Source organism: Octopus sinensis, linkage group LG23 (assembly GCF_006345805.1).
Source record: "Octopus sinensis linkage group LG23, ASM634580v1, whole genome shotgun sequence".
In the NCBI taxonomy this organism is placed as follows: domain Eukaryota; kingdom Metazoa; phylum Mollusca; class Cephalopoda; order Octopoda; family Octopodidae; genus Octopus; species Octopus sinensis.
In genome coordinates this window covers 11424791-11496879 of record NC_043019.1, presented here as the reverse complement: position 1 = coordinate 11496879, position 72089 = coordinate 11424791, and the positions used below count along the sequence as shown (strand labels likewise).

The 72089-nt window shown below is 39.3% G+C and overlaps 4 protein-coding genes across 6 annotated transcripts in view; all 4 read left to right on the top strand.

Moving 5' to 3' along the window:
• The window catches only part of LOC115223621, a 40597-nt gene extending 37433 nt beyond the window's left edge, over window positions 1–3164 (top strand). For both annotated transcript variants that reach the window (XM_029794283.2, XM_029794284.2), the window contains exon 15: window positions 2741–3164. In XM_029794283.2, the coding sequence (XP_029650143.1) occupies window positions 2741–2871 (131 nt within the window). In that variant the 3' untranslated portion in view covers window positions 2872–3164. The remainder of the gene's footprint in view (window positions 1–2740) is intronic.
• A 4614-nt stretch (window positions 3165–7778) lies between these two features.
• Window positions 7779–17440, top strand: LOC115223613 (WASH complex subunit 1). Its single transcript, XM_029794269.2, has 4 exons — window positions 7779–7928; window positions 11384–12000; window positions 15357–15565; window positions 16481–17440. Exons 2-4 carry the CDS (start codon window positions 11480–11482, stop codon window positions 17182–17184), a joined length of 1434 nt encoding a protein of 477 aa, XP_029650129.1. The 5' UTR covers window positions 7779–7928; window positions 11384–11479; the 3' UTR covers window positions 17185–17440.
• Window positions 17441–37651: 20211 nt separating this feature from the next.
• On the top strand, window positions 37652–65297 carry LOC115223677 (guanylate cyclase 32E-like). Of its 2 annotated transcripts, none has more exons than XM_036512620.1 (20): window positions 37652–38269; window positions 40010–40304; window positions 41655–41789; window positions 43299–43477; window positions 44527–44662; window positions 46093–46247; window positions 47924–48023; window positions 48546–48615; window positions 49698–49809; window positions 51167–51433; window positions 53163–53234; window positions 54045–54216; window positions 55623–55772; window positions 56577–56757; window positions 58067–58207; window positions 58941–59064; window positions 59990–60233; window positions 61848–61946; window positions 62509–62600; window positions 64815–65297. In XM_036512620.1, exons 1-20 carry the CDS (start codon window positions 37691–37693, stop codon window positions 65160–65162), a joined length of 3651 nt encoding a protein of 1216 aa, XP_036368513.1. In that variant the 5' UTR covers window positions 37652–37690; the 3' UTR covers window positions 65163–65297. The 2 variants fall into 2 exon arrangements, with proteins under 2 accessions (XP_036368513.1, XP_029650212.2); XM_029794352.2 differs by having other exon boundaries at window positions 41640–41789.
• Window positions 65298–70204: 4907 nt separating this feature from the next.
• The window catches only part of LOC115223612 (CXXC motif containing zinc binding protein), a 13626-nt gene continuing 11741 nt past the window's right edge, over window positions 70205–72089 (top strand). The window contains exon 1 of the mRNA XM_029794268.2: window positions 70205–70365. Within this exon, the coding sequence (XP_029650128.1) occupies window positions 70360–70365 (6 nt within the window). The 5' untranslated portion in view covers window positions 70205–70359. The remainder of the gene's footprint in view (window positions 70366–72089) is intronic.

The following is a 72089-nucleotide window of genomic DNA, read 5'->3' as shown; positions in this document are numbered from 1 at the left end:
ACGTGCCACCGACACGGAAGCCAGTCGAGGCGGCGCTGGCATCGGCCACAATTCGGATGGTGCATTTTATGGAAGCCAGTCGAGGCGGCACTGGCTTCGGCTACGATTCGGATGGTGCTTTTTATGTGCCACCGACACGGAAGCCAGTCGAGGCGGCGCTGGCATCGGCCACAATTCGGATAGTGCTTTTTACGTACCTCCATCCCAGGGCCCTGGCATCTGCCAGGTGCTAGTCATAGGATTGGTTCAATATACATAACAAAACTAATAACTGTAAGGTCAAAGATTATGGTCACAGAACATAGATGTGCTTTGGTCGGGATTGACCTGAGATTAAACAACAACAGCATGAACACATCACAAAATTATATTTGTTGACCTTTTACAAAAGAGAGCAAAATAAATGTAAAGTCACACACAAACTGTATGGAACGAAAAAAAAAAAGAAACAAAAAAAACTTAATTATCTCAGTTAAATTAACATGTCACTACAGTTAATGTGATGGGAAACAAGGTGGTCGGATGAAGGTGGTGGTGGTGGTGGTGGTGTGCTGGCAGTAGTAGTGATAGTGATGACTGGTGTAGTAGTAGTAGTAGTAGTAGTAGTAGTAGTAGTGGTGGTGGTGGTGGTGGTGGTGGTGGTGGTAGTAGTAGTAGTAGTAGTAGTAGTAGTAGTAGTTTGTGAAATCGTACAAAGTGAACAGTTACCTCAGCTCACAACACTAATTGGATTTTGGTGCATCCTGGTCAGTTGTTGACCCTTTATAAATTTCCATCATGAACGTAATTTGTACTTACTTCTGAAGGTATGTATATATTCATACAAATATATATATATATATATATATATATATATATATATATATATATATATATATGTATGTATGTGTATGTATGTATGTATGTATGTTAGGTCACTTTCGAGTGCTACTGGTAACATGTAACCCAGTACAACCTGTTGCATGGTCGGGTCATCGGAGACTAAACCGGCAACCCCACCAAGCTTGCTTGGTGAGGAGGGTGTTTATTGGACACCCTGTGGGATGAAAAACAAAACCCGTCAAAGGGCGGAGGAACTCTTGAGAGTCAACGGCCATCCAATAAATGTCTTAAGGCTGTATCATGCGCGGAGATATAGAAATAATCGGACTGAATACCCGATCGCACGGTTAAACCACTGGGAGTGAAGGACTCCTAGCCTTTGTTAGGGCATCCTTCTAGGAGGAGGTAACTCGGGTAACTGGGATAACTCCGACATAAAACCTGCGGCTCAGTGGTTACCGATGATGTTGACTTGTTCTTCTTTTTGGATTATGGCTGCTGTTGCTTAGTGAGTGGGATTGACTCAGTGCACACCCTTTCCTCACTTTAAAAAAAATCTTGCACAGGCATTGCATGATAACAACATTGATTAAGCTTTGTGCAATGGCCATACTCGATAACGAGGGGGCAGCCACCATGTATGTATGTATGTATGTATGTATATATATTAGGTTGTCAAGAAAGTTCTTGTAAGCATGCTTGCACTACACTACTCTCCTCAATGAGTGATTAACCTTACAGCACTGAAATTACTTTATCAAATGTAATACTTTTTTTTAATTCACATTGTTTTAAATTAATTACACATTATCTTGTAGCTTTCAGATTTCGATGATGTGAGTGTTTGATTTTTCAGAATGACATTGTAGGGTAGATGTGAGAGATCAGATATGTCCTGTTTGAACATAAAACATGTAGGATATCTGGGTTGGATTTGGCCAGTTTAAATGCTAGAGGGTTATGCAAATATGTAATGTAGTATTTCTTATACTGTCTGTTCTGGGTTACATTCCTTCTGTCACATCATCCATCATATGTTATTTATTATTTATTTCTATGCCTTGGACTGTGTCAAATGTATGAAATATAGTAACTACCGTAAATCCTTGAGTATAATCCGCATTTTTTCCCCAAAATTTAACGGTCAAAATTCCTAGTGCATACTATATACGAGGTTAAAAATGAAAAATATTTTCTAAGCAATGTCCGAGTCTCTATTTGCTGTCCAGCAATGTTTATTCAGACGCATTTTGTGATGTTGGACGCGAAAATACCTTAAGCTAAGCCTGAAAGCAATGAAGTCATAAAAGAATCATCCATAACTTGCAGTAAGCAACATTTATTAAACGTAATTACTGTTATTTCTTTATTTTCTACAAACAAAATGCACAAAAAAGCTACACGTTTGCATTATGTTATATATACAATAATAATAAAGGACATTACCGTATACATTTTTAGAAACCACGATGTTATATAGACCTCCTTGACTCAATACACACCCCTTCTCTAAAGAAGGGGTGCGTATTATACACAAGGTTTAGGTTTTTCAGAGGTACAGCCCCCTAAAAATCCCCTGCATATTATACTCAAGGGCGGACTATACTCAAGGATTTATGGCACACAATATATGCTTTAGCACTGGGATGTGTATTTATTTACTGAAAGGCAAATATTTTACTCTGCTGAAACTCCGAGAATCCCATTTAATAAACCACATGATTAGATCTGTATGTTGCAAATTTTTCTGGGTGTCTCTTCATTTGCTATTTTCAGGTCACCCCCAAGCAAATCAATTTTATAAATGTTTCCCCCAGCGTAGCAGATCAAGGAAGCTTGTTAGTCCCTGATTATGTTAATATTGATAAATAACAACACGAACACAAAGTAAATTGTCTGTTTCTTGTTCTGTCCACAGGTCAAATGATTGGACTGGGTATTGGCATGCTGCTGACGGGTGTCCTCTTGGCCACAATTAGTTTTATTCTCTACGGAAGACTGCGGCCAAGGAATCTTGCCACAGGACTTTTGAATAACGAAAATCTATAATAAAGAAAAACAACATAATTACAATGAAAATGAAATGAGAGTTTGGTAACGGCTCACAGAGTAGGGCACCTCCCTCCCACCAACCAAAAACAAAAGACCCTTGTATTTTGAAGTCCTTTTTTATTCATTTGTATATTTTTCAACCTTTGCTCACAGGCAACATCAGCAAGACAACTGTGTAGTAGTAGTAGTAGTAGCAGCAGCAGCAGTGGCAGCAGTAGTAGTAGCAGTAGTAGTAGTGGTGGTGGTGGTGGTGGTGGTAGTAGTAGTAGTAGTAGCAGCAGCAGCAGCAGTGGTGGTGGTGGTGGTGGTAGTAGTAGTAGTAGTTGTAGTAGTAGTAGCAGCAGCAGCAGTAGTGGTGGTGGTGGTGGTAGTAGTAGTAGTAGTAGTAGTGGTGGCGGCGGTGGTGGTAGTAGTGGTGGTGGTAGTAGTAGTTGTAGTAGTAGTAGAAGTAGTAGTAGTAGTAGTAGTAGTAGTAGTAGAAGTAGTAGTAATAGCTGCTAGTTTATATTACTGTTAAATTATTGTACAAGTAGCAAGCTGGCTTAATCGACAGAGCACCACACGAAACACCTCGTGGTGTTTGTTTCGGCTCTTTACCATCTGAGTTCAAATCCCACCCACCTCACGCTTAACTTGTATTTCATTCTCCTGTCCCTCGCTGGGTTTGAGAATAAAATACAGTGTCAGCAAAATGCTGGGGTTGAGGGTATTGACTAACACCGCCACCCCTAAAAAATGCCGGCCTTGTGCCAAAATTTGAAACCATCATTACTATTGTTATTAAAGTGGTGAGCTGGCAGAATCATTTGCATGCTGGGCAAAATGCTTAGTAATATTTTGTCTGTCCTTACATTCGGAGTTCAAATGCTGCTGGGGTCAGGGTTGATAAAATAAGTACCAGTTGAATACTGGGGGTCAATGTAATTGACTTACGCCCTTCCCCAAAACTGCTGCCCTTGTGGCTTAATTTGAAACCATTATTATTATTATTATTATTATTATTATTATTATTAGTCAAGACAAAGAGTACGATTCGATTGTAAGATATTTTATTAGTTGAACGATATTTCAACAGTACGTCTGTCTTTGTCAAGTTTAAAATAAGAAGTGATAAAAATTCAAAATTGCAGAAATTTAAACGTAAAGTATGAATGAGAGTGACCAGTGTCCACACGTTGATGGAATGACATCATCAGTTTTTAAGTTACAATTTTATTACAGGCGAAAAGAAAAAGACAGGATTTGAAACTTTAAGACTGATGATGTCATTCCATCAACGTGTGGACGCTGGTTGCTCTCGTTCATACTTTGCGTTTAAATTTCTGCAATTTTGAATTTTTATCACTTCTTATTTTGAACTTGACAAAGACAGACATACTGTTGAAATATCATTTCAACTACTGTTGAAAATCACAAGGGGCTAAACACAGAGGGGACAAACAAGGACAGACAAACGGATTAAGTTGATTACATCGACCCCAGTGCGTAGCTGGTACTTAATTTATCAACCCTGAAAGGATGAAAGGCAAAGTCGACCTCGGCGGAATTTGAACTCAGAATGTAACTGCAGACAAAATACAGCTACGCATTTCACCCGGCATGCTAACGTTTCTGCCAGCTTGCCACCTTATTATCGTTATCATTAGCATACTGGGAAAAATGATTAGTGGCATTTCATCTATCTTTATGATCTTTTCGGGGTTAGTAAAATAAGTACCAGTTGCGTACTGGGGTTGATTTAATCCACTAGCCGCCATCTCCAGAACATGCTGGCTTTGTGCCAAAATTCGAAATCATTATTGTTATTATTTTGCCCATTGCTTAGAGGACGAAGGAGAGTAGTGCACATGACTATTTTTAGGGCCTTCAAGAATGGTGGTAACAGGTGGGGGGAAAAGGGGTATTTGGAAGGGAGAAAATTTGTCTGAAAGAAATTGTGCCAAATTCTTGCAGTAAAAATTTTGCTTGATCATGGGTCATTATGAAATAACTAGGGTGGTTGTTGTATTAACAGAAATGGTAGAGCGTCAGAGTAAATATATTCTTGGCAGAATTTAGTCTTATTCCTCTTTTATCCAGGAATATTAATTTCACTAGGAGCCCTTTTTGCTTTCTATACATCCACCTTTATCTTTCTCTCTCTGTCTTTACCTCTCCCACTCTCTCTGTCCGTATCTCTCTCCCATCTCTCTCTCTCTGAGAGTGCACGCCAAATTTCTTTCATGTCCAAAAACAAATATGTATATGTTTTATAAAATGAATAAATTCTAACACACGAGCATTTTTTAATTTTATTTTATTTTACAAACAATTGCAGCGTGGAAGGTGTTTATAAGCCATTTAAGAAACACACAAAAACCGTTAGATTCACTGCAACATTAAAATTTAATTTGTCGAAATATTTTCGTTGCTTTGAGACCGCGACCTGTTCACAAAAATATTTTGAAAAATTAAATTTAAATATTGAAGTGAATCTAATGGTTTTTGTGCCTTTCTTAAATGGCTTATAAACACCTTTCACGCTGCAATTGTTTTCATTCCAGCACACGATCTCAGATCAGGTCACTTGCTATGCAAGTACATCTCCATAATTTTTATTTTATATTTTTTGAGGTATCGAGGAAAGTCATCACACCAATATAACACACACACTGGTTCAATTCTACTCTTTTTCTTTATTATTAGTCAATTGGTTAAATATCCAACTTACTAATTTGTTTTATTTTTGTTTGTCAAAGGTTGCAAGTAGCAACAAAAGATCTTTGACAAACAAAATCAAATCAAATTAGCTAGTTGAATATTTAACTAATTGACTAATTAGAAAGAACAAGAGTGGACTTGAACTAAAATGTGTGTTAATTATATTGGCATAATGACTCTCCCTAGACACAACAAAATTTGTTTCAACACACAAATTCACATAAAGAATCTTGCAAACCAGATACAAAAATGAAGTATTTTTTGAGGATTACCCTTTATATAATGACATCAGGGTCAATTTCTTGGTAAGTTATTATTTGCGGTTAGAAAAACTCAGCCAATTTCCTCAAGAATATATATTATAATCAATAATTAGGCGCAGGAGTGGCTGTGTGGTAAGTAGCTTGTTTACTAACCACATGGTTCCGGGTTCAGTCCCACTGTGTGGCACCTTGGGCAAGTGTCTTCTACTATAGCCTTGGGCCGACCAAAGCCTTGTGAGTGGATTTGGTAGACGGAAACTGAAAGAAGCCCGTCTTATATATGTGTTTGTGTGTCTGTGTTTGTTCCCCTAGCATTGCTTGACAACTGATGCTGGTGTGTTTATGTCCCCGTTACTTAGCGGTTCAGCAAAAGAGACCGATAGAATAAGTACTGGGCTTACAAAAGAAGAAGGCCCGGGGTCGAGTTGCTCGATTAAAAGCGGTGCTCCAGCATGGCTGCAGTCAAATGATTGAAACAAGTAAGAGTAGTGTTGTTTTATTTTATCAAATTCGATGACTGGCATCCGTGTTTAGTGGAGCATTAAGACCACCATCCAAGCGTGATCGTTGCCAGAGCAACAAACTGGTTTCTGTGCCGGTGGCATGTAAAAAGCACCATTCGAGTGTGATCGTTACCAGCGTTGCCATACTGGCACTTGTGCCAGAGGCATGCAAAAAAATATTCGAGCGAGGTCGTTGCCAGTGCCACTGGACTGGCTCCTGTGCAGGTGGCATGTAAAAAACACCATTTGAGCGTGGCTGTTGCCAGCACCACCTGACCTCGTGCCGGTGGCACATAAAAGCACCCACTATACTGCTAAACAGTGGCAGCCAGTTTATCAAAATTACTATTAAGTTATAGGTAGAAGTGTGTTACAATGTTAATAAACATGTTAGCACCATCCGACCATGATTGTTGCCAGAGCAGCTGACTGGCTTCTGTGCCAGTGGCACATAAAAAGCACCATTCGAGCATGATCATTACCAGCGTCACCTTACTGGCACTTGTGCAGGTGGCACATAAACAAAACATTTGAGCGAGGTCGTTGCCAGTGCTGCTGGACTGGTCTCCTGTACAGGTGGCACATAAAAAACACCATTTGAGCATGGCCGTTGCCAGTACCGCCTGACTGGCCCTCGTGCCAGTGGAATGTAAAAGCACCCACTACACTCTCAGAGTGGTTGGCGTTAGGAAGGGCATCCAGCTGTAGAAACTCTGCCAGATCAAGATTGGAGCTTGGTGCAGCCATCTGGTTCGCCAGTCCTCAGTCAAATCGTCCAACCCATGCTAGCATGGAAAGCGGACGTTAAACGACAATGATGATGATGAATTTTCGTATTTACAAAGCTACAGTACAAATTTGTCCTATTTTGGAAACCGTTTAAGCCTAATGTACTACAAGGAGGAATTGAACCTGAGGTCTTAGGACTGTGATATAAACCTATTTAGCCATAGGTATATGTGTGTAAGTGTATATTTAGCCATAGGTATTTGTGTATAGGCATATTTAGCCATAAGTATACGTGTGTATGTGTGTTTCTACAAACACTTTGCCACTGTAATAACGAGTAATAAATAGGCAGAAATAAAGAAGAGATAATTAAGGCTAGAAATGTCATCGAAATATGAGATTCGTAATGATAATAAGTCTCCAATATCACATTTATTTCATCAACAGTATGCCTAATCAAGGAAATAAATTAGTGTGTGTAGCTATCAGTGTGTGTGTGTATGTATGTGTGGCCAACACCATTGCCTATCAGTGTGTGTACGTCACGCTATTTCCTATATGTATGTGTGATTGTAGGACATGACATATATATATATATAATACAAATGTTGTGTAATATTAATTTCAAATATGTTATAATTTAGCTCAGTTAAATTACTCCAAATAATTCTCACATATAAACATAAAATATTAATCTAAAAAGCATTTAAATGCTACAATCCATAAATTGTATAAGCCAAGAAAAAAGAGTTTTTTTTTTGATGTTTTATCGCGGTCCATTATTTGTCTAGTAACTATTTCACTTGACACCGCCCACCATAATTCAGCGATAGAAACTTGACTCCAGCATCGAAATTTTGTGAGTGTTATTATTTTAAAAGCCTCTCTCCTCTTTATATATTTCTCTAATTTATTTAAACGCTGTCGAAATCAATTTAGAACATTTTAACGGGCTCCATATTCTAGCCATTGGTAACTGTTAACTTGTTTTTATATAACTTTCTTATATATATTTACCACAGAAGCTTCAAGTTTCTCTTCTTACTAAAAACATTTCACACACCCCTTTCGTTTCTTGTCGGGTTTATTACTCACGACCCCCCAAAAAAAACATTTGCTGTTTATAACACTGTAGTGTATTTTGTCGTTTTCCCTTTATTAATGCTTTCTTTCATAAAAGTAGGATATTTTGAAATATTATTTTAATTTCCAATTAAGGGCGATTTCGTTTGTGTGTGTGTGTGTTTATGTGTGATGTCTACAAATTGGTTTCGGGGCGTTTAATTGTTCCACAGATTTTTCTTCATGGATAAACAACAATCACGTGCAAAAGCATACATATATACGTATATATATATATATATATATATATATATATATATATATATATATATATATGTACACACATATATACACATACATACAGGGTGATTCAAAAGTGGCCATACATAGGAACAGTTTATTTTTTTTTATAAGAAACTGTTTATAAGAACAGTTTCTTTATTATTTATTTATTTAATAGGCTCTATATGGTTACCATTGTTTTGAATACACATTGCAAAACGTTTACCCCACTCATTGTGAACTCATAATAACACATCTAGTCATACCTGTTGTTGATACAGGGAGACTTTTGAATCACCCTGTGTGTGTGTATATATATATATATATATATATATATATATATATAAATTAAAAATAAATAAAACATATGCATATATACATACGTATATGTACGTACCTACCTCTACATGTATATATACATGCATACAGGACACCAAAAAAAACGTCGAACACAAGGAGAAACGAAAACATAAACACAAAACCAAGGAAATGGACATTTTTTTAAACAACGAAAAAATAGAGTACAGGACATACAAAACAAGGAAAAGGCGATACATGACTTTAATGAAATTTTCCTTCCCGCGAAAATCAAATTAAATAAAATTTGAGATTTTTTTGCGGAGGAGTAAAAATGGTAACAAAAACAGGACAGTAACGACAGTACAAAATATAAACAGTAAAAGACAGGACACGGAGAATAACAGTAACACAGACAAGAAGGGCTGTTAAGCCAAACGAGATAAAAATTTATATATATATATATATATATATATATATATATATATATATATATATATATATATATAATCTGTGTGTGTGTGTCAAATAGATGTCGAGCCGATGGAGAGTCTTTTACGGTGGTCGTTCGATTTGGTAGAAATAGCTGCCGAATTTTGATCCCTAGTACATTGTGTTTAAAGAACAAAAATGAAGAAATGGCTATAGATGGGATGTGTTTCCTTCACAGCTGACTTGGCTAAGCTGTAGATAATGCGTACCTATATACGTAGAGATACATACATCTATATAAATGTGTGTAATTTCAAGTGCATTGTGTCCAGGGAAAACGTGGGGATGGTCATGGCTTGAATGCCTTTGGTCATAAGCTTGCTTCATCAGCATTGATGAAAGTTAAACACCAACATCAACGAAAACAAGCAAAATAATTTGGAAGGAGAATGTTTATGATAATTCTTTCTAGGCCAGGAATTTTGTGGGGAGTGGGATAATCAATTACACCCACCTACTCAGTGCTTAACTGATACTAATTTCATTGACTTATATAAAAGTACGTAAGACAAAATCGACCTTGATGGAATTTGAACTAAGAACATAAAGTTGAGGAAATGCCACTCAGCATTTTGTTCAGTGTGCCAATGATTCTGCCTGCTTGCTGCCTTAATAATAATAATAATAATGATAATCCTTTCTATTAAAGGCACAAGGCCTGAAATGTTGGTGAAGTGGGTAAGTCCATTACATCAACTCCTGTGCCCAACTTATCTTAACCACTACGCCATAGGCCCGTGGGTATATGGCGTAGTGGTTAAGAGTGCGGGATACTAACCCCAAGATTCCAAGTTCAATTTCAGGCAGTGACCTTAATAATAATAATATCGAAAAATACCTTAGGAATGAGAACCCAAGTTTGAAATTTCCCCAAGACACCTGATGAAGGCTGGAGGATATATCAGCCAAAACATTGTGTTAACAACAAACAAGATGAGGTCAAATATCATTTAGCGTCTGCTTTTCATGCTAGCATGGGTTGGACGGTTCAACTGGGGTCTGTGAGGCCAGAAGGCTGCACCAGGCCCAGTCTGATCTGGCAGTGTTTCTACGGCTGGATGCCCTCCCTAACGCCAACCACTCCGTGAGTGTAGTGGGTGCTTTTTACGTGCCACCCACACAGGTGCCAGACGGAGCTGGCAAACGGCCATGAACGGATGGTGCTTTTACGTGCCACCGGCACGGGGGCCAGGCGAGGCTGGCAACAGACATGAGGTCAAATATAAATAATATAAATAATGTACATAATTCCTCATCTCTTAAATATAGAACTGTACCTGTACAGAAGTGGGTATCTTGCTGTAAAGGAGATGCATGGTGACCTCAGTTGGAAAATACAGAGGAGAGAAGGAAGATGGTGGTATCTCCTGTCACTCGTCATGACTGACTGTCCATGGCTTTGGTTTGTCTTCATAAGCTTTCTCCCTACTGGTCAGTTTTCTGCTTTGCTTTGCCATTCACTGTGATGAATTCCTTTCCATTTTATATTCCTCTTTGCAGTGTCTTTGAAGTTTAGGTCTTCCCTGGTTTTTTTTCCCCTTTCCATCGTTTGGAGTAATAGATTTGTCTGCAGGTTCTGCTGCTGTCCATCCTGTGTATGTGACCTAACCGACATTTTTATCAATGAAGGTTTCCATCATAGAGGGCAGACCAGCATGCTTTAGGATGAACTAAAGAAAGATAAAATTAAAAAATAAAGGCAGCGAGCTGGCAGAAACGGTAGCACGCCGGACGAAATACTTAGCGGTATTTCATCTACCGCTGTGTACTGAGTTCAAATTCTACCAAGGTCGACTTTGCCTTTCATCCTTTCGGGGTCAGTTAAATAAGTACCAGTTATGCACTGGGGTCAATATAATCGACTTAATCCGTTTGTCCTCTGTGTTTAGTCCCTTGTGGGTAGTAAAGAAATAGTCATTTCGTCTGCTGTTACATTATGAGTTCAAATTCCGCCGAGGTCGACTTTGCCTTTCATCCTTTCGGGGTCGATTAAGTAAGTACCTGTTACGCACTGGGGTCGATGTAATCGACTTAATCCCTTTGTCTGTCTTTGTTTGTCCCCTCCATGTTTAGCCCCTCTGTGGGCAGTGAAGAAATAAGAAAGATAAAATAATATATTTAAAAAGAAATATTTAATGAGGAAATTGTTTTAATTATCCAATAATTTTTTTTTCATTTCAGATGAACTAAGAGAGCCACTGTTGCCTATTTTCCAGTTCCTACTTCAACAAATTGACAAATGACATTTACCTCAACGAAGTGACATAGTTAGCCAATATGTCTAACCAGATATATAACATTCCGACAATCCCTCCTGATTTGTGGCAGGAAGATACCATCATTCAAATTGCTGACACATTGCAGTACCTGTATCAAGTGACTGATGATATTTTCGACCGCATCAGCAACAAAGTCAACGACAACCTTCAGCGCCTGGACAAAGTAAACAACCGGGTCGGCATAGCGCAAGCCAAAGTCGAGAAGCTGAAGGGCAGCAACAAAGCGACCAGGGTGTTTGCTTCTGCCAAGTTTCCTTCCACTGAATACCTCGACGAATACAACAGCTTGTTCCGAGATAGACAGAATCTAAAAGTCCTGAAGAAAACACACTCAAAGCTGCAGGGAAACAAACACATCGTGGTCGACGAGAAAGTGCTGAAAGAGAAATTACAGTTCTACAATGTTCACATTAATTTGAAAAGTAAACAGCGTGAGGGTGAGGGTGAAGGACTTGGTCGACTGCCCCACAACATTCCATCTATATCAACCCTGCTGCTCTTTAATACTTCTGAAAATCTGTAAGTTATTGTTTTATGTTGTTATTGTTTATGTTGTAGACATGCAGTGGTGGTGACCACCTTCGGTCAGACACTGACCATGGGTTTGCACCTAGAGAGTTACCCTCTGAGGCACAAGTCTGGGCAAGGTTGTTTTATGGAAGACCAGCAGTCGCCCATGCATACCGGCCTCCCCTCTCCACGTCACCAATGTTGTCCAAGGGAAATGCAAGGGCCGATACAGCTTGGCACCTGTGATGTCGCAACTCATTTCTACAGCTGAGTGAACTGGAACAACGTGAAATAAAGTGTCTTGCTCAAGAACACAACATGTAGCTCTGGCTATCATCATCATTTAACATGTCTTATTTCTTTATTGCCCACAAGGGGCTAAACACAGAGGGGACTAACAAGGACAGACAAAGGGATTAAGGTAATTACTTCGACCCCAGTGGGTAACTGGTACTTAATTTACAGGCGGTGAGCTGGCAGACACGTTAACACGTCGGGCGAAATGCATAGCCGTATTTCGTCTGCCGTTACGTTCTGAGTTCAAATTCCGCCGAGGTTGACTTTGCCTTTCATCCTTTCGGGGTCGATAAATTAAGTACCAGTTACGCACTGATATAATCGACTTAATCCGTTTGTCTGTCCTTGTTTGTGCTCTCTGTGTTTAGCCCCTTGTGGGTAGTAAAGAAATAGGTACTTAATTTATCGACCCCAAAAGGATGAAAGGCAAAGTTGACCTCGGCGGAATTTGAAATACTGATTCGCATTTCGCCTGGCATGCTAACATTTCTGCCAGCTCGCCACCTTACATTTAACATTTCTGTTTCCCATGCTGCCGTGGTTTGGAAGGTTTGACAGGAGCGGGCCTGCTGCAGAGATGCCCAAGCTCCAGTTGTCTATTTTGGCATGGTTTCTATGACTGGATTCCTTTCCTAATGCCAACCACTTTACAGAGTGTGCTGGGTGCTTTTACACAGCACTGGCTTGAGTGCATTTATGTGCTACCAGTATGGGTGCCTTGTACGTGGGATTTTTTTTAATAGTTGTCAGAGGAAGAGAGTGACTGCATGTGATCTTTTTAGTATGTATCTGCTATTTACATTATTTACATTCGACAGATATTTGTCCTCACCTTGTTTGTATGTGGAGCTTACTACACTGTTGAAAAATGCTAAACCGTTGTACTACACATTATTTACAATTGACGGATATTTGTCCTCATCTTGTTTGTTGTTAACACAACGTTTCGGCTGATATACCCTCCAGCCGTCATCAGGTGTCTTGGGGAAATTTCTAACCTGGGTTCTCATTCCTAAGGAAAATACCTTAGGAATGAGAACCCAGGTTCGAAATATCCCCAAGACACCTGATGAAGGCTGGAGAGTATATCAGCCGAAACGTTGTGTTAACAACAAACAAGATGAGGACAAATATCCATGGAATGTAAATAATGTACATAATTCCTCATCTCTTAAATACAGAACTGTGTTTCTGCTATATTTTTATTGGAGCCTTTGACCCTTTTTGGAAGGGCCTATGTGATTATTAAGCAAAGCTTCTGTGACTTTTTTTAGCAAGGCCTCCATGAAATTTTGGCAAGAGTTCCCTGAGCTTTTTAACGAGCTCTCTGTAACGTTTTTTGCAAGGCTTCCAGTGATGTTTCAATAAAGCTCCAGTAACTTTTTAGAAGTGTCACCATGACCATTTTAGCAAGACCTCTCTGACCTTCTTAGCAAAATCTCTGTGGCCTTTTAAGTAAGGCATTTTTTTTGCAAAGCTTCTGTAACATTTTGAACAAGGCCACTGTGATGTTTTATCAGAGCCCTATTAGGGTTTATACTGCGACTGTCAGCAGAAATGGAGAAGAAGAAACCCCAACAAGTTGCTACATCTGAAAGCAGTGCTTTAAAGTACTGAGTTCTCTTCAAGCACAGCTGTGCAGTTAAGGAATCCTCTTCGAAACCACATGCTTTCAGGTTCAGTCCCACTGCATGGCACCACAATTCAACACCATGCGATTTGGTGTTTAGTCCCACTATGTGGTACCTTGTACGAGTGTCTTCTTCTATAGCATCCAGCTGTAGAAGCAGTACTTTATGAGTGAAGGCGTCGTTTCGGGCAAGGGAGATTACTCTACTTATAACTTGTGTCAGCTTAACTCCCCTTGAAACTTTTAATACCATAGTTGAAAAGTTCTTTTAGTTGTTCTGTTTTTGCCCAACCTCTGTAGTATCCAATGTGTCTTTCAGATATAGTATATATTAGACTACATTATCCAATGTGTCCTTCAGACTTAATATATCTAGGACTACACTTTTCAATGTGTCCTTCAGGCATAGTATATCTAGGACTACACTATCTAATGTGTCCTTCAGACTTAATATATCTAGGACTGCACTTTTCAATATGTCCTTCAGACATGTCTAGGACTACACTATTCAATGCATCCTTCAGATATAGCGTGTCTAGGACTTTGATGCATTTTTGCCATTTTCTCTCGTTTCCAACTGTGGTAACCAAATACCTCCTCTACAGCAAGATACCTGTTTCTGGTCCTCTCAGCACCTGGCACCCAGCCACCTTCCTCAATATTAATCCCCCTCTTTCTGTTGGGGGGAATCTCATCTTGCAAGTTACTTGGTTACCTCACTAGTGCTGGTGCCAACTAAACAACACTTAGTACACTCTATAAAGTACTTAATGTTAAGAAGGGCATCCAGCTGTAGAAACCATGTCAAAGAAGATATTGGAGCTTGATGCAGCTCTGCTTGCTGGTTCCTGTTGACCTATTCAGCCCATAACAGTTTTTCTCAAAAATGCTAAGAGTAAAAGATGTTTTATGTGACACATTCTACCAGTGTCTGAAGTTTGAAAGTGTTTAGTTACAAAAAATTATTTTTAAAAATCTCTTTGTCAAAAGGTAAAGATCCGTCTTTTCCTTACCTACCCACCTTACCAACACAAGTTCTCCTTTCTCACCCAGTGTCACCACTACATATTGCTCGCTCTGTAAGTCACAAAAGAGGCAGACCGTTTCCTTAATTGCGGCTATGAGGGGGTGCCGAAGAGATCCTGGCTTTGGGTAAAAGAAAATACAGGCAGATCAGTTATGATTTTATTCAACATATTCCCTTCTCAGATTCACACACTTATTGAAGCAGTCCTTCGGTTTTTCTAAGCCCTGTAAAAGAACTTGGCAGATTGGGCCTCCAGCTATACCTTTCATGATACCCTTAAAGCCAGGAACCTCTCATCACCCTCTTGTATATCAACTGTAACATCTAGGTTAATTATAATTAATTTTAATGACTATGATAACTATAATAGAAATGTATCGATTGACACCTTCACTGTCTCCCATTTTGCAGTTACAAGAAATATGTGATGCTTGATCCTCTGGGTGTGGTGACAAAGACACGCGAAGATATTGGAGAGGAGGATGGTCTGACTGAAGCTCCAAGCAGTATTGCCAAAAATGAGGAGATTAAACGATTGGAAGCTGACAACTATTTCTACGTCCCCAGTATTGGCAATGTTCCAGAAATTACTGCCCCAACTTCCTTACCTGATTTACCAGGTCAGTATTAGAAACCATTTACAACATCCATGATTATGTCCTGGCAGAAAGACTGCCCTCCGGGTGGTTTTCTGCTAGTCACTTGATAATACTTTTACATTTGATTCCCAATTCTAATAATTTTTATGATTTTTACATCTAATTATTTCTTTGTATAATAATGCTCACTTGCTTAAATATTGCTTTGATTATTTTATCATAGTCATAATCTCTCTTTTTTAAACAAACATCAAGGTAGTCCGACTATGGAGGGGAAAGCAGTTTGTCAAGTTTTACCTTCCCTTCAAAGCAATGTAGAGATTTCAATTCAGCAGCCCATCTAGAAGCTTTGCAGTATGAACAAACATTGTCAAAGAGACTCTCTGCATTGTGTGCCTGTACAATAGACAGGACTGCCTGTTCTTGAAAATTATTGAAACTGGCTTTCTTGCTAATCCTTTAACAGAATTCTTCCTAGTTTGAAAATTTTTTCATCTGTACTCCTGCTATAAATATTAGGTATTGTCTCTCAGCACTGTATATGATGGCACTGGTGTTTCTCTTTGTATCTCACTGAGGTTTGGAAGGCTTCCCATTTGATACTGATTATCAATAGGCAACTGAACAGTCACAGACAGTGAAAGCTGACTCAGTGTCTTATTTTATTCTCCTCTTGAGATACCCTAACCAGTCATGTGTAGCAGAAACAGAATCATCTTTGTCTATGTGCATATTCAGACATTTGTTTTAGTCGCTTTGACCTGGTTTTCCATTGGTCAAGTCTTTAATAATTGCTCTGTGGTTGGTAAACCACTCCTGCGCCTATATTTTTGAAATGTACTTCCTTTCATTCTTTGGTTGTGTATTAAGATTCTTTCATACAGTCAAATGTATTACTATGTCTCACCTAGCATTTTCTTTTTCGTCTCTTTGTAGGTGTTGCTGATGATGTCTCCTACATGGCCGATTTGGGCCCATCTATTGCTCCCTCCGTACCCAGTAGCATGCCTGACCTGCCCACCATTGGGGAATCTGATAGCCTTGACTTTGACAAGCCTTCGCTGTCCACAACCGAGCTTCCAAGTGCGGCTGGAGGCCGTGCCACAGTCGCCAACAGCACGGCATCGCCCATGCCACCGTCCCCCTCGGTTCCACCTCCCCCTCCCCCACCACCACCGCCTTCCGCAACGTCACCACCGCCACCTCCACCGCCGCCACCACCACCACCAGCAGTATCCAACGGAGGACCGCCACCTCCTCCGCCACCCCCGCCTCCGGAACCCAGCCCCGAAGCCGATGAGCCTTCTGAGAAAAGCAGCGCCGGTGACGCGAAGCCGGCAAGCACGGACAGCCGGTCGAACCTGATGGCGTCGATCAGAGCAGCAGGAGGCAAGTCCAAGCTGAAGAACGTCAAGGAGTCGAAGAGTGGGAAGAAGAGCAAAGACAAGATGGACACCCTTGACGACGGTGGCGGCGGGGGTGGGGGTGGCGGGGGCGGAGACCTGATGGGGGACCTGATGAAGAAGCTGTGCATGCGACGGCGGGGCATCTCTGGAAACACCAGCAAGCCCGCCGCCAGCAAGAAAAGGAGCCACCGTCGACCAACGGAGGGAATGTCATGGACAAGATATCGGCCATGATTCCACCGCCGATTCCTAAGATAGCCGAAGATGACGAGGACGACTCTGACAGTGATTTTGACTGAGAAATCCCTATTTAATTTTAAGTCCCTCGAAATTCTCTCCAGATTTTTAAATTAAATTCAAACGAACATGTGATATCCTTTGTTTATCAATGACAGCAATATCAGCCACATTAACATGAATGAGAAAAAAAATAACACACATCAATCCCTTTAATAAACAGCAAAAAAAAAGGTTTCTTTTCTTCCTCTTTTAAAAAATTTTTTTTTTGTTTTTATTCTTTGCTTTTTCTTATACACACATGGTCCATTGATTTATAGACACAGGTGAATGACTTTATGCGATGACAAACGTATGAGTGTGTGAATGTATATCTATATATGTATACATATCAATGTGTGTGTGTTCTATATAAGGGGTTATAATCCAGACTGTGACCTTGTGAAGTACAATTGCATGTTCACAGAAAACATGTTTATGCATATAGATGTTTTATTTTGAATTATATATACTAGCGGTATCGCCCGGCGTTGCTCGGGTTTGTAAGGGAAATAACTATATAAGCATTTTTAGAGATGTAAAGTATAATAGCCATCTCAATATGGCTAACCACAAAGGGAGGGGGGTTACTGTAGCTTTTTACGTTCTGAGATCTAATAATAAATTTTTAGAGAGTTACTTCCCTTATATATGCCGAAAATGCATTAAAAATGGGAAAAATTGATGGTAAATTATTTTTTAAATCGTAGACTCATCGTAGACGCGCGCTAATACCCAGAAGGGCTCGATATGAATCACGACTGTAAGATACCCGGTTTTGGTTTAACTGCACCACAAAATGTGGGAGTAGTTAGGAATCTAAATCGTAGGAGACAGACAGCACACAACCTCTCTTTTATATATAAAGATATATATATATATATATATATATATATTAAAATCAAAATGAGGGTGAAAAAATTGGATATTAATTTGATAACATCAATTTTAACACCGTTTCTGGTGTGCTAAATTTTTCTGGAGAACAATTCTTAGTGTTTAAGACCATAGCAGATCTTCTTCTAGCATAAGGGTTTCCACATAGTGGTTGAAAAAAGTCCTTCTTATATTTATATATATATATATATATCATTTTAAATTTCTGGTAACTTCTGTTTGCAGTGGAATTACATATCAAAATAAGGGACTGGAAAAATTTGGTATATGTTTAAAAATATACCAAATTTTTTTTTAGTGTTTTGTTTAGATGCGTGTGTGTGTGTGTATATAATATATATATATATATAGATAGATGTGTTTGTGTGTGTGCTTATATATATATATATATATATATACACACACACACATGCACATGCCTTTCTCAATATTAGTAAAATGTAGGTTAGCTTCAATTACAAATTGCAATCAAAGTAGGACATCTTCCTACTTTTCTTTTTCCTTTCTCTCTTTCCTTTCTTTCCTTTTTCTTTCTCTGTCTTTTTCTCTTTCTTTTTCTTTCTTTCTTTCTTTGCTAGGTCATCCAAAGGAGCAAGGGCTGGTATTCCCTGTTACAGGCCTAGTGCTCACAATGGCCATCTATGGGATGGATGTCTGTGGAGCGGGGGGAGGGGGAGGAGGAGGAAAAGCAGTTTCCAGGAGGTAACAATAAATACTAGAGGAGGAGGAGGAGCGGGGATAAGACACCTAAACAGAACTTACTTTAACTGAGAGATTTCCTCCCTCAGTTCTACAATTCCCGAGGGTAGCACCTCTGTGGAAAGTAGGCAGATGATTAAGCGAAATCTTTAGTGCAATGGGCTGGGAAAAGGACAGTCTGAAGAATAATAACCAACTCTCTCTTGCTTTCCAAACTGATGTGCTACAATTTACTATAAATTGTCTCAAGACCACAATTTTGTAGAAGAAGCAGGGAGAGAGGGAGAAAGTAGGATTTGAACCCAGAACATGAAGGGCTAAAGCTTGATGTCTATTAACCTTTCAGCATTTAGGTTACTCTGTCAAATGTAATGCTCATTTAGTCATATTGTTTTGGATTAATTATGCATTTTCTTGTAGCTTTGAGATTTCAATGATATGAGTGTTTATTTGTAGAATGACATTGTAGGGTAAGTGTGAGCGGCCAGATATGGCCAGTTTGAATATAAAACAGGTAGAATATTTTGGCCAGATATGGCCAGTTTAACCCTTTAGCACTTAAACAGGCCATATCAGGCCCAGATATTCTACCTGTTTTATGTTCAAACTGACCCCAGTGTTCATTTTATTGACCCCGAAAGAATGAAAAGTAAAGTCAGCCTTGGTGGAATTTGAACTCAGAATGTGAGACCAGAAGACAAATCACTAAGCAAATTTTCTGGAACAGTAACAATTCTACCATCTCACTGCCTTAGTAATAATAATGATTGCAAATTTTGGCCCAGGGTCAGCAAGTTCAGGGGTGGGGTAAGTTGAGTACATTGACCCCAGTGCTTTGACTGTTGCTCTTTTTATTGATTCCAAAAGGATGGACAAAGTTGACCTTGGCAACAGAATGTGAAGACGGATGAAATGCTGCTAAGTATTTCGTGCAGGTAGCACGTGAAAAACACCATTTCAAGCGTGGCCACTGCCAGTACCACCAGACTGACCCTCGTGCCGGTGGCATGTAAAAGCACCCACTACACTCTGAGTGGTTGGCGTTAGGAAGGGCATCCAGCTGTAGAAACTCTGCCAGATCGGATTGGAGCCTGGTGCAGTCATCTGGTTCGCCAGTCCTCAGTCAAACCATCCAACCCATGCTAGCGTGGAAAGCGGACGTTAAATGATGATGAGGATGAAAGGCAAAGCTGGCTTTGGTGGAGTTTGAACTCGGAACATAAAGCTGAAGAAATGCTGAAAGGATTTTATCTGGTGTGATTAAGAATCTGCCAGCTTCCATCATCATCATTGTTCGACCGTGGTCGAGACAATGGAATTTACCATGCTACACCAGACTTCACGGTCCATCATAGCATTACGGAGGTCCTGTTGCTGGTTGCCTGTATCCCTGGATATTTCATCAGGGTAGGAGAGTGTGCGCCCTCTGGTATTGTGAGCAGATGGCTTCCCGAGGAGAAGAGTAGAAATTACCTCGTTTTCAGCTCTACAACTTCCATAAGAATATGTCACTATTGTAAACAACATATGGAGGGATCATGTTGAGAGTTATAGTAGTTTGTATGAGGTGGTGGTGTACAGACTAAACTCTGGTGTGGTGTACCCTTGAGATAAACTCCTTGTAACCCTGCTTTGAGGTCAGTTAAATGCATGCATATCTCTAGTCACAGATAGTGGGTGAGTTAATTGACTATATACTAGCGGCGCAGTACCCCAACATGACCAAAAATTCAATGGTTGAAACTGTTAAAAGAATAACATATTGTAAATATCCTTCAGAAAGGAATGAACATCACATATTCCTTTCTCTCCCTGGTCTCTGTAAATTAATCCGAGGCTGTGTGCTTCTTTAATTATTATCATTATCATTATTATTATTATTATTATTATTATTATTATTATTATTATCATTATTATTATTATTATTATCATTATTATTATTATTATTATTATTACCACCTGTAAATATTTACAAAAACAAATATTGTAAATATCATTAGTGATTAACATACAATATTGCTGATATCTGAGTGATAATGTTGTTAATGCAGACAAGATAATGTTGCTGATTTCATGATAATGTTGATAAATAAAACTACTTTATTTTGGTTTCACAATCTCATTGTTTGTTTCTCTCTCCCCACATATATATGATATATATATATATATATATATATATATGTGTGTGTGTGCTCCTCTCCCTGCCACACTCTTACAACCTACCAACCTACCCAACTTCGTGTCATTTCTCTCATTATCTCTCATCCTTTCCCTGTCTACTGTTTCATTACCATGTGTATCATAGGTCACTGCCTATCCCTTGTCCACCAATCCCTTTACCTTCCCAGTCTTTACAGTTGTCACCTACTCTCCCCTGCGTATCATCCCTCAACATTTATTCTCCATTTAATTATATTTGCCATCTCAAACAATCTTTCACTTCACCATACATTCTTGCGACTTTTACCCACCTGCACACTCTGTTCTCATGTCCCCACTCAGTTCTATTCACCTTATATTTTTAGGGTCCACCTTGATCTCCCATCACTATTATTACAGATCTCTTTCCAGTTTCACCTCAGCTGCTCCCATCCACTCTTCTATAATGTAAGTAGCTATGTTGTTCCCCTACTGCAGTGGTTCCCAAAATGGTCATTACTGCCCCTCTGGGGACTGTAGAAAGATCTAGGGCGTGTTAAAGGAGTGACCAAAAGGGGACAATGAAATACTGGGTTAATTAGATTATATTTTATTTGAAATACTGTTTTGAATTTGCTGTAGAAAGTGGTCTACATTTGGTGGGGAGTTGGGTGGAGGGGTGCTAGGAATGTGGCCCAAGAGCCAAGGGGGGCAGCAGCCCGATAAAGTTTGGGAACCCCTGCTCTACAACAATAATCCTATTCTGGTTTTAGGATTAAAATTAACCCTTTTGTAACTGTATTTCTGTTGAAGTACATTGCCTTTGTTTCAATCAGTTTTAAAAATAGCGAAGAATTTAGAAAAATAACTTTGTCATCGTTAACCTGGTGTTTGTAAAATAAAATTAACTTGAAATTTTGATGGGAGCTTTTAATTTAGCACACTTTAACCCCCCTTTTTTTTTTTTACCATACTTCTGTTGAAACATGCTGTCTTTGTTTAAATTAATTTTTTAAATAATGAAGAGTTTAGTAAACATGAAATTTTGATGGAAAGGTTTAAATTAACCCTTTAGCATACGGATTACTCTGTCAAACGAAATGCTTATTTATTCACAATGTTTTGAATTAATCATGCATTGTCTTGTAGCTTTCCATGATGTGATTGTTTATTTTTAGAATAACATTGTAGGGTAGGTGTGAGAAGTCAGATATGACCAGTTCGAACATTAAACAAGTGGAATATTTTGACCAGTAGAATATGGCCAGTTTAAATGCTAAAGTGTTAAACCAGCCATATCTGACCCAAATATTTTACCTGTTTTATGTTCAAACTAGCAGTATCACTAGTTTGTTTCGACCCTTTAGAATTGATATTTTTGAAAAGTAAAAATTTTGCATTATGTAGATTGTTATTCTCTTTAAGTGAACATTTTTCTGGTTGAAATACACCGAAAAATGGTGACACAGCAGTAAAAAATCGTAAAAAATAGGGATTTTCATAGAAAAAAAAAAAGCATCTTTTTGATGTAAATAATTTTTGGTGTTAACATGGTACGATTTGAATTTTTTCTTCTACGGATGGAAGAGCAAGCCTTCTTCTATCATACTCTCAATTTTGGTCAACTTGCACCGCAGGGTCTCGGAGGAGATAGTGTTAGTTGAAGCCTACCAAACCTGCCATACACAGACAAATTCAGTTGTATATATATATATATATAGAGATTGACCCTACAGTGTTATTCTAAAAATAAATAATCACATCATCATAATCTTGAAGCTTTCAGATAATGCCTGATTAATTTAAAACAAAGTGAATGAAGAAGCATTGCATTTGACAGAGTAATCATCATCATCATCATCATCATTTAGCGTCCGCTTTCCATGCTAGCATGGGTTGGATGGTTCAACTGGGGTCTGTGAAGCCAGAAGGCTGCATCAGGCCCAGTCTGATCTGGCAGTGTTTCTACGGCTGGATGCCCTTCCTAACGCCAACCACTCCACGAGTGTAGTGGGTGCTTTTTACGTGCCACCCGCACAGGTGCCAGACGGAGCTGGCAAATGGCCACGAACGGATGGTGCTTTTACGTGCCACCGGCACGGGGGCCAGGCGAGGCTGGCAACGAACACGAACTGACGGTGCTTTTACGTGCCACCGGCAGGGGACCAGTCAGGGCGGCGCTGGCAACGGCCACATCTGAATGCTAAAGGGTTAAGAATGTCTGTAGAATATTCAACAATTTAAGTGTCAATTCAAGGGCAGATAATTCAGTGGCTCAAACAACTGAATCCTCATTGTCAAGTGATGGAGACTAACCAGATGTAATGCAGTTAAAATAATCAACAAGGCTGCACCACCTCCCATGCTAGAGAAATGGCCCTTGTGCCTTATGAAGATAATATCAATATTTATTCTCTCAGCCTGTTGCTCTCCTAGAATATGACCTTTTGCGTTAGAAGAAAAATGTGGTGTCAAGTTCGATACAGATAAATAAGACAAGGATATTAACCATAGCAACGATGGAAGTGTTGTAAATATTTGAACAGCCCCATCCTTGTTACCCACCTCCTGGGCCCACCTTCTTCATTAGGAATGATTGAAATGTTGAAATGTCAATGACCAAAACCATGATATCTGGTATGGAAACTATGCAACACCTCATCATCCACCCCTACATCACTCCTAGCCCAATCCAAGTTAACTTCTGTGACAAGGCCAAACTTTAAATAACGACTTGAGTGTTTATAAGATCTGCGTCTCTCTATTTAATGCCACCAACTGGGTTGGAATGTGCTTTTAGCAAGGTCTGCAGCACTGTTGCATGCATTTAGGTCAAGTCTCTGATCTGTGGACAACTTCCTCTCCCTTTTCTCCCCCACTCATCTCAGTCACGGCCACTAAAAAAGGACCCTTGGGCTCTGCTTATTCTTCTTTAAGACTAAACCATTAAAGAAGGAAACCCACCCCACAAAAAAAAAACGCTTTTTGTTTAGCCCATGAATCAAATATTTGTCGCTTGGCCCAAGGTCAGTTCTGATCCACCTAACCTACAATCAAAAATGGTCATGGCAATCAAGCCATGACCACCTCATCTTTTCTCTTTTTTTCCCTTCTTTTTAAGGCATGGGTTTATGATTTGAGGGAATTTTGGCTGCTATTTTTAAGTGAGCCTTACTGTGGATGTCCGTGTCACTGGCTCAAGAAGTTGTTAAGCCCTAGGTTAGGCCTGATCAAGTGGACCTCCAATCAAATACATTCCAGCCATAACCACCCCAGCTATTTCTTTTTAAACATGTGTGTATGATTTGAGGGAGATTTGGCTGCTATTTCTTGCAGGTCGAACAACCACTGGAAGTTCCATCATTGGCTCATGAAATCAAACAGCTGTTGCTGTTGTTTAGCCCCAGGTCAGATTTTGATCCAGTAGACCTACCTACAACCAGTCATTCCAATAATAACCTGGGGTATGTACAACTGTATGATCTAATGTCCTTTCCTTATCTGTGACAGTGGTATTTGATTCGTGAGAGATTTGGTTGCTATGTCTAGCTGCTCAAGGTTGAGCAATAAAATAATATAAATGTAAGGACAAGCAATTTAGGGAAGTCATAACAAAACATTGACCTCTTTTACTTGTTTCAGTCATTTGACTGTGGCCATGCTGGAGCACCGCCTTTAGTCGAGCAAATCGACCCCGCGACTTATTCTTTGTAAGCCCAGTACTTATTCTATCGGTCTATTTTGCCGAACCGCTAAGTGACGGGGACGTAAACACACCAGCATCGGTTGTCAAGCAATGCTAGGGGGGCAAACACAGACACATACACACACATATATATATATATATATATATATATATACATATATACGACGGGCTTCTTTCAGTTTCCGTCTACCAAATCCACTCACAAGGCATTGGTCGGCCCGGGGCTATAGCAGAAGACACTTGCCCAAGATGCCACGCAGTGGGACTGAACCCGGAACCATGTGGTTGGTTAGCAAGCCACTTACCACACAGCCACTCCTGTGCCTGTTTAATTTGTACTTTATTATTCAAGGAGGAACACCATTGCTATTAACTTACAAACAGTATTTCTTCTGGGTCTTTATATTCTGAATTCAAATCCTGCCAAGGTTAACTTTGTCCTTGATCCATTCAGACAAATTAAAATAAAGTTTACCAGTTATGTACTGAAGTTAATGCATTGACAAATCACCTCTCATCAAAACTAGTTTTGTGCCTAAATTAGAAACTACTACTACTACTACAACAACAAGTGGAGGCACATGGCCTAGTGGTTAGAGCAGCGGACTCGCAGTTGAGGGATCGCTGGTTCGAATCTCAGACTGGGCAATGTGTGTGTTTATGCCCCACACTACTCTGGCAGAAGGTAATGGCGAACTTCTGCTGATTCTTTTGCCACAACTTTCTCTCACTCTTTCCTCCTGCATCTTGCAGCTCACCTGCGACGGACTGGCTTCCTGTCCAGGTGGGGAACCTATACACCAAGGCAACCGAGCCTAATGAGCCAGGTGTGGCTCAAGAAGGAACAAATAACAACTACTACAACAAGTGGTTGTGGTATTAATTATTATTATTTTTTTTTACTTGTTTCAGTCATTTGACTGCGGCCATGCTGGAGCACCGCCTTTAATCGAGCAACTCGACCCCGGGACTTATTCTTTTGTAAGCCCAGTACTTATTCTATTGGTCTCTTTTGCCGAACCGCTAAGTGACAGGGACATAAACACACCAGCATCGGTTGTCAAGCAATGCTACGGGGACGAACACAGACACACATATATACATATATACGACGGGCTTCTTTCAGTTTCCGTCTACCAAATCCACTCACAAGGCTTTGGTCGGCCCGAGGCTATAGTAGAAGACACGTGCCCAAGGTGCCATGCAGTGGGACTGAACCCAGAACCATGTGGCTGGTAAACAAGCTACTTACCACACAGCCACTCGTACGCCTATTATTATTATTATTATTACTTTTTTTTTCTTCTTTCAAATTTGCTTCCATTTCTTGCCGAGTGTCTTCCCGACTCCTAGGGCAAAGAAACTCATAGTATATATTGGTAGGCCATTAAACCAAACTCAGTAGTTCGTTCATTTTTTTTTTTTTTTTTTAAAGTTAAATTAAAATACATGAGCAGCAACAGTTCTCACATCGACAATGCTCTTCTCAATACGTGTGATGTACCAGTTAAGACAATCTTTTGCACTTCTTGCAGATTATTATTATTATTATTTATTATTATTATATTATTATTATTATTATTATTATCGTCATCATCATTATCAAGGCAGTGAGTTGGCAGAATTGTTAGTACACTGGACAAAATGCTTCATTTCATGTGTCTTTTATTTTGAGTTCAAATTTCTGCCTTTCATCCTTTCAGGGTTGACAGATTATGTACCATTTGAGTACCAGGTTCAACGTAAATGATTTAACCCCTCCCCAAACATTTCAGGGTTTGTGCCTTTAGTAGAAAGGATTATTATTATTACTATTATTATCATTATTATTATTATTATTATTATTATTATTATATTATTATTATTATATTATTATTATTACTATTATTATCATTATTATTATTATTATTGTTATTATTATTATTATTAGTAGTAGTAGTAGTAGTAGTAGTAGTAGTAGTATCCCCTGCTGTTTTTGGTATTTGTGGCAAAGACCTTCAACAAGTCACTCCACCCTACATACCTGCTACCCGTGGCCTTTGTACACCGTTCACGGCGGAACCACTAATGTTCTAGATTATTCCACGAGTCGAGTCGTTGCTATAAAACTGTAATTATTGTCTTGCTCTTTGTTATCAATTTGGTGATAACAAAACTTTGTGATGGTGTGTAGAATAGCAACGGTGGAACTTTTGCATTGGTTAATAGTGTGAGCAAGGTATATATATATATATATATATATATTGGCCTGCTCTCTTAGCCAGCGGGGTGGCGTCGTTTGAAGGCTAAAACAATGCGAACGCATTGTGACCAGCGATGTGTAGCAACATCTGATGGTCTGGTCAGTCACGTGATCACGTGATATATATATATATATATAATATATATATACATATATACGACAGGCTTCTTTCAGTTTCCGTCTACCAAATCCACTCACAAGGCATTGGTCGGCCCGGGGCTATAGCAGAAGACACTTGCCCAAGATGCCACGCAGTGGGACTGAACCCGGAACCATGTGGTTGGTTAGCAAGCCACTTACCACACAGCCACTCCTGTGCCTGTTTAATTTGTACTTTATTATTCAAGGAGGAACACCATTGCTATTAACTTACAAACAGTATTTCTTCTGGGTCTTTATATTCTGAATTCAAATCCTGCCAAGGTTAACTTTGTCCTTGATCCATTCAGACAAATTAAAATAAAGTTTACCAGTTATGTACTGAAGTTAATGCATTGACAAATCACCTCTCATCAAAACTAGTTTTGTGCCTAAATTAGAAACTACTACTACTACTACAACAACAAGTGGAGGCACATGGCCTAGTGGTTAGAGCAGTGGACTCGCAGTTGAGGGATCGCTGGTTCGAATCTCAGACTGGGCAATGTGTGTGTTTATGCCCCACACTACTCTGGCAGAAGGTAACGGCGAACTTCTGCTGATTCTTTTGCCACAACTTTCTCTCACTCTTTCCTCCTGCATCTTGCAGCTCACCTGCAGCGGACTGGCTTCCTGTCCAGGTGGGGAACCTATACACCAAGGCAACCGAGCCTAATGAGCCAGGTGTGGCTCAAGAAGGAACAAATAACAACTACTACAACAAGTGGTTGTGGTATTAATTATTATTATTTTTTTTTACTTGTTTCAGTCATTGACTGCGGCCATGCTGGAGCACCGCCTTTAATCGAGCAACTCGACCCCGGGACTTATTCTTTTGTAAGCCCAGTACTTATTCTATTGGTCTCTTTTGCCGAACCGCTAAGTGACAGGGACATAAACACACCAGCATCGGTTGTCAAGCAATGCTACGGGGACGAACACAGACACACATATATACATATATACGACGGGCTTCTTTCAGTTTCCGTCTACCAAATCCACTCACAAGGCTTTGGTCGGCCCGAGGCTATAGTAGAAGACACGTGCCCAAGGTGCCATGCAGTGGGACTGAACCCAGAACCATGTGGCTGGTAAACAAGCTACTTACCACACAGCCACTCGTACGCCTATTATTATTATTATTATTACTTTTTTTTTCTTCTTTCAAATTTGCTTCCATTTCTTGCCGAGTGTCTTCCCGACTCCTAGGGCAAAGAAACTCATAGTATATATTGGTAGGCCATTAAACCAAACTCAGTAGTTCGTTCATTTTTTTTTTTTTTTTTTTTTAAAGTTAAATTAAAATACATGAGCAGCAACAGTTCTCACATCGACAATGCTCTTCTCAATACGTGTGATGTACCAGTTAAGACAATCTTTTGCACTTCTTGCAGATTATTATTATTATTATTATTATTATTATTATTATTATTATTATTATTATCGTCATCATCATTATCAAGGCAGTGAGTTGGCAGAATTGTTAGCACACTGGACAAAATGCTTCATTTCATGTGTCTTTTATTTTGAGTTCAAATTTCTGCCTTTCATCCTTTCAGGGTTGACAGATTATGTACCATTTGAGTACCAGGTTCAACGTAAATGATTTAACCCCTCCCCAAACATTTCAGGGTTTGTGCCTTTAGTAGAAAGGATTATTATTATTACTATTATTATCATTATTATTATTATTATTATTATTGTTATGATAATTATTATTATTATTATTATTACTATTATTATCATTATTATTATTATTATATTATTATTATTATTATTATTAGTAGTAGTAGTAGTAGTAGTAGTAGTAGTATCCCCTGCTGTTTTTGGTATTTGTGGCAAAGTCCTTCAACAAGTCACTCCACCCTACATACCTGCTACCCGTGGCCTTTGTACACCGTTCACGGCGGAACCACTAATGTTCTAGATTATTCCACGAGTCGAGTCGTTGCTATAAAACTGTAATTATTGTCTTGCTCTTTGTTATCAATTTGGTGATAACAAAACTTTGTGATGGTGTGTAGAATAGCAACGGTGGAACTTTTGCATTGGTTAATAGTGTGAGCAAGGTATATATATATATATATATATATTGGCCTGCTCGCTTAGCCAGCGGGGTGGCGTCGTTTGAAGGCTAAAACAATGCGAACGCATTGTGACCAGCGATGTGTAGCAACATCTGATGGTCTGGTCAGTCACGTGATCATGTGATATATATATATTTATATAAGCACAGGTGTGGCTGTGTGGTAAGAAGTTTGCTTCCTAATCACCTGGTTTGGGGTTCAGTCCCATTGTTTGGCACCTTGGGTATATATCTTCTACTATAGCCTCATGCCAACCAAAGCCTTGTGAGTGGATTCGTGTATGCATGTATGTGTGTGTGTGGCAGAGTCGTTAGCACGCCGGGTGAAATGCTTAGCGGTATTTTGTCTGCCGCTACGTCCTGAGTTCAAATTCCGCCGAGGTCGACTTTGCCTTTCATCCTTTCGGGGTCGATAAATTAAGTACCAGTTGCATACTGGGGTCGATATAATCGACTTAATCCGTTTGTCTGTCCTTGTTTGTCCCCTCTGTGTTTAGCCCCTTGTGGGTAGTAAAGAGTTTGTATCAGTGTGTGTTTGTGCATGTATGTCTAGGTGAGTGTGTGTGTGTAATCAATATATATATATGGTGTAAAGTGTATATGGTATAGGGTTGTTATTCTTGTTGTTTATTCTTGTTGTTTAACCACTGATCAGCCTTGTCCAAACAGGCATATGATCAGAAGCATTCCAGATATGACAATCCCATCTTATTTCTACATGCATAGAACCCAGAACCTCAACATCCGATACCTCCTTTTTTAAGATAATGATTTGTGTGATTTCAGGAAGATTTGGTTGCTATTTTTAGCAAGTTTGAACGACCACATAAAGGTCCCATAAGTAGCTCAATGGCATATGGCATAAAATGTACGTGACATGAACAGTATGTAGTGTGTGTATGTCTGTGTATTTGTGTGTGTGTGTATTTGTATATACGTGTGTATATTTGTGTGTGGTGTGTACAAGGGAGTGCTGTAAAGTTCTTGGCTTTGGGTAAAATAAAATACAGGAGGATCAGTTCATTGTGGTGTTACTCAACATATTCCCCTCTCTCAGATTCACACACTTATTGCAGTGGCCCTTCAGGTTTTCTAAACCCTGTAAAAAAACTCGGAAGGTTAGGCCTCCAACCAGGCCTTTTGTGATACCCTTTAAGCCAGGAACTTTTCAGCACTCCCTAGCAGTATACGTTGTTGTATGCACACACATATACACCCATCACACACACCCTCAAACCTATATACATACCCCTTTGAACACCATCTGCAACCCCCACCTCACTCTACACTTAACACCCCCAACACCCCAACCCCAACACCCCACCCCCAATACCTTCCTCCACCTCATATGTAATTATTTTTATCTCTGTTTTCTTACAAGAAAGAATATATCGTTAAAAGCTTTCTCATTATCAGAACCTGACGGCTGGTTGCTTCAACAATAAGGAAGTGTTTTCTGTTATCAAATCATCAATCAAATATTGTTTAATTAAGTTAATTGGTTAATCAGTCCGAGATAATCACCGTTTTTGAATAATGTTATGATTGTAATAGTTACTTCAGGCTTAAGTACAAGATTTATATATCGTGAGCAAAGGGAAGAGGTACACAAGTGACCAACACGTATTACTGGTATTTATCTATGATAAGGCGGCGAGCTGGCAGAAACGTTAGCACGCTGGGCGAAATGCTTGACAGTATTTCGTCTGCTGCTACGTTGTGAGTTCAAATTCCGCCGAGGTCGACTTTGCCTTTCATCCTTTCAGGGTCAATAAATTACCTACCAGTTGCATACTGGGGTCGATATAATTGACTTAATCCATTTGTCTGTCCTTGTTTGTCCCCTCTGTGTTTAGCCCCTTGTGGGTAGTAAAGAAATAGGTATTTCGTCTGCCGTTACATTCTGAGTTCAAATTCTGCCGAGTTCGATTTTGCCTTTCATCCTTTCGGGGTCGATAAATTAAGTACCAGTTACGCACTGGGGCCGAGGTAATCGATTTAATCTGTTTGTCTATCCTTGTTTGTCCACTCTATGTTTAGCCCCTTGTGGGTAGTAAAGAAATGGGTATTTATCTCGGATTGAAAGATGACACCTACACACCTAAACTCACCTACACAAACACACACAAACTCCATTACACAACCTCATCAGTGACGCAGTGGATTGTTGGGATGTTTTACTAAACCTTGATGCCCAGATTTTCACTGTGGAGTAAGACGGGTAGCCATCCTCCAAGATTTCTTTCGTGTGGCCAGGGATTTCTACTGCTTCTCTTTGCCTTGCAAAAAGAGAAACTTCATGATTGCCCATGCTTCAATTTTACCTAAATCCACCGCAGGAGTTACCATCATGTAGTAAATATGCAGAAAAAAAGAAAGATATATTGTATACCATCATAATTTTTTACATATCTTCTAAATAAATGTCTTGCCTCCCCTGTAAAGGTAACAGTTCTACCCTTTCATGACACCCTTAACCCTTTCGTTACCATATTTATTTTGAGATGCTCTGTGTTTCTTTCAATTACTTCAAATATAATGAAGAATTTAGTAAAATAACTTAGTTATTATTAAGCTAGTGTTAGCAACATTAATTGTGACTAAAGTTTGGTGGAAGATTTTAATTTAGGATTTTTGAAAACAAGACTTTTGTACTACAGAACCAGAGCCGGTTTCAGCCGGGTTGGTAACGAAAGGGTTAAAAACCAGGACCTTTTCAGCAGCCTTTGTAGTTGGTTTTGCTTTTATTGCTTTTGCTGCTGCTGCTGTTGTTGTTGTTGTTGTTAAGCAAGAAGACGGGTACGGGTGATTAGGTGATGGTCTAGGGCTTAGGGGCAGGAGACCCCAGACCTTGGGAAAAAACAACAACTTTGCTTGTCTTGTAGTCGAGGGCTCTTCGTTGACATTTTGTCTGATTTGGCTTTGTTGAAATTTTGCTTATTCTGGTTAACAAATTGCCTTTCGTCCTTTCGAGATCAATAAATTAGGTACCAGTTGAGCACTGGGATTGATTCAGTTGATTTGGCCCCTCTCCCAAAAAGCTGCTGGCCTTGTGCCAAAATTTGAAATCAGTATTTCTCTGGAAAGTGACCCAAGATTCGTCCTACCTGAACATCTATTGACCAACTGGTCGAAGGCTCTTTACAGAAGAACAACCTACCAAATGCAGGAGAGGAAATTCTGGAGACAAGCCGTTGATATTGTCCATCTATGAACAACGCAGTGGGTAGGTAGGCAATAGTTCTCTCTCTCTCTCTCATACTCTCTCATACTCTCTCTTGTACTCTCTCTCTCTCATACTCTCTCTCTCTCTCTCTTGTACTCTTTCCCTCTCATACTCTCTCTTTCTCTCTCTCTCTCATATACTCTCTCTCTCTCTCATACTCTCCCTCTCTTTCTCTCTCTCGTACTCTCTCTCTCTCTCATACTCTCTCTCCTCTCTCTCATACTCTCTCTCTCTCTTTCTCCCTCTCTCTCTCATACTCTCTCTCATGCTCTCTCTCTCTCTCTCTCTCTCTCTCTCTCTCTCTCTCTCTCTCTCTGAGCATACTTCTCTTCATATGTGTATGAGGAGAAGGTAAGTGTTCTTGTCAATTGTATTCACTTAACAAACCATAACATCACTCTCTGTCTGTCTGTATGTCCACATTTCTGAACATGCATTTGTACTTTTGTTTCCAGAACCAAAAAGTACCACCACTAAAAATATCAGTACCAAAAAAAAAAAAAAAAAAAGGGTTCAAGTCCGGTCAGCCTGCCCCAAATTGCCAGCGTCCAAACAGCTGCACCCAATCATTTCATTCTTCATTGCACCTTGAATCCCTCAAAAATAGTTTCTTCAAAATTTCACCCATCATCATCATCATCATCATCATCATCATCAAAAACCACCACCACCACCAGACATAGCAACACCATCTGCTGTAATAAACTTCCTTGACAACCACATCTCAACAACAACAACAACAACAACAACACTAAGTCCGGTGTATTAACTACAGCAACTGTTCCCATCACCCCAGCTATGGCTATTACTACCATGACCACCACTCCAGTATCACCACTCTATCACTTCATCACAGAAACCACTTCTATCCATGACCATCATGACCATGATGATGATCATCATCATCACCACCACTACCACCACCATCACCATCACAACAGAAATGACCACCATAGTCACTATTACTACCACCTGAACCACTACCACCACCACCACCAATACCACCACAACAGCAATGACCACCATAGTCACTATTACTACCACCTGAACCACCATTACCACCACCACCACCACCACCATTACCACCACCACCAATACCACCACCACCACCACCACTACTACTCACCACTCCTCACCACGCCCACTCCCACGCCCACTACCATCATCACCACCAGCACTACTACCACCTCAACTACCACTACCACCACCCACACTACAATTACTGGCACCACCACCACACCACCACCACCATCACCGTCGCTACCACCACAACCACTGAAGCCTCCACCGCCATAACAACAACTTGAAATGGTTTGCCTTTTTCTTCTCTCTTTACTCTGACAACAAACGAATGTCAATTAGTACCGTTGGCGCTATTAACAAGACTGACCTTAAATCTTCTCTGAGAGCAACAACAACTGACAACCGCACTGGTTTCATTCGTTGGGCTTTGCCACTTTGGATGACTGAACTTAGGAGGATGGAGTGAAGTGCTGGTAATGACTAGCCACCCAGGTATACAGCAGGGTTAGCAATCACCCACGGAGGAAACCAACAGAGTCGTTAGCGAGCATTGACAAAATAATGTCTCTGTCGGCAAATTAATAAGGAGTTACCCACCGGCTGTCCACCCTCAAATTTAATGAAGATTAGTAAAGTTAATGAAAGATGGCTTGAGAGACACAACAGGGTCAGGATTTACCTATACTATACTGTCTGTTCTCTACCTGTAATGGAACATGGAAAATCAAGGTGAACTTGACCTCAAAACCCTGGCTTAATATGTGAGTGACATCTGATTTAGTTCCTTATTTTTTATTCCCTGTTGTTGTATATTTATATATTTTGGAACTAGTTCTTGAAGTACATATAGAGCTGTTAACCCATTAAGTCCCATTGTCCTATAAATAGGACACTAAATGTAAACATTAAATAAGCTAATCACATTGTCTCGGTGTCCTATTTATAGGACACTGAGTATTTCCATTTCTACGTGAAGTAAAGGAGTTTTAATAATTATTTTTTCATTTTCCAATCATCCATAAAAATTTTCAATCATCCATAAAAATTTAAAAGTAATATTCAGAAATTTAAGTACTCTGGGACTTAATGGGTTAATAATCTTTTCTATTATAGGTACAAGGCTGGAAATTTAATGGGAGGAAGCTAGTCAAATACATTGATCCCAGTACTCAGCTGGTATTTATTCTATTGACCCTGAAAGGATGAAAGTTGACCTCGGCAGAATTTGAACTCAGAACATAAAGACAGGCAAAATACCACTTACTATTTTGCCAAGCATATTAATCCAGAGAACTGTACCAGGTTGCAGTCTTGATTTGACTGCAGTTTCTATACCTGGAGGCCCTTCATAATGCCAATCACTCCAAGAGTGTAGTGGGTGCCTTTTATGTGTCACTGGCATGGGTGCATTTTACATGCTGCTGGCACAGGTGTCTTTTATGTGTCACTGCCATGGGTGCCTATCACATGTCACTGGCTCTGGACACAACTACGGTTTCGCTTGGTTTGATGTGTCTTCTCAAGCACACCAAATTACCAAAGATCTCAATCACTTGTCATTATTTCCATGAGACTCAACATCCGAAGATCATGTTTCACCACCTCATCCCATGTCTTCCTGGGTTGTCCTCATCCACAGCTTCCCTCCACAGTTAGAGATCAGCACTTCTTAACACATCACATGATCATAGCCCTGTACTCTCTCTTGCACACCACATCTAATGCTTCTTGCACCCAATTTTTCTCTCAAGATCCTAACACTGTTGTACTTGTACACTGACATTGCACATCCAGCGAAAAATTAATCATGTTACCTTGTGGCTTTGAGATTTCAATTATGTGATTGTATATTTTTAGAATGGCATTGTAGGATAGGTGTGAGATGCCAGATCTAGCCAATTTGAACACAAAACATGCAGAATATTTTAGCCAGATATAACCACTTTAGGCAGCAAGCTGGCAGAAATGTTAGCGCGCCAGGCAAAATGCTTAGTGGTAATTCGTCTGCTGTAATGTTCTGAGTTCAAATTCCACCGAGGTCGACTTTACCTTTCATCCTTTCGGGGTCGATAAATAAAGTACCAGTTATGCACTGGGATTGATGTAATCGACTTAATCCCTTTGTCTGTCCTTGTTTGCCCCCTCTATGTTTAGCCCCTTGTGGGCAATAAACGAATACGATATAACCAGTTTAAATGCCCAAGTTGCTGACAAGATTGAAAAAAATCACCTGACATTATCAGTTTGACATTGTGATGCCAACTTTGTGTGTGTGAAGGAAGTCTGTTACTAATTATATGTATATGTATGTATATGTATGTATATACATGTGTGTATGCATGTACATATCCGGCTGAGCACTGAAGCTGATGTAATTGACTTGCCACTCCCCTAAAATTGTTAGTTTTGAATCAAAATTTGAAACTATTATCATAAAGCAGTGTTTTTTTTTTTTTGTTGCCTTTCGTACTATCAGAGTTGGTAAAGTAAACTACCAGTTAAGTATTGTGAGTCAATGTAATCAACTGTTAGCCTTATAGCTAAATATTTAAAAAATCCATTATTATTATTTATTATTATTATTATTATTATTATTATTATTATTATTATGACCTCCACCTTAGTGGAGGCAGCGGTATTATTGTTTTCAGTCGTGTTTCTTTCTTTGATTGTTTGTCTGTCCATGGACAAGATATCTCAAGAACCAATGGATGAATTCTGATGAAACTTCCAGGAATATTTGGCCTCATGATTGGCACAATCTGATTAAATTTGGGGATAGCAAACGTTTCTGCCAACTTGCCATTTTTTCATTAGCTTGACATGTCTTATCAAGTGTCACAAATTTCCACATCTCCCAGTCCCTCGTTATTTTCCTCAGTGAGTTCAAATTCTGTTGAGGTCAACTTTGCTTTTCATCCTTTCAGGATCAATAAAATAAGTACCAGCTGAGTACTGGGGGGGGGGTCTTTGTAATTGACTTATCCCATCCCCAAAAATTGCTAGCATTGTGCCAAAATTTAGAACCAATATTCTGGAATTATTTAAATTTGTTTTTAAAAGATGTTTTATTTTGACTTACACAAAGAATTTTACTGTTTCTTTCTTTAAACAGTTCCTTTGCTCTCTTCCTCATGAAGTTGTAATAATGTCAGCTACCAAAGAAAATGGTCGTGAAGAAAATGAAGAACCACGAAAAAAGGAAAAGAGAAAACCCATCCTCATATCACTGGCTCTGTTCTAGTTAAAAAAAAAAATTGTAAAAAAAAATGTTGATTAATTAAAACGTGAATTGGTTTTTATAGAGAATATTGAACTGGCTTTTCATTATTTGTCCTTCAAATAACAACTGAGGAATCACTTACAGAATCTGGGAAAATATCAGAAAAGCCAAAGTTGAAGAGAAAATATTTACGCTATCATTAAGATATTTGTATATCATTTTGTATAAACAAAACAACTTGATATTGTAACTAGACAAATATCTGTTGTTTTTTTTTTTATGACCTTCTAGTTACACCAGAACACATTTAAATATCTGTGCATGTGTATGTGTATATGTGTGTATGTGTGTGTGTGTATATATATACCATGGAGAGAATTGTCAGTAAATTCATGTAACGACCTTCATAATTTATATGTAATTTTCCACATAACACTATATCTATCAATCTGTCTGTCTGTCTATTTATCTAGTTGTCTATTTATTCATCTCTCCATCAATCCAAATCTACTACTTCACACCCATGTAATACATAGAGTACAACTTTGCCTCTCTGTCTCTCTCTCTCTCTCTCTCTCTCTGTATATATATTTACTTACTTTATTCTATGTATTAAGCAATCTCCCATTTGTAAACACACACACACACACATATGTATTATACACACATACACACTCTCTCACACACACATACACACATATAATAAAGTTTAGAGATGTTAACCTCTCTAAACTTAATTTATTACATTGTCTACATTTTCTTATATATAGTATATCTCTGCATATTTCTCTGTATATAACACAGTATATATATTTTATTCCTCTATATTTCACAATACATAACACTATATAGATATATATATATATATGAAATAATAATAATGATAATAATAATAATAATAATATGAGGGAATATTATTCCAAACTTACAGGGAAAAATCCAATCAATACTAAATCAAATTTCACAACATATAATATATGTATATAAATTAGAAAAAAACCACCTTAACACCAGCAACATAAAAGATTTTATATAAATCAAACATTTTTAAAAATAAAAATATAAAAGAAAAGACTTAATCAGTAATGGAACACAAGAAGATCATTAAAACAAACCAAAACCCAAACCATAGACTATTCTACACCAAAGTTTTCCCAGCATCCAAAAAATGGTGGCACCAGTTAACAAGAAATACAAACCAAAGAAAGCCGACTCTCATCAATATCTCGGAATCATCTAGAAATGTCTGGCAAATTCTCTTCTTTGTGATGGCAATTAAACTCAGTTCAGCCAATCCGTTTCCAATCTCTGATTCTTCAGTGCCGAACGTGGATTTTAGTTACATTTCACCGAGTTCTTTAACTTTACCAAACCAAACGTTATGGCTTGGTTTCCTGCCAGCCATGCTTCTTGGAGGCGGTGGCAAGAGGTCAGCCGGTGCACTGACCACAGCCATTGAAGATGTGAACCAAAGGAAAGAATTCGTCAGGAATGGTATAAAGCTTGGTTTCTGTTACTATGATGCCAAAGGAAATTCTTTGGCTGCCTTGAAAGCCATGACAGAATTATACATGAAGGGTGTGTCTGCTTTCATTGGACCAGAAGGTACTTGTAACTATGAAGCTGCCCTAGCAACAGCCTGGAATATTCCATTGATTTCCTATGTAAGTAGATATTTCAATTTTGTTTACAGAAGATTAAAGTCGCAGATTGAAGGGTGATTGAGTTAGTGGGGTGTTGGTTACTGAACCATCTAGGTAGTGGGACAGACGAACTGAGGTTAGGAGAGATAAACTGAAGTATCAAGCAGTGGACAGACAAGGTGACGCTTAGGACAGGCCAGCTGTCGTACAGGGCAATAAGCTTAGGTGTTAGCCAACAGACTGAGGTGTCCGACAACAAGTTTAGATGGTGGATACTCAAACTGAGGTGTTAGACAACAAACTGCAGTATAGGACAAGTTTAGGTGTGGACAACAAACTTAGGTGTGGACAGACAAGGTGAGGCTTAAGACAGGCAAGATGTTGTACAGGACAATAAGCTTAGGTGTTAACCAACAGACTGAGGTGTCAGATAACAAGTTTAGATGGTGGATACTCAAACCGAGGTGTTAGTCAACAAACTGCAGTATAGGACAGGTTTAGGTGTGGACAACAAGTTTAGGCATTTGATACACAAACTGAGAGGCTGGATAACAAACTGAGACATAGGACAACAAACTAAGGTTTCAGGTAGATAACTGGCTGAACTGTCAAACAGACAACAAGCTGAGGAACCAGTGAAACATCTGGGATATTTATGAAATTGCCGAGGTACAGGCCAAGTGGCTAAAATATCATTGAAACAGATAAGGTACCCAGCACACAGCTGATGTATTTAGGGAAATAGCTGAGATGTTGGAGAAACAGATTGTTAAAGTGTTGGATAAACAACTGCTGGAGTGTTGGGCAAACAGCTGGAGTGTTGAACAAATAGTTGAGGTGTCGGACAATCGAAGGTTGTTGGATAGATATCTGGGTTATTGGACAGACAGTTGGGGTGTTGGAGAAACAATTAGCTGTGATAGATAAACAGCTGGGATGTTGGACAGACAGCTGAGGTGTTTGAAAAAAACAGCTCAAGTGTTGAACATACAGTTCAGATGCTTGATAAGCAGCTGGGGTACTTAAGAAACAAATTGTTGAGGAGTTGGATAAACAACCAGCCAGTGTTGGAGACACACACTGCTGCTAGAACTACCAGCTAATTATCCTTTGCTCTCATTAATTTACAGATATAAATTAAAATTATTAGATGCTATTCCAGCAGGACAATCAAACAATATCTATTACTAGCACTGTGACCCAACAACGCCGGGTCATAGTGCTAGTGCATGCATATACAGCTGTGTGCATGCGCACATACACGCGAGTACTGTCCAAATCTCTGATCAATCACATACAGCTAGCTGGCATTCAATTGGCGTATCAAGTTTCAGGCATTTTGATTGGGTTTTGGATAGAAAATTCACAAAAAAGTCACTTATATTGATTTTTTAATGGTTTTGCGAGGTGATTGGGGAAATGTAAAGATTGCACGACCACCCTTGAACGGTTTTAAATGACCGTAGAAAGTGCAAGCCCTCTAACTAAAAAATTGTGGATTTGTATAAAGGACACACACGCAGACAGACATTTTGCCATTTATATATATATCGAAATTTTGCTTAATTGGGGGTGAAATTTGAAAAACTGTACCTGGCACGACCCGATGTATTCTACTCTTAAAAATGCTAGGTAAATTGTAATTGAAGAAATCCTATATTGTAGATTTCTATAAGAGACAAAGGGAGGCAGATAAAATCTGCCTTTTATAATAAGAGATATATCTAGAGATTTCTCATATTCATGTGTCTTCCATTGCAGAAATGTTCCGAAGAGGTTCAAATGAAACAGAACCATTTGCTCACATTTGCCAGAACTCAACCATCAACGTCCAAAGTAAGTGAATCGATTATCGCACTTCTGCAACATTATCAATGGTTTCAGTTTGTTATTGTGGTCGGTAGTCGTCCGATCTGGCAGGAGACGGCTGACGCTCTCACTAAACTGGCGGCCAAAAACAACTTCACGGTTCGGGATGTTGTACACTTTGATGAACCCTACATAAGTGGTGGTGGTGTCCGTAAGATCGTCATGGAAACCTATGAAAATACTCACAGTAAGAAAGACTCACTATTATCTGTGTTTTTTTGGTTTTTGTTCATTTTTCCCCCCTGAATACATCATCATCATCATCGTTTAACATCCGTTTTCCATGCTAGCATGGGTTGGAAGGTTCGACCGGGGTCTGGGAAGCCAGGAGGCTGCACCAGGCTCCAGTCTGATCTGGCAGAGTTTCTACTGCTGGATGCCCTTCCTAACGCCAACCACTCCATGAGTGTAGTGGATGCCTTTTATGTGCCACCGGCACAGGTGCCAGGTGAGGCTAGCAACAGCCACGATTGGTTGGTGCTTTTTACGTGTCACCAGCACGGAAGCCAGTCAAGGCGGCGCTGGCATCGGCCACATTCTGATGGTGCTTTTTACGTGCCACCGGTACAGGTATCACTACTACAATTTCAATTTGATTTTTTGATGTTGAATGGAAATTGTAGTTGTGATACCTGTGCCAGTGGTACGTAAAATGCACCATCGGAATGTGCCACTGGATGATTATTTTTTCTTTTATTTGCTGTGTCTGGAGAAAGAGGCAGCGTCTATGGCACTTTGCATGTCCTTCAAGAAATGGTAAAGTTGGACAATTGAACATTAAAATGACAATAAAATGATATACAACAGAACTATATCAATCAATTCTTTTCCTATATTGATTAAGCTAATTAGTAAAAGCCATTTTTGTCTAAATATACATTATTTACATTCGACGGATATTTGTCTTCATCTTGTTTGTTGTTAACACGTTTCTGCTGATATACCCTCCAGCCTTCTTCAGGTGTCTTGGGGAAAATTTTGAACCTGGGTTCTCATTCCTAAGGTATTTTTTGTTGTTGTTGTTGTTATCATCATTATTATTATCATTTTTATTGTTATTGTTCAGGTCACTGCTTGGAATCGAACTCAGAATCTTGGGGTTAGTAGCCCGTGCTCTTAACCACTATGCCATATGCCCGTGGCCATATGGCATAGTGGTGTAGTGGTTAAGCATAGTGGTTAAGAGCACGGGCTACTAACCCCAAGATTCTGAGTTTGATTCCAAGCAGTGACCTGAACAACAACAACAACAACAACAACAATAATAATAATAATAATAATAATAACATTGAAAAATACCTTAGGAATGAGAACCCAGGTTCGAAATTTCCCCAAGACACCTGAAGAAGGCTGGAGGGTATATCGGCCAAAACGTTGTGTCAACAACAAATGAGATGAGGACAAATATCTGTCAAATGTAAATAATGTAAATAATGTAAATAATTCCTCATCTCTTAATTATAGAACTGTTTTGTCTAAATATATTTTTAATTAATTACCCACCTTAATGTTGTGCTGCCAGTTTATATATTTTTAGGTGACCATCATGCTCTTACTGAATTCGTGCGGACCCTGAAGTCTATGGGTCTGACAGACAGTGGGGACTATGTCACCATAGGGGTCAATGATCAACCTGATGACCCCACAAAAAGAATAAAGTATTTCATTTTTGGTAAGTTGTTGATGTTGTTGTTGTTGTTGTTTTTTTAGCCCTAGGTCAGTCCTGCTCAGGCAGATCTTCAGTCAATGATGTCCCATACATGATCATGCTAAGTATTTAGTTGTAGTGGTAGTAGTAGTAATTAGCAGTGGTGGTGGTAGTATTTGTAGTTAGTAGTAGTGATGGTGGTGGTAGTAATATTAGTCAGTGGTGGTAATAATAGCAGCAGTAGTAGTAGTAGCTGTGGCGATAGTAATAGGTAGTAGTAGTAGCAGTAGTTGTCTGTGGTGGTAGTAGTAGTAGTAGTAGTGGTGGTGGTGGTGGTGGTGGTTGTAGTTGCTGTGTCCCCAGGTGCCTCCTCCATAGAGTCCCATAAGAAGCCATTACACATTTCAGCTAGAATCCCAAGCGTGACTAACTGAGACTATGGTATGATCCAGCCATCTCATCCTTGGTCTACCCTTAGGTCCCCTGCCAGTTGGTGTGGCTTGAAGAATCAGTTTTAGTATTCTTTCCTCTAACATACTAATCATGTGTCCATAGTACTGGGGCTGTGACTCCTTAGTGTGGAGATGTAGTGACTCTGCCTGGAGAGACTCTCTGATCTCTGAGTTACACACCTGTCAAGTATGTTGCTCTAGAAATCTTTCAGAGGAACCCCACTTTGGCCATTTGTCCCTAGCCAGCATTTGGTCCCTAGCCAGCATTCAAGATGAGGATATGAACTAGATTGACCTGTGCTGCTGGTGTGGAAGTGGTATCCAGACTAGTGAATGTGGGAGTGGTCAGCTGGTAAGGCGGCGAGCTGGCAGAAACGTTAGCACACCGGTCGAAATGCTTAGCGGTATTTCGTCTGCCGTTACGTTCTGAGTTCAAATTCCGCCAAGATCGACTTTGCCTTTCATTCTTTCGGGGTCGACAAATTAAGTACCAGTTACACACTGGGGTCGATTTAATCGACTTAATACCTATGTCTATCCTTGTTTGTCCCCTCTGTGTTTAGCCCCTTGTGGGTAATAAAGAAATAGGTATTTCGTCTGCCGTTACATTCTGAGTTCAAATTCCGCCGAGGTCGACTTTGCCTTTCATCCTTTCGGGGTCGACAAATTAAGTACCAGTTACGCACTGGGGTCGATGTAATCGACTTAATACCTATGTCTGTCCTTGTTTGTCCCCTCTGTGTTTAGCCCCTTGTGGGTAATAAAGAAATAGGTATTTCGTCTGCTGTTACATTCTGAGTTCAAATTCCGCCGAGGTCGACTTTGACTTTCATCCTTTCGGGGTCGACAAATTAAGTACCAGTTGCACGCTGGGGCCGATGTAATCGACTTAATCCGTTTGTCTGTCCTTGTTTGTCCTCTCTGTGTTTAGCCCCTTGTGGGTAGTAAAGAAATAGGTATTTGCACATATTTGCCCATGGTGCTACATGGCTCATCAGAAGATGGCGTGCAGCATGCATGGAATGGGAGAATGATTAAAATATTTGTTCTGTTTTCTTTTTCTTTTTTTTTTTTTTTGCAGAACCCTTTGAGACGAAAGAATCTCTAACAATGAATGAGATAAAAGCATTTCAGTCAGTGTTGATAATGGCACCAAGAGGTCCCAGTAACCCCAACTGGGATTCATTCCTAGAAAGAACTCGCCAAAATCTTGGCAGAGAACCTTTCCACGTTCCCTCATTGCCTTTCAAAAAAAATCCCGTGAGTAAAGATTTTTTGCTGTAAAAGTTAAATGTTGTTGTTGTTATTGTTGTCGTTGTTGTTGTTGTTGCTGCTGCTGTTTTTGTTGTTGTTTAGCCCCTAGGCAAACCTTCTTTGAGTAAACCTATGATGAAAGGTGTTCTACCCTTGACCATTCTGGTGCAGACGCAGCTATATGGTCAAGAAGTCTACTTTGAAGCCATGTAGGAAGTTGGGCAACTGTTATGTGCTATAGCCCTGGGTCAACCAATGTCCTATGAGTAACTTTAGTAGAAGCACTATGGAGAAATACATCATATGTGTGTGTGAGTGTGTATGTATATATGTGTGCATGTGTGTGTGTGAAATATATATATAAACAATTGCGGAAATGCAGCACGGATTTTTGTCAGTGAACAAGTCATGGTCTCAAAGCTACAAAAATATTTTGACAAATTAAATTTAAGTGTTGAAGTGAATCTAATGTTTTTTGTGTGTTTCTTAAATGGCTTATAAACACCTTCCACACTGCAATTGTTTTCGTTCCAGCTCACGATCAAGTCACTTGTTATGCAAGTACATCTCCATAGGGGTTATATTCCATTAAATCCTATGGAGAAGGACAGTGGAAAAGGGAAGGAATCAAGCTGGATGGTCATCACGGAATTTGGCAAGAAAACTTGCAAAGCAGAGGGATAGATAGAAAACGAGCATGGAGGCCTTATGTGCCAGCTGGTACAAAGGGGATTGAAAGATAGATAGAAATCCCCTTAACCCTTTAGTTCTTAATACAGCTTTATCCAGCAAAAATATTCGATCTGTTTTATATTCAAACCAACTAAATCTGGCCTCTTTTACCTACCCTGCAATGTCATTTTAAAAATAAATAATCTCATACTCTGAATCTTAAAGCTATGAGATAATGCATAATTAATTCAGAACAATGTGAATAAGTAAGCATTACATTTGACAGAGAAATCTGAACACTACAGGGTTAATTTGGTGGTGACCCAGAATAACCACAGTCATCTATTTACCAATCTCCTTTCTCTCTTTTTTTCTTTCTCCAGATATCCATTCATGCAGCGTACCTGTATGATGCCATCCAGGTCTACAGTCGAGCCATTCTTGAATCTTTCTTGGAAGGAAGAAACATTTCTGATGGGAAACTTATTACTAGTAAAATAAGGTCCAGATCATTTGAAAGTACGTATTCCAGATTGAAAGTACAGATTCCTGGGTAGAAGAAGAATGATTCTTCAGCTTTGTAGAGGATTATAGCTAGTTGAGAGATGGATATGCTGACATAGTGATGTATGTATATGTGCACTGTCGTTACTGTCCTGTTTTTGTTACCATTTTTTACCCCTTCGCGAAAAGATCTCAGAATTTTAATTGATTTGCTTTTCGCAGGAAGGAAAGTTTTCTTGTCGAAGATACGTCTCGCTTTTATCCCTCGAAACATAGAGTGGATGAAACCATAGCGACTGAAGAAGGGGTTTTTTCTTTGTGTTAATTGTCCTGTACTCTATTTTTTTGTTGTTTAAAAAATGTCCAGTTCCTTGGGTTTGTGTCTATGTTTTCGTTTCTCATTGCGTTCGACGTCTTTTTGGTGTCCTGTACTCATATATGCGTGTATATGTACATGTAGAGGTAGGTACGTACATATATGTTTATATATATGCATATGTTTTATTTTATTTATTAATATAATATATATAATATATATATATAATATATATATATATATATATATATAAAAGGCAGGATGTGTGTGTGTGTGTGTGTGTATGGATGTAATTTAGTGTTTGCTAAATTTTCATGAGAACAATCCTTTCTTAGTAGTAAGACCATAGAGGTCAACTTCTAGCATAATGGATGTCCACTTTGTGATCATCCCTCTTATATGTATGTAATATAATTTTTCTGAATCTTCAGATTTTTCTATATGTTAGACCACTGGTTTTAAATTGATATTAATCAATTTAATATTCAATTTTTAACCCTTATCATTATATATATATATATATATATACACAGTAGGCTTCTTTCAGTTTCCATCTACCAAATTCACTCACAAGATTTTAGTCAGCCCAAGGCTATAGTAGAAGACACTTGCCCAAGGTGTTACTCAGTGGGACTGAACCCGGAACCATGTGGATGGGAAGCAAGCTTCTTACAACACACCCATGTGTCTACACCTACATATATATATATATCATCATCATCATCATCATCGTTTAACGTCCGTTCTCCATGCTAGCATGGGTTGGACGGTTCGACCGGGGATCTGGGAAGCCAGAAGGCTGCACCAGGCTCCAGTCTTATCTGGCAGTGTTTCTACAGCTGGATGCCCTTCCTAACGCCAACCACTCCGTAAGTGTAGTGGATGCTTTTTACGTGCCACCTGCACAGGTGCCAGGCGAGGCTGGCAACGGCCACGGTCGGATTGGTGTATTTTATGTGCCACCGGCACGGAAGCCAGACTAGGCGGTGCTGGCATCGGCCACGAGTCGGGTAGTGCTTTTTACGTACCACCAGACCAGGGATCCTGGCTGGTTCAATTCGATTTCGGTCTGTATATATGTTGTATTCGAATATTGCACTTTGATCAGCTTTTCAATTTATATGACCAGGTATTCAAGGTTATTCAGTGTACATTGATGAGGATGGAGATGCCAAAGGAAACTACACAGTGCTGAGTTTACAGAAAGATGTCTCCAAACCATTCCATATGTTTCTTGACCAAGTGGGAAGTTTTGAGATGACCTCGAAGGAGAGCGGAACACCTGTAATTTTTTTTACAATATTTTTTACTGTTCTTTAAACTTTTAAACGAGTGAAACTATATTTGATATTTGTAACAATGGTGTAATATTTCTAAGTATTTAGTTTAACTCTAGGATGATACTGACTTATTTTTCTCCTTCCTCTGAGTGACATCTTGTGACTCTATATCTCATTTTTTAACTCCTTTTCATATCTTCCTTCAACGTTTACCCACCACTTTGACACAATATCCATCCCTACATACCTCTAATATCAATCTCTATCACTGTGCATCTCTCTCTCCCTCTCTCCATTTCCTCTTTCTCCCCTCCCACACAGCACATCCTCTGAGTGACATCTTATGACCGTCTCATCTGAAACTCTTTTCCATATCTGTCTTCAGTGTTTAACCCCACTTTGTCACTCACAGTATCCACCCTTACATATCTCTAACATCCATCTCTATCATCTCTCTCACTCTCCCTCCCTCCCTCCCTCCCTCCTCCTATTTTCTCATATATTTAGTTTTATTATATTATTATTCAGCGGTGGTGCCCCAGCATGGCTGCAGCCTTGGGGCTAAAACATTTTTAAGGATTTTAAGGATTTACTACTCTGCATCTTTTGTGTACTCCCAATTATCACCTTCTTGAGCCACTCCTGTTTCTCTCACCTTCACCTCCCATCAGACCACTGCTTACTGTCAGCCATATTTCCACTCTTGTTCAATCTTCACTACATTCAACTCTAACCCCCTAGCCCCAATACTAACCACCTATAGCTCTCCTCTCTCACTCTGCCCAACAACCAGTGTTGGTCTGTTTACACACCTGGCCTAAACATTCTGTTTGTATTATGTTCAAACTGGCCAGATCCAACCTCTCACACCTGGCCTAAACATTCTGTTTGTATTATGTTCAAACTGGCCAGATCCAACCTCTCACACCTACCATATAATGTCATTGAAATCAAACTCGCTGACTGGCATCCGTTGCTAGTGAAACACTAAGAGTACCATGTGAGTGAGATCGTTGCCAGAGCAACAAGCTGGCCTTCGTGCCGATGGCATGTTAAACACACCATTCGAGCTGGTGGCACGTGAAATATTCGAGCGAGGTTGTTGCCAGTGCCGCTGGACTGGCTCCTGTGCAGGTGGCACGTAAATAACACCATTTGAGTGTGGCTATTGCCAGTACCACGTGACTGGACCTCGTGCCGGTGGCACGTAAAAGCACCCACTACACTCTTGGAGTGGTTGGCGTTAGGAAGGGCATCCAGCTGTAGAAACTCTGCCAGATCAGATTGGAGTCAGGTTCGCCAGACCTCAGTCACATCGTCCAACCCATGCTAGCATGGAAAGCGGATGTTAAATGATGATGATGATGATATCAAAATCTTGAAACTATGAGATAATGCAGGATTATCTGAATGCTAAAGGGTTAAGACAGCAAAGTGAACCTTAAAAAGGTTATAAATAGGAAAGGGCACACTTCAAGATTAGTATTTGTGAATTTTCAACAACATGGAATCTTTGAAGGATGTGGTGTCCCGATAGATAGCAACAAGCAAGGGTAGTTTATTCCACACTTTGACAATTCTCTGTATAAACATAGTACAGTACTTCCATTCCATAAATTAGGGAGTCATTGGAACCTTAATGGAGATGTATTTTTATCTTCGTGTTTTTTCATTCTTCAGAAATATCGTCCACTTCGTGACATCTGGTGGGTGAAAGGCAAGAAACCTACTGGAGAACCTGAATGTGGTTTTGATGGCATCAAGTGTATTGCCAAAATAGGTAGGTAGAACATCCTTTGTTTTGTAATTCCCAAGTCAACCCCCAGGATGAAGGTATTTCAGCCCCAAAACAAACTGGTGGCTTATTATTTTCAGCCATAATATTCCAGTGTTGGTTGGAGTCATCAACTCAGTAGTTGAAGATGATGATGATGATGATGATGATGGGAGAAAAAGATTACTTATTAAAATCATCATCATCATCATCATTAAATACATACCTTTATACGTATACACACATATATACATATTTCTTTACTACCCACAAGAGGCTAAACACAGAAAGGACAGACAAAGGATTAAGTCGATTACATTGACCCCAGTGCGTAACTGGTACTTAATTGCACTGTACTGGTGGAACCCTAAGGTTCCGCAGAACCCTGGTTGAAAACCACTGTTCTAGAGAATGTTTAAGAAACCATAAGAAAATTATATATTTGTTTTAAAATTTGAGATTACATAGAAAGTATTTTGCATAGGATATTATTATTATTATTTTCAATTTAAAAAATTTTTTTTCTAGACTGGTTAGTCGTCGTTGTCTGCAGTGTTGTGACCACATTAGTTTTCATGATTGGAATTCTAGCCGTCAGGTAAACCAATAAATTTTCAATTTGAAACTGTTTTCAATAAAGTTCAACTCTTCAGCATTCAGATTTCTCTGTCAAATGTAATGCTTATTTATTCACATTGTTTTGAATTAATCATGTATTATCTCATAGCTTTGAAATTTTTGATGATGTGATTATTTATTTTTAAAATGACATTGTAGGGTAGGTGTGAGAGGGCAGATCTAGTCACTTTGAATATAAACAGGCAGAATATTTAGGCTATAGAGGGCCAGTTTAAATGCTTCCAATGGTTTGAAATCAATATAATGTGATATGATAGAATATAATATATTATAATGTAATATTATGTGATGATAATATAGTGTGGATTACCAACCATATGACTCTAGGTTCAATCCCACTGTGTGGCACCTTGGGCAAATGTCATCTGCTATAGCCTTGGGCCGACCAAGCCTTGTGAGTAAATTTGGTAAATGGAAACTGAGATAAGCCCATTGTGTGTGTATGTGTGTCTTTGTGTCTGTATTTGTTCCCCACCACCGCTTGACAACCAGTGTTGGTGTGTTTTATGTCCCTGTCAGAAGTGGTTCAGCAAAAAGAGATTGGTAGAATAAGTACCAGGCTTAAAAAAAGTTATAAATAAGTACTGGAGTTGATTCATTCGACTAAAAATTCAAGGTAGTGCCCCAGCATGGCCTCAGTCTAATGGCTGAAGCAAGTAAAAGAGATAAAAAAGATAATATAATATAATATATCATCATCATCATCATCATCGTTTAACGTCCACTTTCCATATAATATAATATGATATGATATATGATATGATATGATATGATATATCATATGATATGATATGATATATCATATGATATGATATGACATGATATATCATATGATATGATATATCATATGATATATATGATATGATATGATATATGATATGATATAACATGATATGATATATGATATGATATATGATATGATACAATAAGATACGATATGATTTGATTTGATTTAGAACAGTCAATTAATGATGTGAGATGATATAAACTTGCAAATACAGAATTTTTGATGTATGTCATTGGTTTTTCTGTCTTTTCCAGACATTATTCATATGAAAAAAAACTCGAACGACTCTTGTGGAAGATTAACTTCAAGGATATAGTCTTCCTGACATCTCCTGATGATGTTATGGAATTACCAAACAAGTCATCGGTAAGTTCTTTGGTGTCTTACTAAAAATGTATGCCATCTCCTTCACTGTTATGTTGTCAAGGCAAGATAGGTGTCACCACTGAGTTATTTATTTAGTAGCTGAGTTTGCAGGATGGGACAGTATATCTAGATGAAGCAGATAATGAAATAATTACTGGTGGCTAAAATATATTTAGGATCTTTGTAATGAGAAAAAAATAAATTAAATACTTATATCCTGGTCATGAATGCTTTTTTCTACTCTAGGCACAAGGCCTGAATTTTTTAGGGAGGGGCCAGTCGATTAGCTCGACCCCAGTATGCAACTGGTACTTAATTTATTGACCCTGAAAGGATGAAAGGCAAAGTCGAACTTGACGGAATTTGCACTCAGAACGTAAAGACAGATGAAATACTGCTAAGCATTTCGCCTGGTGTGCTAACGTTTCTGCCAGCTTGCCGCCTTTCAGGTCATGAATTTTGGGGATTGTCTGAAAGAATACAGTCACAAATACAGCGTGCCCCAGAATTAACAATCTATTTCAGTGAAATTGGATAATTTTGTGGGTGCTTTTTACATGCCACCGGCACAGGTGCCAGGCGAGGCTGGCAATGGCCACGATCATTTGGTGCTTTTTATGTGCCACCGGCACGGAGGCCAGTCAAAGCGGCGCTGGCAACGGCCACGTTTGGATGGTTCTTTTACATACCACCGGCATTGGTATCACAACTACAATTTCCATTGATTTTTGATCGATATTAAATGTGTACAGAAAACTTGAATCCCTAAGCCATAGGTAATTCAATACCTTATCCACTCAGCTGTTTTGTTTCTATAATAAACACAAGTAAATATACCTTGCTATTTTTCCATGATAATTTTGGTAACAGAAATAATTTCTTGAGGAAACTTTTTGATTTACTCTTAATAGTTAGTTAGTTAGTTAATTTTTTGGCTCAAAAAGCAAAAAGCAAGGCCATGTAGGGGGACATGGAGTTATGTACAGGGTGGTGTTCATGTAAAGAGTTCAGGCCACTTGTGGTCAAGGGAGACTTTGAACCGAGTGGTCGTCGGCATCTTCACTATCTCATCCGGCAGCTTATTCCACGGATCCGCAACCCGGACGGAGAAAGCCCCTCTCCTTCGATTAAGATGAAATCGTCGCAGATAGAGCTTTTCGGAGTGACCCCGCAGCCGACGCTCTGGAGCTGGAGTGAAGAACAGCTCTTTCGAGAGGTTACACTTTCCGCTTATGATGTTGTGAGCAATAATGACTCTTAATGATGATATGTTTGTAAATATAACCCAATTGTTATTGACTTAAGTGTTTCACAGGCTCCAGTCTACAGCCATATTGACGCACCATTTATTTTGCAGTTGAAAAAATCTATGACTCGCTGGAGCTTCTTGCAGCCAAACACAAACTCCGGGGCGACCCCTTCAAATGCCAAACCATTCTACAAAGGTCAGCAGGTGTCTGTGAAATTCATTGGGAAGAAAAGTGTTGAGCTGACTCGTGCAATGAAGAGACGGATGCAACTGTTGAAAGAGATGCAACATGAAAACATCAACAGATTCATAGGGGCCTGTGTTGACCCACCAAACTGTTGCATTGTGCGACAATACTGTGCCAGGAATTTGGGGGTTTGTAATCTCTTTGGCTTCTTTCTTTCTTTCCTTCTTTCTTTCTTTCTTTCTTCCTTCCTTCCTTTCTTTCTGTCTTTCTTTCTTCCTTCCTTCCTTTCCTTCCTTCTTTCCTTTCTTTCTTTCTTTCTTACTTCCTTCCTTCTTGCCTTTCTTTCTTCCTTCTTTCCTTCCTATCTTTCTTTCTTTCTTTCTTTCTTCCTTCCTTCTTTCTTTCTTCCTTCCTTTCTTCCTTCCTTCCTTCCTCCTTCCTTCATTTCTTTCTTCTTTCTTTCTTTCTATCTTCCTTCCTTCCTCCCTCCCTTCCTTCCTTCCTTCCTTTCTTCCTTCCTTCCTTCCTTCCTTCCTCCCTCCCGCCCTCCCTCCCTCTCTTTCTTTCTTTCTTTCTTTCTTTCTTTCTTTCTTTCTTTCTTTCTTTCTTTCTTCCTTTCTTTCTTTCTCCGTTTTTACTTTTAGCCTCAGATCAAGCTTAATTTAGAAAATCTCTGATCACAAGCATTCCAATAATGACTCACTTATCCTGATTCCTAAAGAGTACCTGAGATGACTATATCCAATGTGTCATTTATTAAGTTGATGAGGTTCATTTGTTGTCTTTTAACTAATGACAAGACAATCCATCTATGACCATAGTTACCATCTCTTCTTCTGCAATAGTGTAACTCTAGACAACATTGTTCAATGTGTCCTTTTAAAATGAGGATTTTACCTAGTCTCTATCTCTGCAGTCATCACCTACTCTTCTCTATTCTGCCCCCCCCCAACTCATCATCAACCACCCTTTTCCACTATTCCCTACATTCATTCTCACCCTTACCCCATCTCTACAGTCATCACCTACTTTTCCCTATTTTCCCTCTAGCTCATTTATCCGCCTTATCCTATCTCTGCAGGCGTCACCTACTATTCCCTATTTTCACCTTAACTCATCATCAACTACCCTTTTCCACTATTTCCTACATTCATTCTCACCCTTATCCCATCTCTACAGTCATCACCTACTCTTCCTTATTTTCCCTCTAACTCATCACCAACCACCCTTTTCCACTATTCCCTACATTCATTCTCACCCTTACCCCATCTCTACAGTCATCCCCTACTCTTCCCTATTTTCCCTCTAACTCATCATCACCCACCCTTTTCCACTATTCCCTACATTCACTCCCACCCTTACCCCATCTCTACAGTCATCACCTACTCTTCCCTATTTTTCCTCTAGCTCATTTATCCCCCTTATCCTATCTCTGCAGGCATCACCTACTCTCCCCTAATTTATCTCACTTTCACATTTATCACCAACTACCTCCCTACCCTTGTTGAATATTCACTATATTTACCTCAGAAGCTAGAATGTGCCTGTCGGTGATGAAATGCCAGCCTGTTAAATGGCCTTTTCTGGATGCAATCCTGGACACAAGTGTGTGTAGCAGCAGCACTGTTTGAGGGTGCTTTTCACTGAGGGTCCGAGGTGGCCAGTACATTCACTTTAAAAAAATTAGAGTGCTCAGAGCAAGCTCTGCTGGCTTGCATACAAAAAGCACGAATGATGGTACCAGATGTGAGTGTAATACTCCAATGTGGGTCTCACTTGAAACTCGCAGAGAGTCAGTTACTGTTCTAGGCTGAAATACTTTCTGGCCCTTCTGTGGTGTTGAAGCTTCCTACGGTCTTACTTTTTAATTTAACAGCCATGTTGGAAACCTATATTTTCTCTTTTGCTCTCTTGCAGGAATTGTTACACAACAAAGATATCCGTCTCGACAATATGTTTATATCTTCGTTAGTAGCAGACTTAATTAAGGTACGAAACAAACTTAATTAAGGTAAGAGCTGACAAAGAATTCTGGCAGTTCTTCTGTCATTTTGACTGAAAGCTCAGGAACATTTTTACATTTTTAAAAATACTAATCCTTAGCATTCAGATTACTGTGTCAAATGTAAAGCTTATCTATCCACTTGGTAATTAATTTATCTGGATACTGTACTTCAATTTCCATTAGCATAAATGTGGTATAAGCCAAATCAGGAATATATATGTTCAAACCGGCCAGATCTGGCCTCTCACACCTACCCTACAGCATCGTTCTAAGAATATACAATAACATCATCAAAATCTCAAAGCTACAATATAGTGCATGGTTAATTCAAAACAGTGTGGATAAATAAGCTTTACATGTCTATCTTTCTGTCTGTTATCTGTTTGTCCTCTGCCTATCTATCACCTATCTGTTTGTCTATGTATCTGTTTATCTATCAATCTATCAGTCTGTCTGTCTGTTTATCTGTCAGTCTGTCTGTCTGTTTATCTGTCTGTCTGTCTCTGTCTATCTGTCTGTCCTCTGCCTGTCTATCACCTATCTGTTTGTCTGTCTGTCATCTATCTGTCTGTCTATCTATCTATCTTTCAGAATGTCTATCTGTCTATCTGTCTGCCTCAGTAGTATCAATATTGATTATGTCTCCTATAAACAAAATACTCAGAACCGAAAGTTTGAACCAAAAGCATGGGATGAAATCCCTCACAGGTTGAGGGAGATTTTGATGTTATTTCTAGAAAGGCTAATTGCATCATCCCTTTCTCTCTCCTAATTAATCCCAATTAATCTTTCAGGGGATGTTGTACATCCACGACAGTGACATCATCTGCCATGGTAACCTAAAACCTAGCAACTGCCTTGTTGATGCCAGATGGGTCCTGCAGATAACCGACTTTGGTGTGAATACATTGGGAGAAGTTGAGGAGTGTTGCCTTGAATCTATGGAAGATGAGAAGTATTATAATCGTAAATACTAATAACCTTATTGTCAATTATTTTATTATTATTATTATTATGGTGGTGAGCTGGTAGAATCATTAGCACACTGGATGAAATGCTTAGCAGTATTTTGCTCATTGCCAGGTTCTGAGCTCAAATTCTGCCCAGGTCGACTTTGCCTTTCATCCTTTCAGGGTCAATTAAATAAGCACCAGTGAAGCACTGGGGTTGAATTAATTGACTTATCCCCTTCCCCAAAATGACTGCCCTTGTGGAAAAATTTGAAATTGTTGTTGTTGTAGCTGCTGCTGCTGCTGCTGTCGTTGTAGTAGTAGTAGTAGTAGTAGTAGTAGTAGTGGTAGTAGTAGTAGTAGTAGTAGTAGTAGTAGTAGTATTTCGCCCATCACTACATTCTAAGTTCAAATTTCGCCGAGGTTGACTTTGCCTTTCATCCTTTCGGGGTCGATAAATTAAATACCATTGAAACACTGGGGTTGATGTAATTGACTACTCCCCCCCCCCACAAATTTCAGACCTTGTCTCTATAGTAGAAAGGATTATTATTACTATTATTATTATTATTGTTATTATTAAGGCAGTGATCTGGCAAAATCATTAGCACACTGAGCAAAATGCCTAGCTGTTTTTCATCCATCTTTATGTTCTGAGTTCAAATTCCACCAAGGTTGACTTTGCCTTTTATCCTTCCGGGGGCGATAAATTAAGTATCAGTGAAATCCTGGGGTCGATGTAATTGACTTGACTCCTCCCACCAAATTTCAGGCCTTGTGCCTCCTTCCGTTATTCCACTACTTCTGCTCATCATCAGGGATACTAATTTTGTCAGCCACTAAGGGACATAGTCAGAGGGTAAAGGTCAAACAACTGACAAGCAAATCTGAGATATTGAGCAGAATATTTACTACAACAATATTTCTGCTTCAGAAAATTTCAACCTTTTTCTTAACCCCTTACCCAACAATTATTTTGAAAATAAATGTATTTTTTCAGACATATTTTTTAATTGTTTTACTTTACTATGTTTTGAATGGTGATTTCGAGGTATATTTCAAACCTTATTTATTATGAATTTTAATTCAATAATATTGATTTTAAATTACCGTTTTGGGCAGAAACGAGTTAACCCGTTTTTAGACGAAGGAACCTGTTTGCTGTCGATTTTGGCGAGTCTATCTTTTGACGAGTTAACTCGCCAGAGATAGAAAAAAACGATTTAGGTCAAAACGCATATATTCGTTTCTGCCGGGTAAGGGGTTAATATGTTGCTAAGGGGCTTGATGTCCTGCAGGCAACTTTAATCACAAATGTCCAGTTGGTAAAAATAAGATGGAATTAAAATTTTAGTGAGAATGTGTTTGTGAGAGAATATGTAATATGAACATTTTGTCTTTCCATGTTTTTAACCGATAAAGGTTTGCTATATACGGCACCAGAACTGCTGAGAAGTGCCTGCCGAAACCTCAATGGAACTCAAAAAGGGGACAGTTACTCCTTTGCATTGATATTATATGAGATTCATACACGCCATGGGCCATGGGAGTCAACAAACTTGCCCAAGTGTGGTAAGTCTTACTCAAAAATCAAATTTCTCTTCCATTTCAAATTTATTTTCTTGCAATTTTCTTCTGTTGAGATGAAATATTTTAAGCGGATAAAATATTGATCTGTCTGCTTATGGAACTTGAGTTCAATTCTTCAGTTTGCAGAAATTTCTGTTCTTTATTGTCTCAGTTAACTTAAATGTTGGAAACATGTAGCAGGTTCTCCAAGACATGCAGTAGACAAGAATCATGTTATCAAGCAGTTACCAGTGTTTCATCAGTATCTATTGTTACTACATCAATGTATATCATTATTACATCATTTACAAAATTAATTGAAACAAGAGCAGCGTATTTCGACAGAAATCTTTATATATAAAAGTGAAGTTGTGTGTCTGTCTCCTACGATTTAGATTCCTAACTACTCCCACATTTTGCGGTGCAGTGTAACCAAAACCGGGTATCTTATAGTCGTGATTCATATCGAGCCCTTCTGGGTATTAGTGCGCATCTACGATGAGTCTACGATTTAAAAAAAAATTTACCATTATTTTTTTCCATTTTAATGCATTTTTTCGCTATTATATAAGGGAAGTAACTCTCTAAAAATGTCTCCGATGAGTCAACGATTTAAAAAAAAATTTACCATCATTTTTTTTCCATTTTTAATGCATTTTTTGGCTATTTTTTGGCTATAACTCTCTAAAAATGCTTATATAGTTATTTCCCTTACAAACCCGAACAACGCCGGGCGATACTGCTAGTATGATAATAAAAGGGTTAATTCTTCCACCCAGTAACTCTTTATTTCGTATATTTTGAAAGAACTAATAAAACAACTGCAGCATCACAAAGTGGGACAGGCACCAATGCGACCAAACACGCAAGGATTATCAATGGATGAGAATGTTGTTAGATGTATGGAAGACTGCTGGCGAGAAAATCCAGAGGAGAGGCTAGAATTCAGATCCATAAAGTTCCGATTAAAGCTGTTTGTCCAAGATCAGTGAGTATGATTAATTGTTCCTTCCTCTACCAATTCCATTCTTCCATTTATTCAATGTTTCATAGGCGTAGGAGTGGCTGTGTGGTAAGTAGCTTGTTTACCAACCACATGTTTCTGGGTTCAGTCCCACTGCATGACACCTTGGGCAAGTGTCTTCTGCTATAGCCTCGGGCCAACCAAAGCCTTGTGAGTGGATTTGGTAGACAGAAACTGAAAGAAGCCCGTCGTATATATGTATATATATATATATATGTATGTATATGTGTATGTGTATGTTTGTGTGTCTGTGTTTGTCCCCCCAACATCGCTTAACAACCGATGCTGGTGTCGTTTACGTCCCCGTAACTTAGCGGTTCGGCAAAAGAGACCGATAGAATAAGTACTGGGCTTACAAAGAATAAGTCCTGGGGTCGATTTGCTAGGCCAAAGGCGGTGCTCCAGCATGGCCACAGTCACATGACTGAAACAAATAAAAGAGTTTGTGCTGATATCATAAAGTCTACATTTTGCTGAACCACAGCCAATGATCAGCGTCAAGTACATTCTTTCTCACTTCCCCACTTTCTCTTCCCATCTGGTCTAAGATATATCATATCTTTCTGGCGATAGCATTCATCTGATCTAAGGTGTGTCATATTTCTAGTAACAGGGTTCCATGCATTCATCTGGTTTAAGATGAAACATATATTATCAATCATAGCATCCATCTATCTAAGATACATTTTGTTACCAATGATACTCTTTTAGTCTTTGACTTGTTTCAGTCATTTGACTGTGGCCATGCTGGAGCACCGCCTTTAGTCGAGCAAATCGACCCCAGGACTTATTCTTTGTAAGCCTAGTACTTATTCTATCGTTCTCTTTTGCCGAACTGCTAAGTTATGGGGATATAAACACACCAGCATCGGTTGTTAAGTGATTGCTGGGGGGACAAACACAGACACACAAACATACACACACACACACACACACACACACACACACATACATACATACACACACACACACACACACACACATATATATATATACATACATACATACATATATATGACAGGCTTCTTTCAGTTTCTGTCTACCAAATCCACTCACAAGGCTTTGGTTGGCCCGAGGTTATGGTAGAAGACACTTGCCCAAGGTGCCATACTGTGGGACTGAACCCGGGAACCATGTGGTTGGTAAGCAAGCTACTTACCACACAGCCACTCTGTAAGATGTATCATGCATTTCTAGTCACAGCGTTCATCTGATCTAAGACACATCGTGTGGTCTATGACACATCATAAATCAATCTTTTTGTAATTTTTAGGAAGCCCAATATTTATGACCATATAATGGGATTAATGGAGAAACATGCAGAGAATCTGGAGATTCTGGTGGCTCAAAGAACAATTGAATTGGAAGAAGAGAAGAAGAGAAGCGAAAATTTATTGATGAGGATGTTACCTCGGTAAGATATTTATGCAAGTCAAAGTTTGATGGTGTCATGGCAACCATGTCTTTGTAAGCTTTACTTCTAATTTAGTCTATAGACTAAATTAACTCTTTTCCAATTTTGAATCTGTATGCAGAGCATAGGAGTGGCTGTGTGGTAAGTAGCTTGCTTATGAACCACATGGTTCTGGGTTCAGTCCCACTGTGTGGCACCTTGGGCAAGTGTCTTCTACTATAGCCTCAGGCCGACTAAAGCCTTGTGAGTGGATTTGGTAGATGGAAACTGAAAGAAGCCCGTCGTATATATGTTTATATATATATATGTGTGTGTGTGTGTGTATACATCACTTGACAACTGATGCTGGTGTGTTTACGTCCCTGTCACTTAGCGGTTCGGCAAAAAAAAACAGACAGAATAAGTACGAGGCTTCCAAAGAATAAGTTCTGGGGTCAATTTCCTTGACTAAAGGTGGTTTTCCAGCATGGCCGCAGTCAAAGGCTTCAGCAGAGAGTGGTGGCGACCCCTGTTGTACCCTTTTGCCACAACTTTCTCTCACTCTTTCTTCCTGTTTCTTGAGTAACACTGCAATGGACTGGCGTCCTGTCCAGCTGGGGGGGGGGGGAACATATATGCCACAGAAAATGGGAAACCAGGGCTATGAGCCTGGATAGGCTTGAAAAGGGCGACGTTTAAGGTATATGTTGATTGTAACAGTAATGTCACACTTTTTCACTCTCCATGTTTGTAGGTCAGTTGCTGAAAGCTTAAAGATTGGAAGCCCAGTAATACCAGAGCAGTACGAGAGTGTAACAATATACTTTAGCGACATAGCAGGATTCACCTCACTCTCTGCCCTCAGTACACCATTACAGGTTATACATACTCCTTGTTTCCACTCTTTTAACTCTTGTCTGTCTACATCAGTGATTCTCAACCAGGGTCCATATGGCCCTTAAGAGGCCCATATGGCCCTTGAAGGTCCATTAAAGATTTTGTTGTTTAAATTTATGTACAGTAAATTGGTTATTCTTCTACAATACACAAAATATTGAAATTTTTAAATACAATTCCAAATAATATTTAATTATACATCGAATGGCTCTGGAGGTCCAGTAAAGAAAAATAGGAATCAAAGAGGTCCAATATGCAATAAATTGGTTGTTCTACAAAACACAAAATATTTTAACAATTTTTTAAAATCAATTCCCTAAAATATGTTTATATATATAAAGCTGAAGTTGTCTGTGTGTGGCAGGTTTGGTAGCCTTCAACTAACACTTATCTCCTCCGAGACCCTGCGGTGCAAGTTGACCAAAATTGAGAGTATGATAGAAGAAGGCTTGCTCTTCCTTCTGTAGAAGAAAAAATTCAAATCGGACCATGCTAACACCAAAAATTATTTACATCAAAAGGCTGCTTTTTTCTATGAAAATCCCTATTTTTTACGATGTTTTTACTGCTGTGTCGCCATTTTTTGGTGTATTTCAACCAGAAAAATGTTCACTTAAAGAGAATAACAAGCTACATAATGCAAAATTTTTACTTTTCAAAAATTCCAATTCTAAAGGGTCAAAACAAACCCGACCAACACCGGGCGATACTACTAGTTTAATTATAAAATTACAGTAAGATTATTTTATATACATCAAATGGCTACGGAGGTCCAACGGAGCAAAATAGGTATCACAGAAGACCACAGGTAAAATTGGTTGAGAGACACTGGTTTACTTACCGTTTCCTTTTCCTTTTCCAAAATGAACCTGAGTGAGTCTCGTTGGTTTTGTATTCTACTTGTAGGTTGTCGATTTACTCAACGACCTTTATACCTGCTTTGACAGCATCATAGGGGACTACTCAGTGTACAAAGTGGAAACCATCGGCGATGCTTACATGGTGGTCAGTGGCCTCCCTGAACGCAATGGGGACATGCATGCAGGGGAAATAGCTTCCATGTCAATCCATCTGCTGAGTGCCATCAAACATTTTAAAATACGGCACCGACCACACGAGAGGATAAAGTTAAGAATTGGCATCCATTCAGGTTAGTATATAATTAGTATATAATTAGTATATAATTAGTATATAATTAGTATAATTAGTATATAAGAATTGGCATCCATTCAGGTTAGTATATAATTAGTATATAATTAGTATATAATTAGTATAATTAGTATATAAGAATTGGCATCCATTCAGGTTAGTATATAATTAGTATATAATTAGTATAATTAGTATAATTAGTATATAATTAGTATATAAGAATTGGCATCTATTCAGGTTAGTATATAATTAAGGAAATAACTGGTAACTAAAAGTTAAAGACTGTTACAAGCTATATGACTGTGTAGGGCAGTATAGGTTTTCTATATCAGGGCAATTGCCTGCCGTGAATCGTTGGGTACTGGGAAGCATCTAAGAACTATTTTATTCAATTTACCTTTTGTTTTTTAAAGATGCAGAGGGTTCCATGCTGTCCATCTCCAATGATAGATAGATAGACAGACAGACAGATAGGTAGGTAGATACGTAGGTAGGAAGATAGATAGGTAGATAGACAAGACAGACAGATAAACATACATGCATATTTGCATACTTTTATCTATATATGTGACAGGCTTCTCTCAGTTTCTATCTACTAAATCCACTCACAAGGCTTTGGTTGGCCTGAGATTATAGTAGAAGACACTTGTCCAAGGTGCCACATAGTGGGACTGAACCCAGAAACATGTCGTTGGGAAGGAAGCTTCTTTATTTTATTAAATTTGCCATAAAGGCAGTACATAGAGTAAGGAAGCTTGCGGGCTGGACATGGACATTAATGAGGGCGAATGATAACGATACAAGGATGATGAGGATGGGAGAAGACGAAAAGCGCCCGTCGACTTTTGCTTCTCTAAAATATTGTTCTTTTAAATTATTATATCGCGGCAATAAACCTCTTACACAATTAAAAAAAAACACATTAATGAGGCAATAAACCTCTTACATTTTTGCTATACAAAAAACCTTTTGAGGCAATAAACCTCTTACACAATAAAATACAAAAAAAATACAGTTACATGGTTTTCTGTCCGACCAGGAAGCTTCTTACCACACAGCAATGCCTGCACTTAGTCTTAGAAGTTGACTGGATAGATACGTACAGTTTGTAGATGTTAACTGTTGAGATAGCTGGACACAGTTGACTGGATGCTGACTAGATAGACACAGAGCTTCTGACTTGATGTATTGGATGAAATATCCAGCATATTTCTATAAATATAATGAAACCAAATCTAATATCATTATCATCATTGTTCGACCGTGGTCGAGACAATGGAATTTACTATACCATGCCAGACTTTACGGTCCATCATAGCATTGCGGAGGTCCTGTTACTGGATGCCTGTATCCCTGGAGATTACATCAGGGTAGGTGAGTGTGTGCCCTCTGGTATCGCGAGTAGATGGCTTCCAGAGGAGAAGAGCAGAAATTACCTCATTTTTCAGCTCTACAACAATGTCCAGCAAACTGGACTCTCTTACCTTTCACAAGAGATGATACAGGTGGTAGTTTCCCATATATTTGTACTTTGGTTGGATGATGCTTCCATGAGAGATTTTGAGCTCTCATAATCTAATATACTGATTTTTGAAATTTTGGATCCCTTTATCAGGTTCCTGCGTAGCAGGTGTTGTTGGTCATCGAATGCCCCGTTATTGTCTGTTTGGAGACACAGTAAACACAGCTTCAAGGATGGAATCCACTGGAGTCGGTAAGTCATGTTGGTATCTTTATAAATCAGCCGAAACGTGTTAACAACAAGATGAGAACAAATATCAGTCAAATGTAAATAATAATTGGTTTTGATGTCATTGTTACTGCAAGGTCAAACCTTTCAACAACAACTGTACATACAGTTGGTTAAATGAACCTCAGCACATGACTGGTACTTTATTTTATTGACTACTACTACTACTACTGCTGCTGCTGCTGCTGTTGTTGTTGTTGTAGTTAAGCATCAAGACAGGTAAGGGTGATTATGTGATGGTCTAGGGATTAGGGGCGGGAGACCCCAGACCTTGGAAAAAAAACTTTGGTCATCTTGTAGTCGAGGGCTCTTCGTTGGCACCCGACACCACTTGGAGGTGGCCCTTGAAGTCGCTGGAAATGGAGATCTCCAGGTCCAAATTCTTGAACAGCTGCTGCTGCCGCCACCATCACCTCCTCTGCAACCACCACTACCACTATCACCACCATCGCTACTACTACTACTACTACTATTTACTTACTTATCTTGTGCCATTTGATTGAGTACATCACTTTTCCCTTTTCAGCCTTGAAGATTCACTGTAGCGAGAAGACGTTCCTCTTGTTGCAGAAATTAGGAGGATATCACTGTAAGCCCCGTGGACATATTGATATCAAGGTAACACACACATCTACACACACATGCACCTACACAAAGTATATTTCAGTTTTTGATTTCTTTTCATTTTCTACAACACACACAAGACTCAAACAAAGTAAACAGTCACAGTAATACATTTGTAGTGGAAGCGTGATGTATTATAAATACATAAGTCGTTTTGTAATAAATTAAAGATTTATTTTCACTACATCAATTTGTAAGCAATGCTACACATCGCTTGTACAAAATGCATATTAAATAATTCTCTCGTCGTCTCCATAAATGCGTGGCGTTCTCTTAAGCGTTGATTCTGGTTCTCCCTAGATATCTATTTCTCCGTTGTATTTATAAAATCTCAAATAGCCAGAAAAATAGATATATCGCAAGAGAGTTATCATTAAAGTAGGTCGCTGGTCATCCTGTTAAACTTCGTCTGACCTGCTCAGGTCAGAGGTCGAAGGGAGACGATCCATCATTTTTTGTCAGAACAAAGAGATTCTGATTTGGCACCTTTTTGTGCATTGGTATTTTACGACCAATGATTCTTGGGTCTGATTTCGAATCCAAGCTTAGAGAAGGAAGTGCTAATTCTTACACATTAATGTTGAAACAAGACTGGGTCCTATAACTAAACCTATCCTCCACACACACACACACACACACACACACACAACACACACACACACAACCAGAAATGATTCTGATGTAAGGCGGTGAACTGGCAGAAATGTTAGCACGCCGGGCGAAGTGATTAGTGGTATTTCGTCTGCCGTTATGTTCTGAGTTCAAATTCCGCCAAGGTCGACTTTGCCTTTCATCCTTTCAGGGTCGATAAATTAAGTACCTATTTCTTTACTACCCACAAGGGGCTAAGCACAGAGAGGACAAACAAGGACAGACAAACGGATTAAGTCGATTAGATCGACCCCATTGCATAACTGGTACTTATTTAATCGACTCCGAATGGATGAAAGGCAAAGTCATCTCGGCGGAATTTGAACTCAGAACGTAACGGCAGACGAAATAAATTAAGTACCGGTTACGCACTGGGGTCGATGTAATCGACTTAACCCGTTTATCTGTCCTTGTTTGTCCTCTCTGTGTTTAGCCCCTTGTGGCTAATAAAGAAACAGGTATTTCGTCTGCTGTTATGTTCTGAGTTCAAATTCTGCCAAAGTCGACTTTGCCTTTCATCCTTACAGGGTCGATAAATTAAGTACCAGTTACACACTGGGGTCGATATAATCGACTTAATCTGTTTGTCTGTCCTTGTTTGTTCCCTCTGTGTTTAGCCCCTTGTGGGCAATAAAGAAATAAGAAATGACTCTGATGAAAGTAGCATTAATTTTTTTTTTTTTAGATCATTCATTTTTTCTCAACTGATCAATAGACCAATTGAGTAAACCTATCAGTAATGTACATGGTCTGATCAATAAGCATCTGGACTGTTGCCATAGTAACGAAGCTAAAACACACAGAGTGAAGCTGCTTGGCACAGATTGACCTTGAACTCTGCTGTGCATGCACATTAAATTTTATTATTCTAGCTCACTTCCGCTATTTACAGCAGTGCTTGGAAGGAAGGTGTGTAGCATGTGATCATCACAGTGACTATGACAGAGAAAGTTGAGCAGAGTATCTGCATCAAATTTTGCCAAAAGCTTGGCGATATCTGCTTAGAGGCCTCTTTTACTTGTTTCAGTCATTTGACTGTGGCTATACTGGAGCACCGCCTTTAGTCAAGGAAATCGAGCCAAGGACTTATTCTTTAGAAGCCTAGTACTTATTCTATAAGTCTCTTTTGCTGAACCACTAAGTTACAGGGATGTAAACACACTAGCATCAGTTGTCAAGCGATGTTGGGGGATACAAACACAGACACACAAACATATACATATATACGATGGGCTTCTTTCAGTTTCCGTCAACCAAATCCACTCACAAGGCTTTGGTCCGCCCGAAGCTATAGTAGAAGACACTTGCCCAAGGTGCCACGCAGTGAGACTGATCCCAGAACCATGTGGTTGGTAAGCAAGCTACTTACCACACAGCCACCCCTGTGCCCAGTGTAGATCTTTCCAGGCCCCAAAAAATAAAAGAACCTACATCTTCTGGCTTTAAGACAACAAGTGTATGTTAAGCATGTGATTTTGATAATATTTGCATTAAAGAACTGCTTCTATTGTATAATTTGAATTTGTTCTTTTCTTCTGTTTTCTTCTTTCGTTCCAGGGAAAAGGACAGATGTATACATACTTTCTGGTCGGAGAAGATCAAAGATACAGATTGAGGCGGCTTAACGAATGTGTGAAGGAACCTCTTAATGGCATAACACTAACGAAGAGCTGCAGCAGCAGCAAATTAATTCGTATGTTAAGCGAACAAAACGACGCCAATATGGATTTTCTTGATGATAATGATGACGTGTTCTTTACCTACGGTCAGGATGCTGACGATTCTGAGAACTTGAACCTTCTTCCTTCGTTGACAAAATTCACTGGCCGGTCTGTGTCATCGTCATCATCATCATCGCAATCAGGGAAACCCCTGATCCATTACCAACTGCCTTCAGAACACTAAACATAAAGCTATTCCTGCCTACTGCAACCCTTTTCTTTTATCTTTTACTCTCTCTCTCTCTCTCACTCTTTCACTCTCTTTCTCCCTGACTCTTTCTCTCTCTCTTACTCCCTCTCTCCCTCTATTTCTCCTACCCCCTACCTTTTGTGTTGTTTTTCTGATTTTGTAAAAAAATTAACTTGACAAAGAAACAAAGACAAAAATAAAAGAAAATGGAAGCAAAACAAAGAAACATACAAATAAAACTCAAAATAAAAAGCAACTTATTTAAGTGTTTAAGTTTTATTAAAACTCTTCTGGTAGCAAGCTGATCAATGCGCTTAACTCTTTTGAAACTACTCCATGGCTTTATGCTACAACCCTCCTGTTTTAAAGTGATCGAAAGTAAAACCTTCTTTCAAGATTTCATATTAATTTATGTTTCAAACACCAACTTAATAATTATCTTTTTCTCCTGAGGAAATGGATAACCCCATTACATTTAAATTAATTATATATGTTAATTATATATGTATGTATATATATATATGTTGTATATATACATATAGTGGAGGCACAATGGCCTAGTGATTAGGGCAGTGGACTCGCGGTCGTAGGATCGCGGTTTCGATTCCCAGACCGGGCGTTGTGAATGTTTATTGAGCGAAAACACCTGAAGCTCCACGAGGCTCCAGCAGGGGGTGGTGATCCCTGCTGTACTCTTTCGTCACAACTTTCTCTCACTCTTTCTTCTGTTGGCCTGCTCGCTTAGCCAGCGGGGTGGCATCATTTGAAGGCTAAAACAATGCGAAGCGCATTGTGACCAGCGATGTGTAACAACATCTGATGGCCTGGTCGGTCATGGTGACGGTGATATATACATATACATACATAACATCAGTGGTGAAGAGAGAGAGGCTGGTATGTATGGGCAACTGCTGGTCTACCATAAAACAACTGTACCTGGAAGGAAACTTTCTAGGTGCAATCCCATGGTCATTCATGACTGAAGGTGCTCCTTTAAACACACACACACACACACACATATTTGTAGACACACAAACATACACACATGCATACACACACACATACATTAATAATATGTATGGGTCAATAAAACTAGCAAGAGACGTCCTAAAAATTAAAATTGTTGGTTGTTAATAATAATAATAATAATAATAATAATAATGATGGGCTACAGCAAATATTCTGCTCAATACCACAGATTTGCTTGTCAGTTGTTTGACCTTAACCAGTTGACCATGTCCCTTAGTGCCTGACAAAATGTGCATCTCTGATCATGAGCAGAAATAGTGGGGGAGCATCATAGCCGTGTGTTGAGAGGGATTCTTTGGGGTTTGGATAATTCAACTTTGGAAACGTAGGTGTTTCATTCAACATCCTTAAACAATACTTATTCAGGGACCTTTTGAGCAGGATGGGCTACTAGACCTGCAGAAAATTCTAACTGGGCCCCACCTGCAAGGTCATGTGCTGTTTATCTTGATATGAGATCACCATGTCGTGCACATATGGTTGTGATGCATGTGCCTAGTGTACCCTTATCAGACAGGTTGTTATGATGGGTATACTGGGCTTCGTATATTTTACCCCAGTGTCACTTTGATGGCATGCACTGCTCTCTCACTCAATAATAATAATAATAATGATGATAATAATAATAATAATAATAATGTAATATTCTTCTGTTGCTTCAATAAAAAGATATCCTGTTTTGTATTTTAAAGTAAAGATCTTGACGGTGCATGTTTGTTGTGTTGCAATACTGTATCAGTGAGGGTTATGGCTAGATTGGTGTGACAGGACAGTGTGGTTAAATGTGAATGACAAGGGTGAGTTGGTGGAACTGAAATATGTGTCTATATCAAGAGGTCAAGCTTGCTTGGATTTGCCCAGCTCGACCATGTCACTCATCACTATAGTTTGTAGCATTCAGGTCAATAAGGCAACATACTGTGACCATGTTGGTGGATGAAAGATTTTTCTAGTGAACTGACCTGTGTTATCCATGTTGGGGTATCCATAGGAATCGTAATATTTATGAGTTATAGCTTCACTGTCATTAACACCTAAATAATGTGTTTATCTATCCATCATCATCATCATCGTTTAATGTCTGTTTTCCATGCTAGCATGGGTTGGATGGTTCGACTGGGGTCTGGGAAGCCAGGTGGCTGCATCAGGCTCCAGTCTGATCTGGCAGTGTGTCTACAGCTGGATGCCCTTCCTAACGCCAACCACCCTGTGAGTGTAGTGGGTGCTTTTTACGTGTCACCGGCACAGGTGCCAGAGGAGGCTGGCATCAGTCACAATCGGTTGGTGCTTTTTATGTGTCACCAGCACAGAAGCTAGTCAAGGTGGCGCTGGCATCGGCCACATTCGTATGGTGCTTTTTACGTGCCACCGGCATGGGTATCACAACTACAATTTCCATTTGATTTTTTATTTTGATGTTGATGTACTTGACTCAATAGGTCTCCTCAAGCACAGCAAGTCACCCTACGATCCAAGGTAAGTACAGCAAGCCGTTCTGCGATCCAAGGTACTTTGAATGGGCTGGGGTTGCAATGTGAAACTAAAAGCAAAATTCTGTCTGGGACCCCTGTATCTCAGGCTATGTTTGCTCTACATAGACATATTATGCCAGGATGATCCCAGGATGAAAATCTACCTTTCATTTGGTTCTTGAACATCCAGTATTAAGATCTTATTTAAAAGTATTTGGGCTGCTATTTCTAGCAGGTAGGGCTTGGCTGATTCGCACCATCTGGGTTGGCGTTTGTCAGGTGATGTCAGAGATCAAGGGGGAGATAAATGACACATTCATTTCCATAATTTTATGTTGAAATAAGAACTTTGGGACAGATTGGCCAACAGAGAATTATTGCAATACAGGATTAATTTTCATTCATCCTTAACCTCCATCAAACACCACCAAGGCATACAGTCATTTTAGACATATTATAGCCATGGTATTTAGCTCTCTTTAGTTATGGGCTGCAGGTCCAATACACCCTCCACAGGAGCCAGCTTAAAGGTCTGCGTGGAGTGTAGCTTTTAAGCTAGTTCAACATATAAAACAGGTCCTGCTTAGCTCTCATTGACATTCACATACTTTGACTATTTACCTATTCAGTCAACATATACGATCTGTCTCTCTCTCTATCTGCTCAACGTCTGTACACTATCTCTACCTATCCAGTGGATATCTACACACTATCTATCCAGTCAACAGACATCTACACACAGTGCCAATATGTACCGTCAGCATCTACATTGACTCCATCCATCTGTCTGTCTGTCTGTCTAACCAAGCAACCAGCCAACATCTGTACCCATTTTCTATTTGATCATTCTCACACTCTCGGAGTGGTTGGCGTTAGGAAGATCATTCAGTTGTAGAAACTCTGCCAGATCAAGATTGGAGCCTGGTGCAGCCATCTGGCTCGCCGATCCTCAGTCAAATCATCCAACCCATGCTAGTACGGAAAGCGGACATTAAACGATGATGATGATGATGATACATATATATGCAAGCACATAGATATACAGTACAAATGCCCCTATATATATATAGTGAAACATGGGCCGTGACTGCTGAGGACATGCATAAGCTCGTGAGGAATGAAGCCAGTATGCTCCGATGGATGTGTAATGTCAGTGTACTTACTCGACAGAGCGTTAGTACCTTGAGAGAAATGTTGTACCTAAGAAGCATCAGTTGTGGTGTGCAAGAGAGACGATTGCGCTGGTATGGTCATGTGGCGAGAATGGATGAAGATAGGTGTGTGAGAAAGTGCCAATCCCTAGCAGTTGAGGGAACCCGTGGAAGAGGTAGACCCAGGAAAACCTGGAACGAGGTGGTGAAGCACGGCCTTCGAACTTTAGGCCTCACTGAGGAAATGACCTGCGACCGAGACCTTTGGAAATATGCTGTACGTGAGAAGACCAGGCAGGACAAGTGAGCCCAGCCCACTTATGCATGCCTTTCCTCCCTTGGACACAAAGACCTGTTGAGGCAAGCGAAGTCGATATAGAACCTCATCCGACGACAGGCACCCATGCCAACCCCCTTTGCTTGCGAAGACCTGTTGGGGCAAGCGAAATCGAAATCGAATTGAACCAGCCAGGATCCCTGGTCTGGTGGTACGTAAAAAGCACTATCCAAATCGTGGCTGATGCCAGCGTCGCTTCGACTGGCTCCCGTGCCGGTAGCACGTAAAATACACCAATCCGACCGTGGCCGTTGCCAGCCTCGCCTGGCACCTGTGCAGGTGGCACGTAAAAAGCACCCACTACACTCACGGAGTGGTTGGCGTTAGGAAGGGCATCCAGCTGTAGAAACATTGCCAGATAAGACTGGAGCCTGGTGCAGCCTTCTGGCTTCTCGGATCCCCGGTCGAACCGTCCAACCCATGCTAGCATGGAGAACGGACGTTAAACGATGATGATGATGATGATATATATATATATATACATATATATATATGCGTGTATGTGTGTGTGAGTTGTCTAAGAGACCAAAAGTCAGATATACACGATGCACTTGTATATCTGTCAATAGAGTGAATATATTATTCGAAATGTATATAGTATTGTACAGGATGCGTAAGATATTTGAGGATAGATTTATGTTTATTAAAAAAATAGATATATAATAAATAGTGAATTTTGGAAGAGGGCCCTTGCAAGTCTAGATGGAAGAGCATTGTAGAAAATGAAGGAGAGTATATTTTAGATTGGAAAAGAACTTTGTTTATCTTAATTTTGAAAGATAAAAGAAGTATAGAAAAAACCGCATTATTTATGGAATGACCCAATAGATAGACACACATACACACACAAGTGTGCACACAAATGCAAAATAATGTGGGAAAAAATAGTACTCGAATACCAAAGTTAAAATAATATGCTTTTATTAAAGCTGCAAAAATTATCACAGGACTGTTACTAAGAGTTTCATGTTCCTGTTCTCCGTGTCCGACGAACGGAAGTCGAACGTGACTACGAAGTGAATTTCTTAAAACTCAAACGGAACCAATAGAAATCGCACACCATTTGTTTGACGCGTGGACGTAAATGTAAACGGATACAAATGAGAATCTACACCGGTTCAGTGAAACGGTGTAATATCAAACAAGAAAGAAATCTGTCGATGTTAATTAATTAATTAATTAAACTACTGAAATTGTCCACAATGGGGGTGAGTAAAGCAGACTTGACCATTCTTTAATATTCAGTTTGTTTATTTTGTTGTTGGCTTACTTACGTCTGACGATAATTCTGTTGTAAGGTTTTAGCCACAAATGGTAATACGTGACATGTTGCTATTCTTGTATTTTGATGAGTTTAATTAATTCAGAGACTGAATACATAGTAAAATAACCACATATATTCCATATTGATGTGGACTTCGTATAGGACACAGTTGAAGATGTTTTGTGTACACAGAGAAAATGTTGCTTTCAAATTTTGGCACAAGGCGAGCAATTTCGGGAGAGGGTCTAAATCGATTACATCGACCCCTGTGTTCAACTGGTACTTATTTTATCGACTCCGAAAGGACGAAAGGCGAAGTCGACTTCGGCAGAATACACACAGAAAATACTGGTTTCAAATTTTGGCACAAGACGAGCAATTTTTCGATGAAGGGTCTAAGTCGACTGCCTCGACGCCAGTGTTCAATTGGTACTTATTTTGTCGACCCACGTGGAATTTGAACTCAGAGAATAAAAAGGAACGAAATGCTGCTAAGCATATTTTGTTCAGCTTGCTAACCATTCTGCCTGCTCGTCGCCTAATACAGAAAATATAGAAAACGTGGAGAGAGAGGATGACGAAAAATAATTCAGAATAAAACAATAACAATTTGACAGAAGCTCTTATTTTCGTCGTGCAATCTACGAGGGAGCAACTATGGAGTCACTCGACCTGCTAAAATAGCCGTCAAATCTCCCATAAATAATACCTTGCAGTGTTTAGATGGAAAAAGAAACGGAAAGACACATTGGTCAATGTATTTGTAGGTGCGTTAAGCCTGAAGAAGAATAATAAAGAAACAGTTGAAATACTTTTGGCTGTAGGCCTATTTGGTCAAGGCTGACCTGGGGCTAAACAATAGACCCCCCCCCCCAAAAAAAAAGCCAATTGCATACTGTGCAACAATACCAGAGGGGAGAGTCTTTAATTGTGGTATTCCCCTCTTCAATAGAAAACCCAAATATTTTCATATTTTTTATAAACCCATTGCAGAAGTGAAGTTAGCCAACATCACTGATGACACTAATTTGATGTCTTCACTGGTTTACTAACACTTGTTAGTTCTAAGTACGTATTTTCTACTGCTTATAAGCTCTAGTTGTGATAATAATGACTTGTAATATTTTGGGGGAGAGCAATATGATCGATACTTTGTTATGGACCCTGGAAAAAGAAAACAAAAAATGGTAAAATCACTCCTGACGAGCCTTGGGTCAACTCAAGTTTTGCAAATGGAATTTGGTAGGTGGAAATTACGTGGAAACCCATCAATGGACACATGAAGAAAGAATTGCAACCTAAGGTATTTTAAGTTCAGCTCCCTATCATTTGTATGACCCAGTGCTTATATTATTATTTGAAAGGAGGAAGGGATAGACTTATTGCATCCTTAACATATGGAACTGATTTTGTAACTCTTTGATGGATGAATAGCAAAGTCATTCCTTACAGACTTTTCCAGGGTTTGAACTCACAATATTGAGGCACAAAACTGTTGATTGTTTATCTGGCATTGAACCAGTTTGCTAGTTTTGTTGTAATTTTCTTCAGCTGAATACATGTCATTGATAAGTTAAAATTACCCAACTACAACAATTTTAACACAAAATAACTTCTAAAATACAAAATTAAGAGTATACCCTGTTCTATGTGACACATTCTACCAGT

Excerpts from the sequence above, each read along its gene's own strand:
- LOC115223613 (XM_029794269.2), top strand. The coding sequence starts at position 11,480 with ATGTCTAACCAGATATATAACATTCCGACAATCCCTCCTGATTTGTGG. Across the intron at positions 12,001-15,356 it reads TTTAATACTTCTGAAAATCT|TTACAAGAAATATGTGATGC; the intron begins GTAAGTTATTGT and ends CCCATTTTGCAG. Across the intron at positions 15,566-16,480 it reads TTCCTTACCTGATTTACCAG|GTGTTGCTGATGATGTCTCC; the intron begins GTCAGTATTAGA and ends GTCTCTTTGTAG.
- LOC115223677 (XM_029794352.2), top strand. The coding sequence starts at position 37,691 with ATGGAACACAAGAAGATCATTAAAACAAACCAAAACCCAAACCATAGA. Across the intron at positions 40,305-41,639 it reads AACCTATGAAAATACTCACA|TTTATATATTTTTAGGTGAC; the intron begins GTAAGAAAGACT and ends TTGTGCTGCCAG. Across the intron at positions 49,810-51,166 it reads AATTACCAAACAAGTCATCG|TTGAAAAAATCTATGACTCG; the intron begins GTAAGTTCTTTG and ends TTTATTTTGCAG.